The sequence below is a fragment of the Osmerus eperlanus genome, chromosome 8 (assembly GCF_963692335.1).
Source record: "Osmerus eperlanus chromosome 8, fOsmEpe2.1, whole genome shotgun sequence".
Taxonomy (NCBI): Eukaryota; Metazoa; Chordata; class Actinopteri; order Osmeriformes; family Osmeridae; genus Osmerus; species Osmerus eperlanus.
This window is the reverse complement of record NC_085025.1, coordinates 3,143,039-3,215,127: the sequence shown is the minus strand read 5'-3', so window position 1 is coordinate 3,215,127 and position 72,089 is coordinate 3,143,039. Positions and strand designations below refer to the sequence as shown.

The window sequence follows — 72,089 nt, the reverse complement described above, 5'->3', positions numbered from 1 at the left end:
CTACTCAGGCACTTACAAAGCCCTGCCAAGAGCCTTGTAAAATACTGACACTTCAGAGTGCACATTGGCAGTAATGAAAATAAAAAAATCATTTGTGTGCGTTTCCATGTGTCTTTGTGTTTGTGTGTGCTTGCTGTGAGTGTGCAGAGTGTGTGTGTGTGTGTCTGTGTTTGTGTGTGGGACAGTTTTTTGATGTGTGTGTGTGTGTGTGTGTGTGAGTGAGTGTGTGTGTGTGTGTGTGTGTGAGTGTGTGTGTGAGTTCGAGCAGGCTTTGTTAGCGTCGCCAGAATGAAGCAAACATGTATGATCAGGATGCTTCTGTCTACTACAACACAGCCTCGCCCGTGTTGTGCGAGTGGTCAGTTGGACGATGGGAGCGTCTGCAAACAGCAGCTGCTGTCACATTTCAAAGGCTGTGTGTGGCAGAACAGCCCTCCACACTCAATCACCCACAATCCAACACTGACAGAACCTGTAAACAGTGGCTCCACAATTATGACCAATTACAGAGTAAACGTCCATCTACTGTTACCAAATGATTTTCGGTGTGTTTCTGCACAACCTCGTACAGTGAATGAATGGCTGTAAACTGTATTTATTTTTTCATTGGATCCCCAATCTTCTAATCCTGGGGCACTTCAAAGTATTTACAGGAACAAGCCATCACAGGATCAGCCTCTGAACAACCAAGGAGATCAAAGCTGGGGCCGCCGACGTAAATAAGGAAATATTATGACTCATCAGGAGCGCTTTGGTGGGGCCACGACAGTATGGTACTGTTTAGGACGAGCTGATAGGCTGAAATAACATGGGCTCATTTCTAGATTTGCTACCTGCCTAATAAACACAGGGTGGTTCAGTGGCAAGGCTGGAGGAGGAGTGTGTTTCAAAGACATGAACACATGAACTGAACTTCCCAACCAGGTGCACACCAAGACTTTAGTATGTCAGGGGTGCGCATATCCTTTCATTGGGTTATATGTGTGTCTGCCTGTGTAGTTGTGTGTTTGTGTCTGTGTGTGGGTGTGGAGCTGTAGAATTAAAGAGGCCCAGGGGTAAATATGTAGAGCAGATGTAGCAACCAAACTGCAAGTCTGATGCCCGGGGCCTGTTTGACACTGTAGTCCATAACTGGACGGAAACGGTGTCAGCCAGACACTAAGATCTTCAAACCCATGTCAATCTATTCACAAGTATAAAGATTTGACCCTTGAAGAGCATGAGCTCCTATTTAACTGAATAATAGGGCTCATTGCCAGAAGTCTGAGAGAGAGAGAGAGAGAGAGAGAGAGAGAGAGAGAGAGAGAGAGAGAGAGCACTTTTATGACTTCCCCATTTAATTTCTGTTCCTAACATAAAGGCATTTGTAATATAATAAATGCCAGCAACTTCTAGAAGGAAAAACTATAATTCACTCCAGTTGTGTAATTTATTCCATTTGTTTAGTCACAAAGGGCTTTAGTCCGGATCATGAAACTTCAGAGACAACTGTCTTTCGAAAGCGTACAGACTGGACAGTGATCAATCACTTTTCCCGGAGCGAAAAGGAGGAAAGCGTTTCTCTGTAGTCTCAACAACGCCTTCAAACTCACGGGCCGTTTCTGCAGCCGAGGGAAACTGTGTGTCAGTGTCTCATCGCAGGACTTCCTCCTACCCCCCCTCCCTCTCTCACACACACTCTTTCTCTCCCATTACACTCAGCCCCCCCCCCTCTCCCCATCACTCTTTCTCTCTCATTCTCATACCACCCCCCAGCCTCTCCGCCAATTAAACACACAAAATTATCTCTTTCTCTGAACACACACATACGAAAAGAGCCATTAGGATCCAGATGAACACTCCTTCAACACCACAACATACTGCTAACCATTGCAGAGAAAGGGAGTAGTCCCAAAACAGTCTAGCGAGAGACTTGCTGATTAAACTGTGAACTGATTAACAGCAGTTCAGATGCTGATTGACTAACGGGCTTGTGCTGGAACACAGACAATGACTAAGAAACAGCTCAGTAGACATAGTATGTGTTTAGCGAAAAATATCTAGTCATCAAATCTTGCCATAATGCACATACTTTATCGAAATCCTGTTGGGAGATTTGACCCAAAAAATTGTTTAAACTTTCTGGTTGGCATCTCTGCTGGCCTGCAGGACCAGACGCCATTTTTGATTCAGGTCCCAGTCTTGAGTGATTGTGTTTATTTTTCTGGCAGCGGAGGCTCCAAGTGTTAGTGCAAGACCCTGAACAAAGGCTGGGTAAGTAGATTTGGTGTGGGTCGTGGTATATTTGGACATCCTCTGTTGTATACAGTAGAGCTCTTGGGGCGGATAGCCGTGTGTGTTTGTTTGCACCTGTCTGTCTCTCTCAATATAACCAAAGGCAGACACTGAGTTCCACATGTGAAGGAGTTGATGAGAGACGAAAATACATTTCTTCTGAGATGTAGTCCCAGAACAAAAGAATATGATATTCGATTGCCACATGTGATACACAATATGCAAACATTTTGAATGATTATGTTTAGAGGCCTTAGATTTGGAAATCCAATACAAGCAGGGCGAGTTGATTCAATGTATGATGAATAAATGTTTTCTGAAAGTCCACTTGCTTTGATCCAGAGTGGAGCGTGTTCACAGAGCTCATCCTTCTCTGTCAGACGCATGACACGAGTAAGTCTCTCGCTGTCGCCGTTATCGTAATTTTTACATCTTTCTGCGATTCATTGCGTGGGACTTCAGCTATCTATTAAAAACATATGTCTCGTATTAAACACTTCCCTCCTCTTCAAATAAATCAGCCATGCTCGACGTTCTAACTTTATTGCAGCTGTGGTAGTCAGCATCATCTCTTGCCCAAACTACTGAAGCTTAATATTTTATTTGTTACAGAAAGCATAGTTGGAAATCTTCCTACTATACATTGTACAAGCACAATAGAAAGTAAAATACATTTATTTATTTTCATATGATATAGGCAGATGTGAAGTATTGTATTTCTCTACCACTTTCACATATTCGCAGATGTTGCATTTAATTCCAGTCTTTTCCCTCCAACTGCTGCCTTTCATGACAGAAGTTGAAATGATCAAATACAAAAAACGACTATTTTAAGCATCAATGTTTAGAAAGAAACTACCACAACCCCAACTCACCCCACCACTGCCTCAACCCACAGTGGGCCAGCCCTGTTTCACCCCACCCCCTTTCACCCCAACCCACACTCATCCTCTGCAACCCCCACAGAACCCCCCCACCCCCCTCTGCTCCTCCTCTCTAAGCTCTGGGATGAACTCTCTGGGATGAGATGATGTCTGAGGTGAGGGTCAGGAGCAGAGGATGACACGCCTCTGACTCTCCTCATCCATCCAAGCCTTTCATTATCATTCCCCAGCCCTGGGTTACCTCTCAAGGGGGTGGGGGGGTAAGCCCTACCCAGTCTGATGTCCCAGCCCCAGCCCAGCGCCTGCCCCAGCGCCTGCCCCAGCCCCACTGCCTGCCCCAGCCCCTGCCCCTGCCCCAGCCCAGCGCCTGCCCCAGCCCCAGCGCCTGCCCCAGCCCCTGCCCCAGCCCCTGCCCCAACCCCAGCCCCAGCGCCTGCCCCAGCGCTTGCCCCTGCCCCAGCCCCAGCGCCTGCCCCAGCCCCTGCCCCAGCCCCTGCCCCAACCCCAGCCCCAGCGCCTGCCCCAGCGCCTGCCCCTGCCCCAGCCCCAGTGCCTGCCCCAGCCCCAGCCCCTGCCCCAGCCCCACTGCCTGCCCCAGCCCCTGCCCCAGCCCCAGCATTAACCTTTGCCGCACTCCCCACACTCATCTCCAGATAAGGCGGGCGGGCGGGCAGGCGGATAGGCCCTCAGAGAGCTGCCTTTGTGTGGCTGCTGTCCCCCATCCTGCCTCCCATTATTCTTCCATTCAACTCCAAATGAAAGACAGTTCACATATGAAATGGTTTTGGGGTTTTCTGCTAAACTCTACGATTATTACTACTACTGCCGCCGCTATAATTCCAATACTCTATATCACCACTCAATGCCAGGACCAAATACAATATTAGTACAAGGTAAAATAGTACTAATAATCATTGATACAAAAGTATTTTAACTTAGGTTTTAAATGGTCCTTTTGGCTCCTTTAAAAAACTTTTATTTATTTTTTTTATTCATTTTTTTATTTTTTATTGTGGGAACTGCTAATTAAAGTATTTAGTTTTTTTATTGTATACCTAGTTTGACAAGTGTTCATTCAAAAGCAGTGTGAAAAGTCAGAAGGTTCGTAACTACAGAGCCCTTTGCAGCTTGCTCTTTATTTCATTTAGAGCTTGTGGAAATGAAATGACAGCTGTTCCGCGGTCCAACTCTCCTGTAGCGATGACGGACGCTTTTTGATGTTCATTTTGTTTTTGTGCCATTTCAATAAATATTTTTAAGTCTGTCAGTTAATTCTGAAATTCCATCGATGAGCTCTGTCCAGAAAAATAAACATGGTGGCCGCAGCCACTGAGACTGGAGAGGGAGAGAGGGAGTTGTTATTTTGTTCTGGGCACTGGCAGAGACTCGCTACAGAAATATGGCTTATTTTGCTACGTTTCAAATTCAAGCTTCTGACAGTTTATGTGAAAAACTGCAAACTGTATTGCAGTTAAAACATAACCACTCTACTCTGTAATTACTGCCCCTGCTTTTACAGATGAATGGGAGAAACAGGCCCTACTGCAGTACACTGCTTGTTAATGAAATGTGGATCATTATATAAATCATAAAAATACACACCCAGACAGTAGATGTGTACATGTGTCTGCGTTAGTGTACGTAACTAAAGATAACGGTAAGTTAATTTGTTCTGCTAATTTCTTCTGTTTTCTGACATCGACGTCCACTAAAAAGTTGATTACTGCCTCATGGAAATCTCAAAAAGAACAATATGTTGAATTTATTTGTACAAACGCGGTGGTAAGTTAGCGGCAAGTCAGCTACATCTGTCATGTTTTTCAGCAAAAGGATGCTGCACCGTATAAATGTTGACAGAGTCACCTCAAAAATGTACTTAGTCAAAGTGGTGGCCTTTTTCCGCGTGGTTTGAACCCCTTTCGTTTGTCTTTGTTGTGAAGTCATGGATAGGCCAAGGGCCGGACTGGCCCACAACCCAACAGTGAGTGGGCTCGCTCCGAAATAGAATGGTACATTCCAAACCAATATAACAGCGGCAGTGCACCCTCACAAGACCGCAGTAAATGGCAAAATTATTGTGCATACTTTCTGAGGCACGCCTAAAAAAACCATTTCATCCACAAGCACTACAGCTAACATCAGGTAGCAGTTAAGTGTCCTTCGCCCTAATGTATGACTAAACACGCTGCCCCTTCACCCAGCGGAGCGAGGGTGGGGGCCCAGCGGAGCGAGGGTGAGGGCCCAGCGTCAGGGCCTAGCATCCCTACCTCCTCACTCACGTTGCAATAAAGATACCAGGCACTTCAATAACAGGATATGGTCTGCATGTCTAAGTTTGAAAATGTGCACAAACAGGGCTTTTAAAATAACACCGCTCCTGTTTGGGGGAAAAAAAATACAAAAAGAAACCTGTTGCAGCCACCCTGCTCATGGGAATATTTGTTGTTCTGTTTTTCATGTTTTTCAAAACTGGAGTGCACCCCCACCCTCATCTTCTGGTATGTTCGCTTTCCCTAATCGGGTCTTGTAAAAGCAGGAATGTGCCTGCCTTGACGAATCTTCATTCTCAAACAGGGAACAGAAGAAAATTAAGTTAATGTTAATATGGCCGTTAGATTACCACCCAGCAACAGGAAGACGGCAGACCTCAGCCATTCACGCTTTAACACTGTTAATCACTTTGCTCCAGTCTCAGCCTCCATCTGCTTCGTTCTGGTGGTGAGCAAGGGAGTGAGCAACAAAAGCAGAACCAGAAATCTGTCTGCCAAGTCGTCTGTCTCCTAACCACCCCGCGAAAGCTGCGCAAGAACACACACACGATCCTCCAGGGGAGGCTTGACTGAGATATCCACTTTCCCTGTGGCAACACACACAGGTGAGCATATAAAACCGAGCTAACACAGAGTGGTTCACAGACTGCCCAGGTGGGCTGCGTCAAGAATCCATCTTGAAATCTCGATAGAGGCAGCTGAGAGACTTTCAGAATCAGCAGGTGAAGCCTGTAGGCTTTTTCACAAGCCCTTTAGAGAGAGTATAGTAATCAAAGCAACAATGCCCTGGTTTGAAATTGTCTTAACATTTTCATTTCCCTCATGAAAAAACGACTGTATACTGTGGTTTAATTACATACTAAAGTCAATGATCAGCTTTAGTTGAATATTATAGAAAAACAGCCTGAATCACTTTGTTATGCTGAAAAATCGATTGATGCCTGAATGTCAAACCTGTAATATTAAACAGGTCAAGTTTATTGACTTAAGTAACTCTATTTATTTTAAACTGTCTCTATGTCAATAAATAGAAAACAAAGGAAAACCCTCTACTGATCTGACACTTTTAGCTCTCCTCCTCTGTACCTCAGAGCCATGCATGACTCATCTGTTCTATATCAAAGATATCCAGGGTTTGATCTGACAATGGGAGTAGCATCAACATCAATGTGTTCCAGATACAGCAACCTGATAGCCTGCCTTTCTTCTCTCTGTAAACAGATCATCCATTCAAAGCCTCTACATCTTACTTAAGACCCGGCCAGGCTCGATGTCCGCTGACTGGTTCCACGTGTGTGTGGGTGAGCGTGTGTGCATGTGTGTGTGCGTGTGTGTGTGTGTGTGTGTGTGTGTGTGTGTGTGTGTAGGCAGGGGGTCATGAGTCATAGGGAGGGAGGCATGAGTGAGACTCTGAATCTTACTCTAATTACATGTGAGGTGTGGGTGATTGCCCCAGTGACAATCCTGAGCCCAGGCTGTGTGTCTTTTCAGTGTTCCTGGGAGGATACTGTCACAGAACCAAGGTCCCATAAGCTATCATCACACAGGCAGTGACGCTGTCTTCATACACCAAAACACACCTTGACTTGAGTGTTTAGTGCAGGCCTGAGAAAGCCATGACGACACAAACACGTTAACAGTGAGAACAGGCTTAGTTGTATGCCATTTGGCTCAGGTGAAAAAAAACAAAAAAAAACACTAACAAATCTGGAGGCCATTTCAGGACGTAGACCAGGAGACTGGGGTGGGGGGTGGAGGTGGGGGTGGGAGTTGGGGGTGGGGGGTTCTTGTGGGCAAAAAGTGTATCATTATAAGCCAAAGAAATGTGAAACTCAAACCACCCAACTTTTACTGCATCAAATTAAAACGCTCATCAAAAGTATGCTGCCGTAGAAAGAGGCTGATAAGGTGCACGGGGGGGGGGCAGCGTGGTTCTGTACGCGGGGGAAAGACCCACACCGCCAACTGCACAGAAGCACAGCCTCTAGTCATTTCAAATGCCTGCAAAGACAATGGGGATACACAGCGGCTTAAGTAATGATCCTAAAATGAGTTCCAGAGAGGCAGGGCCTCATTTGAGCATGCCAGCGATGCAGGGAGACCAGAGCCACTGGAGTCAGGCTCTTCACGACGATCAAAGCTTCTGATTAGGCTGCTCTGTCCGTCCACCATTAAGGACAGATCAGCTGCCGATGGCGACCATATGCTGCATGGATTAGTCTTTCCATGACAATCACAGCCGAGGAGAAGGAGGCGGAAAACAAGGGATGAGGGGGAAGGAGAGAGAAAAAAGAGCGGGTGAATAAATGAGGGGATAAAGTAGAGGCATGGAGAAAAATGAGGGAGAAAGGAAGGAGTGGGGGCGGAGGGATGGAGGAACATCAAATGCCATCCAGTGATGTGTGGCATAACATATGTGCCCAACATGCAGGAAGAACTTGGCAGATTTCCCTGACCTATGTGGCCCGGAAGTCAGGGAAATGGAGGCTGGAAGAAGTGTTTAAAACGGAGGCCTGCCAGATGTACGTTTGAAATACACAGAAACTCACTGAGAATGTGAGGGAATTGAGTTAATGAAATCCAGAATAGGGTACATGTTGTAGGAACACATCCTTATCTTTTGGTAATGCAGAAATGTGTCTCAAATGTAAAAAAACAGGTAAAGACTATATAAAACGCAATAAACCGAAAAATAAAAAGTGGATATCAGAGATCTCTCTCCCTACCTCAATCTTGCCCTCTCTCCCTTCCACTTCTCCCTCCCTGCCTGGGCCAGATTAGTCAGATGAGCCGATGAGTCGCAGGGTTTAATAGAGCCTCCACTCACTCATCAGCCAAGAGCCCCGTCTACGGAGTGGAAACCAACCGTGTGGAAACCAACCGTGTGGAAACCAACCGTGTGCCTGGAGCAGGAGCTGGGGCAGGAGGGATGTCCCGGAGCACAGGGATCTCCTTCATCCAGCCCTGAAACAGATACAGCAGCACTAGGTGGCCAGTCATCACTTAGGCCTGAGCCTCGTCTGTCACGGTAGATACGTGGCTCAGCGATCGAAACGGTTCCTCCTCCATCTGTTGTCTGACAACACAAAGCAGTTACAGTTACTAAGGATGAGTCGTTGGACATCTTTGCAGGGGGTTCGATTCACACTCTTGTGACTCACCGTACGGCATCTGCCACCATCCACAACTTCCACTCTCCTCTTCGTATGATTTGAACAGAATACAGTGAACCAACCGTAGACAAATGTTTCTGTGCCATAGAGCTACAAGGCCGAATGGTACCACTTCATTTCACAGATTATTATTCGATTATCATTCAATTTTTTTTAAATGAAAATCAAGGGTTCTTACCTGAAACCCCCAAACTGTGGAGCTTTGACGTGGAGGAGTTAGGACATGATCCAAGTACTGTTGTACTTGCAAAGCAGACCCCTTCATCCAGCAGTCCACTCTGATCATCTTAAACAGATTAAATATGAACGTCACGGCCCTTCATTTAATCCTCCCCATTAAAATCGAAACCACCATTAGGGAACACTGATGTAATGACTGCTATGAGCACGAGCAATTTTAAATGTCGAATGTCATTTATCATGACCACCCACGTTTGTCTGTGTTAAGAGACCGTAAGGAAGTTTCTGTGAGGATTATCAGAAAACCTACATGAGTTCTGTTCTTGACCACACACCCGAACCGAGATCGTAAAAAGGGGAAATATTAAAGGGAATAAAATAACACGTTTCCTTGAAAGGGTAGTAATAACAGTAGCGTATTTGAAATGCACACTGTATCCGGACTCCCTAACACTCCCAAGGTTTGCCCTCCAACTTCCAAACCAAGCAGTCCCAGAATATCAGCTGCCGCTCGAAGTTCCTGCTCCAACGGAGCAGCAGGAACGGCTACATCAGTTGTAAACAAGGTGTGAGAAACCGTGTATTAATATTATTCAGTAGAAAGATGGTCTCGTTCTCTGTTGAGTGTTTAGTGCAAAGTTTCAGATGTGTAACTTTAGTCACCTAAAAAAATTAATTTAAAAAACCTACTGGGAAAATGAATGAGAAAGGAAAAATTGCCCTCAACAGTAGCACAACAGAATATCACATTTCTTTACTCCTCAATTGCAACACTGTAATTACAGTTTTACTGCTGTATGTTCTAGAAGAAAAAGTCCAATGAAGGGAACTGTTACCAAGTTTGGAATAGGAAAAACCAGGACTGTATTACATTTATTTTTAATAAAGTTTCTCTATAATGTTGAAACTTGATAGTTGGATTCAAACTTTACTGAAAAGTATGGAGTTGTTTCATACTAGACATAATATTCATTGAATTTTAGATTGTGATCAGTTACCATTATATAGATTAAACATAAAAGTTTGATATTTCCTTGCACCTCATATTGAGCAGGACATATTCCAGTGAAAACAGATATGTTTAAGTTTAGAATTTTTCCCTCAAATTATTTTCTGCGAAAGTCAATTTATTAGACATGCCTGAACTTGACTCACATTTTCTGGGTTTGACTTAATATTGAGACAAAGAACTTGTTGAGCTCTGAATAAAAACAGAGGTTTCAAAAAAGCAACTCATAAGTTTAATGTCATGTGAGTTAAGTCTTGAGTTCCTTCAACAGGATCAAAACGTTCTAACTGGGTTGAAGAGCAGTCAATAAATAGTATAGCAAATATATGTGTTGGCTGGCTGGTGGCAGCTCTGTTTTCCAAGTGGATGTTTCAATTAACTTCATTATACCGCCCTCCAATGAGGAGTGTCCTGTGTAAAGCACAGGGAGAGATCTATCAGAGCCACACGCTGCAGAAACGGCACGGACGCGATTCTGAGACGCTGTAAATCTATCATTTGTAAAGACTATTAACAATTTAGCTTTCCTTTGAATAATCCCTTGATGAGCGCTAATTGCCGTGTCTCTCATCTCTATCTTCGGCGCACTTTCATGTGCGCTCCGTGGGTCGTGAATCACGGCCGCTCGTGGTCTCCTAAACGACCCTGTGGTGTCAGATCCTCAAGAGAAGACCACCAGAACTGCAGATCTTTGGCACCTAAGTTGGTCCTCCAGTGTGCACATTAAATCATCTTCCCCTTACTCCTTTTCTCAATATAGCTGCGTATTTCTGAACAGGGTAAATATTTGACTAATACATACTGTAGGTGTAGCATTGGGCTTAGGCCAAGAGCACCACTAGCAGCTACCAAGTGAAAGGGGGGCATTGAGCGCCTGCTGATTATTACAGATGCAGCGTTGGCACATCTTTGTTGGATAAACTGTAATCCGTTGTTTGTTATGAGACATGACTACAGCTTAGATTAAGATAAAATACTTTACTGTCATCTGTGAAGCATTTAAATGTTAATACACTTAAACATAAAGTGTGCTCTTATCTTCAGACATTTTTACTTACTTTCTAAGAATACTTTGTGATTAACTCTGTCAAAACAGCATCCGATGTCAGAAAAGGTAAAAACTGTTAAAAGTTGGGATACAGTTTTGACATGTTTGCGCTATCTCCGTGAGATAAAGTTTTTTCGATTTAAACTCCACTCTGAGAGACACTGCTGGCTTTCATTAAACACCAGGCCTTTTTTCTGCATTATATTGACCCGTGCTGCCAGAAAAGCTGTGCTTCTGAAAACAGGGCGGCGTTCTGCAAACCCCCCAGGCTACACAGGGAAGAGGCGGACTGCTGAACGGCAGCGCAGGGAGCCCGGCCACTCTGAAAATCGCCACACGCAAACTGAAGCATGCCTGCTTGTCAGTGGCGTGAGGGGGTCACCTCTAGGGCCTGGGGTGAGTAAACACACATGACCCAAGACAAACTTTCACAATTCTGCCAGGTGTGCAAACAGGAGTCTGCAAAAATACCCGGAAATCTCAAACCATGCAAAAGCAATATACTGTAAGTGCCTCCTGATGAACTCCCCCATCTGCAGGCAGAAAGTCAGAGAGTCGGATCCAACCGGGTTTGGGGCAGCCATTGTCAAAGGAGAGTTCAAGTTCGCAACGCGCCACGAGATTTGTCACACCCTATTGGAGCATTATGAGAAGCTGACGATGTGATTAGATTGAACGGGAGCACTCACCTGTTCGGTTTGGTCGCTGGCGTAAACCAGGCCACCCAGTAGGTTGAGAACAGAATCTCTAGAAGGGAGAGGCAATTACTGCAGATTAAAAGAGGGTGAAAGCCAGACAAGAGACATAGAAACAGTAACGAGTAAGGAGTTTGAAGAATATTTTACAGTGGTGCTGGTCTCTTTGGAGAAACCTTGAGATCTCTGGTCTTGTCGTCCTTCAGCCCGCCAGGCCACCCAGTCTACCCAGCTGCAAGGCCTCTTCTCCTGGGCTCCACCACTGGAGGAGCTGGGCTGTGTGAGGGGGGGAAGTCCTCCAAGCACGACATGTTGCTTTTGGTGCCTATCTGAAGTCTTCTGGCTCGCATAGAGGGCCAGTGGTAGAGAGACTGAAGGACACAGCAGTACGAGGCCGCAACCAGCTCCAGATGGAGCCTGTCTTGCGCTCATCCTCTGAGTTTGGTGTTAGACACTCCTCACGCTGGCAGAGGGATACTCGTGCTATGCTCCTGGCAATTGTTTATCTGTAATTGGTACATAAATATGTGCGCTGCAGATGTCTTAATAGACGAGAAAACAAATTAAATTCACCAGTTATACACGTCACATATTTTGCTGGAGGAAAATAACAGATTGCAGTGGGTATTGGTCTAAACATGTAAAAACCAAGTCCATTTCTAAGACATCGTTTTTAACACGTTACCTCTGTTCACCTCAACAGACGTTGAGTAAGCATATATCAGCCAGCTGGTTATAACATTAGTGACACAGATGAGAGATGTCTGCACGACTGTAAAGTAGACCTGTAATTACCATGGCTGAGAGGCCCCTAGCCAAAGCCTGCAGCAGATTTATAGATTTATACTGTCTTAAATTAGCATCATTCTTTACATTCTAGCATTTCATCATGGTGGCTGCAGGAATGTTTGTGAAAATAGTGTTGTTGTACTTGAAAATGCCCCCTGGTTGTCCTGACTCACCGCCCCGGTGCCAAGGGAGCACAGCATGGGAGAACTTCATCAGGCCTTTCAGGTTAGTCAGGGGAGTCAGGTGGCTAAGCGGTTAGGGAATCGGGCTAGTAATCTGAAGGTTGCCAGTTCGATTCCTGGCCGTGCCAAATTACGTTGTGTCCTTGGGCAAGGCACTTCACCCTACTTGCCTTGGGGGGAATTTCCCTGTACTTACTGTAAGTCGCTCTGGATAAGAGCGTCTGCTAAATGACTAAATGTAATGTAATGTAATGTAGTCTTCGCATAGAAGTTTGGTCTGGGTTGTCAGAAAATGGGTGGACAGTCGACAAATTCTCTTCCGCCTCTGGCACAGCTGATAGTCACAATTAATCCCATTTGGGAGGAATTAAGCTTTGTTGAGGCCTGGCTTCACTTCATCAGGCCTCAACAGAGGAGAATCACCTGGCCTTGCAGTGGTGTAGCCGTAGCCTAGCTATACTGTGGCTCCAGACTGCTTCTTCAGTAGCTTGGCTCAAGCCTTAGCCAGGCTCCAGCATGTGTTGATTCCATGAGTCTGTTTCCAGACGGACCGACACCGCCCTTAACCAGCTAGCCACTCTGCAAACAGGACAGACGAGTAAATATTATAGCAGATTATAAATACATGGATTCTACACAACAAATATATGGAGGTGAAGAAGGATGGTCTTTGTTGCCCTGGAAAGATACACGAGCAAAAATCTTTTTCTGCCTTTTAACGTGAATGAGATCATACTAAGACACATATTATTGTTATTTTATGAGGAATTATTATTAAAGGGATTTATTATTATCTGAGATTCCTCGTTTACTACAAGCTACACCGTGTACATTTTATCACTACTTCTCTATCCTAAATCTCCAAGGTGTCAACATACACTTGGCCACAAGATCTAATTCCAACCCGGTCTTTAACGTCTTCGTAGTTCTCCGTTTGAAGCCAAGTGTTATTTCCGTCAAGAGCAAATACATTCCTTGGCTGGCTTGTCCTGGTTTGATCTTTGCTGACTCAGAGAAATGGCTGCATACCTGCAGTGTCTGACAGACAATGCCTTGAGGATCCTTCTGTTCAGACTCATGTGCAAACTGCTGTGTGTGGGACGGTTGTTCACAGTTCAACCCGATCCATGTTTGCATTTTGTTGCCACACTACGTTAATCTATTTTCGCATGTAAAAAGGCACAGCTGAGGGAATATCAGGAGACGGTGCCCTGTTCTAAGCAGTTCACAAGAGCTTCAGTAGATTTACTTTTTGAAATCCTAATAAGAACAAATCTATAAATCATTGGTTCCATGTTCTCACTCGTGTGAGTTAAATGATTTGTTTGATAAAGTAATACTCAAAGCCATGAACTGGAGAGGAACTGAGCTAGCAGTTTTAAATGATTATCCTCAGACAGTCCAAAGACAAAGCTCCGGGCTGTGTTGTGACTGGTTCATGTCACAGCCTTGCACTCTACACATCTTTCTAAAATTATATACCACAACGAAGAAAAGCGCCCACTTCTAAACAATGTCAAAAATTCAGATTTAGATCCTTTCCTCTTCATCGTGTTATTGTGTTACACTGGGACCGAGAAACGAGGCACGGCGTTATGAAATCATGTGAGGAGGCCAATTATCCATCACAATAGGCTCACAGAAAACCTCTTGCAGCTCGGCCAGACAACAGCTCCCTTTGTTTGTCCCAGTGTCGGTGACACAGCGCCGAACTCCTCTTCATAATGGCTTGTTTCTCCAGTGAGTTGTCTCCGTTTATCAGACACACTTTGTTCTTCGCAGCGAGTAAACTGAGTTCCTGAGACGCATAATGGACAGATTATGTGTAAGGCTCATTCAGGTCGAGGTTGTCGTGGTGACCCTCACTGTCTGACTCACAGCCAGCCTACAGTTCACATAGTCCTCCTCATGCTCCCTGAAGTATGACACTGTATTATTTCTGTTATTGACATTTGGTCCGGTGACGGCATCATGTGACTAAGACTGATCAGGTGACAACTGTCAGCCCAGCAAGCTTTATCATCATCAGTTCTAATTATAATGCTGAGTTAACAATTCATCCACTTGAACTCCCATGACCTCATCATGGTGAGTGTAGTAAATCTCCCAGCTGTTGACAACTGACCACACAATGACAGAGCTTTCTCTACCCTGAGCTCTGCTTGGCCACAACTACGCAGTTCAGCACCAACCTCACTGGACACAGGACTGAGTGGCTGGTTCCTTCTCTGGCATGGAGAGACCAGCGCTAGCTAGACTGAACCACCAACCACAGGGAAGGAAGTGTTGAGTATGGTGTTGCCCGTTCAACCGGACTCCCCTGAGAAGCCTAGGGAGTCAGGTGGCCGAGTGGTTAGAGAAGCGGGCTAGTAATCTGAAGGTTTCCAGTTCGATTCCCGGCCGTTCAAAATGATGTTGTGTCCTTGGGCAAGGCACTTCACCCTACTTGCCTCGGGGGGAATGTCCCTGTACTTACTGTAAGTCACAGAGGCTTGACCTGTCTTCACCTTCATCAGGGCATGGTTGGGTTTGCGCAGGGCAGGGTGCAGTACTTGAGAAGGGCCCATACCAGACGGGGACTAAAGGGTATCATTAACTAAAGAGGGGAAGGTGGAGAAATGGCGGTATGGCGGTTTGCACACCAAGTAAAAAGATATAAATAAGTCGCCCCCCACTACTTAACACACAAATTAAAGCAACTTGTCAGTGAAAGTTTAGAAATCATCGCTTAAGTCTCGCCGGGGTTCGGCTGTTTAAACTGCAGTGTAGGTAGGGACTGTTTATCCTGGATCAGAACCTTGATTAAAATGAATGGAAGAAAAAAGACACGTCTTGGTTTCTCAGTGGTCAGCCACAGCCTCCACCGACGATCTGACTTACCCCTTTTGCAATTTTATGTAATCACAACTTTAAGAGCTATTTTTAATGTGTGTTTAGGTTGTGTGCAAGCCATTCAATATTAAACATTTCCCCTTATTACTTAAAGGTCGACTTTATTTTCCATCAAAGCTGTGACTCCAAAAACAGCTGTCCAGACACCACAAGAAAGGACCTGAAGTCACTGGAAGATGTAGACCCACTGTCGGATTCCAAAAGAATAATATCTACTTTTCATTAAGATTATACCATACCGTACCATAGCAAACAATTCTCATAGAACATCAACATCCTTTTGGCGACATAACGCAGTAGATTAAGTTTCCTCTCCCCAATGAGTCTTGGCCTGTGTTGAAGTAACTGCTCCACGAGTCTAAGAGTTCAGACTACGACTGTAGTGGCGTCACCTCTTTGCCTGAGCAGAGTTGATACAGATATTTACCTTCACACCAAGAAGCACAGCAGCCAACAGCAGCTGATTACAAGTGGTGTTTGTTTCCAATGAAAGCATGTTAATTCGGGCTCCGCCGCAGTGTAAACTACCTTGGCGTTTTACAGATGTAGCCTGTTAAAGTGAATCACTGTACCTGCCTGTTTGCCTGTTCAGATATCGCGCCAGAGAGAGCACACAGCACAAGCCAAAACTACTATTAATATGCCATTCCATTTCTAATACCAAAATACCTACACATGTGTAATGTCTGCTCCGTGCTAATTATGTTATGTAGTTTTTAGCCTCCGTAGAAAACGAATACTGACAGTGTTAAGTACACGTCTCCTAAACCTCAGGTAATTTTAGCCCATCTCAGGTATCATCACCCCTTAATGTGTTTTCCAGAAATACGAAATAAATATCTCTGCTTGGAACTCTGTACTGTATCTTTGCAGGATGAGATCGACTACTTTAGAACCGCGGCTGTTCGACTTTACATGACTAAATATCTTTATAATTGATATGTGTCTGATTTCAAGCATGTTCCATCTCACGATCCATCTATTATGTTTTCATGGAGCTTGTGACAACATAGTGGATTCATGTGAAGGTGTGTGGTCCTGAGTGGTAGGGCTGGTGTGTGTAGGGTGTGTGTGTGTGTGTGTGTGTGTGTGTGTGTGTGTGTGTGTGTGTGTGTGTGTGTGTGTGAGCGTGTGTGTGTGTGTCAGGCAGGGTGGGCTTCCACCACAGTCCTCAGGGCAGACATTGGCCAGAGCTCTGAACAAGGCCAAACTCACACACTGCAACACTACACACACACTCAGACACACACACACATATGCTGTGTAGACATATACATACACACATACATATGCATAACGTACACAAACACAATGACATACCCATAAAGTACACACACAAACACACAAACGCTTCTTCACAATAAACCACACACTCACTTCAGTTGTCAAGTTCTCTAAGTGATGTCACACCATAGTCTCCCATTTTAGTCAATTGCCCCAACAAAGAAACCCTTCAATTATCCCCCACCTGACGGTCTCTAGTATAAGCCCATCCAAGCCTGCATGGCTATATAGATATATAAATACATATTTTGTCAAATATTGTCAATTTCAGTTTTTGTCAATCTTTGTTTGTTTGTTTGGTTTTTTTGGTGCTTTTAGACTGCCCATAACAGTAAGTACTGAAAATATCTTCTCCCCAAGGATGATGCTACAAGGACAGGCAGGTCCAGAGGCATGATCTTGTTTTAGACAGCAAATATTTACTGACATCCACGCCAAGGAAAATGTTGAACTGCACGTAAATGGCCCAAATAAAAAAGACAAAATTATGGAATTGTCAAACTTCTGAATCTACAGTTTTTTACAAAATATTTATATTGTTGTCCTGAGCTGAAAACAACTAATAACCAATACAGATGTGGTTAGTCATGAAATCAAATGCCATAAACCATATTATAGATTGAGAGAGAATCTGAATGTTTCAGTTTGTGATGTGGTTTGATTGTTTGTTCAGTGCAATGTGTGAGGTTGAAATGAGTTCATGTCCCCTGGGTACACAAGATATGGCTTGATATTTCTTAACAATTAAAATCATTATGCAGTATAATTCGTCTTGAACTCACACCACCTGGGACATTTAGTTAGGAGTTCATGTCAGTTTATAACTCCTGAAAACAGCACACCCATACTGAACCGCTGCCCTAGCCGAGCACTAACACACAAACATTTAAAAAAAAAGTTCCACACTTCTAATACTACAGCTGTGTCTGCATTTCATGAGTAAAAACAAATATCTGTGACTTGCGATGAAAGAGAGTGGGTGTGTGTGTTTTGTACTGAGTAATGAGTCATGTCAGCTGATTGCAGTGGAGATCAGAGATCCTGGAAACTCGACCAGTATTAGAGAGAGAGACACCGGGAGAGAGAGAAAGAGAGAGAGAGTGTGTCATTCTTAGTGTGAGAAGGCACCTCTTTCAGAAGAATGACAGGTGGCCATGATTTACGACCTCTTACGGGATTCACTCAGTTTGTCACTGCTGTGAGAGCACAGAGCAGGCGACTAATTCAGCACAGTGGACATGCAAACACACACACACACACACACGTACATACACGTACACGTGTTTAGTCAAAGATTTGAAAGAAAAAGAAAAGAATAGAGGAAAGAGAGAGAAAACGTCCATACTGCAAACACGGGGCAAACCCAACGACTCTAAACTAGTTCTGCAGACACACTCTTCTGTAAATAACCAGAGTTTCACACCACCTCCGTTCCTCTCACATACCCACCCAGCACTCTGCTCTCTCTCTCTCTCTCTCTCTCTCTCTCTCTCTCTCTCTCTCTCTCTCTCTCTCTCTCTCTCTCTCTCTCTCTCTCTCTCTCACTCTCTCTCTCACAGACACACTCATACACACTCTGCCAGCTATCCTCATACGCTCACAAACTCACGTCTTACCCAACTCAGCTCTCCAAGCTCAGAGGCAGACAGGAGCCCTGCGCCAGACAGTTTGAGAAGAAGAGAGAGAGAGAGAGAGAGAGAGAGAGAGGGAGAGAGAGGGAGGGAAAGAGGGAGGGGATGAAAGAGTGAAGGGAGGTAGAAGCAGAGTGCTGCTCCCCATATGCTGGTGAGGCCGAGGCTGTCGAGCAGTCTGCCCCCTCTGAAGCCTCCAGACTCCAGGGAGTCAGACCCCCATCCCCCAGAGAGACTGGAAGAGCTGCCGCACCACGCGTGGAGGGAAGGAGGGATTCAGAGAGGAGGGGGGAGAAAAAGAGACCGGCAAAGAAAGCCGCAACGGTAGGCTGTCCTACTCAACTTTTTTGCTGTGATGACGTCAGAGCCATGTGACCCAGGCTCTCCAGTGACAGCACATGGAAGACAGGAAAGAGACAAGTTTTAAAGCTGGTGCTTGTTGGGTTGTGTGAGGGCTCTGCTCGCCTCCCAAACAACCACAGAACCACAGACGTGCGGCTCGGGGTTGTGTGTTTGAGAGCGACCTGGAGCGTAAATGGTTAATCGTCGCGGCTCGGCATCAGTCACAGGGACCGCGCTAAGCGAGTAAGTAAGCTTCAACCACACTCGCAGAGCAAGCTAGCCCAACACCATCCGATCCATCCGCAAAAACGATATTTGCCTCAACCTTTTTTTTTCTTCGTAAAACCAGACCTGGTCATTACTTGTGGTCATCTGAATAGTTGATACAAAAAAGCAGTTCTTGTGGAGGTTTTTTTTCTCCTTTTTTGCCATCTTCATGACATGGTGCGTGCTCTTGGTTTAGGACGTGTCAAGGGTCACAGAAACCACAGAGGAACAAAAGTGGGTCTCGCTGCGACCAGAGGCAGTTATGGCATCTAACAGCCTTTTCAGTACGGTGACACCATGTCAACAAAACTTCTTCTGGGGTGAGTACTCTGTGATTGACTGATTGACTATCTCAGGAAGTTAGTGTCTTTGTTGGGTTTGGGTTATGGGAAAGGGTCAGGTCTAGGAGCTTGGCTTAGGTTTGGGTATTGGGTCACGTCTAGAGGTTTGGGGATGGGTTCAGGTCCAGTGGTCGGGTCGAAGTTTGGGAATTGGTTAAAGACCGGAGGTTTGGGTTGAGGTTTTGGGATGGGTCAGGTTTAAAGGTTTGAGTCAGGGTTACAGGTTTGAGTCAGGGTTACAGGTTTAGGTCAGGTCTAGAAGTTTGGTTCAGGTGTTGGGATTGGGTCAAGTCTATGGGTTTGGGATAGGTGTTGGGATTGGGTCAGGTCTAGAGGTTTGGCTAGAGGTTAGGGGAAAGGGGTCAGGGTTTGATGAGGGCTTCATGCAACCCAAACACTCTTTAGCCTTGTGTGGCACGCAAAGATGAGAAATCAAAAGCAGCACAATGTGTAACAATATCGACTCCACCTTTTTGTTGTACGAAAACGTGAGATGAAGAGGTGATGTTTACACTACTTGAATCTATCTTTTTGGAGCTGTGTCATTATATAACAAAAACACGCAATTTCTTTCAAACGTAAACAGTCGGATGACAGTCTACGGTCTACAGTTGTGGATTAAAACAAGATGTGACGGGGAAAGAAAGTTTGTCCGAAAGAGTTAGTGTTGGTGTGTCTGTGTTGGTTCTAGGGATTTATGGTAGAGGTCTTGCCCTCTTCATAATGCAAATTGTCCACTCACTGACCATCTGAGATGGTGTTGCTCACTTGGCGTGATGACCATCTACAACTTTAACCTCTCACTAGTCTCTCTATCACATTCTGGATATCAGCCCTCACTGGACTGCAGTCTCTTGTGAATTAAATACTCTTATTTAGACTGATTACACTGCAATACATCAGTAAGGGAACACCAATCTCACCAGTCATTAAGAAAAAGGATAGTTCGGGAAAAAGGATTAGTCAGTCTGTATACAAAGCCTGCTTACCAATATCACACTCCACAGCAAGAAAACAGGATAAATTAATTGCAATTATTCCCCTGAGATATCTTCCATGGTTTAATTAAATTAAAGGAGAAAACATTTGTTCAGTGCAACAAGATAAATAAATGTTTGGATTTTATATATTTTGGAAAATGTCTCAAATCCTAACTATTTCAGGGCCTTACCATACACAAATAGTGTGTAATTGATGACTGTGAACTTTATGATAGTAAATTTTAATTTTTGACGGCTTGCTGTTATTTTTAATAACAGACCTGGTATATTATAACAAATAAGTTCGTACTACAATATAATTTGCTAATTATTGTACTCAGAGAGCAAAACAAATAATACTTTCCTTTCACCAGATGAATTTAAATTTAAACAGAAATATTTTCATTACAGAGTCGTACTGAGTGAGGTTCAACTTAAACAGATTCCTCTTTCGCTACACTCCATATCCTCCACCTCTCCATCCAAATCAAATGTTTAAAAGATGTTTTTAAGAAGTCAGTTGACTCCGTGGTCAGACACAGCTGTGCTCCTCGCCTCTTTGCCGGCTCACAGAAGCACGGTGGGTTAATATGCTCCGAAAGCCCAGGGAGAGAGAGCTACTTCCACCAATCACCACCACCATTACCATGTTAACCTCTGACCCCTGGGTGTGTCTCTGGGGTCAGACCCTGGGAGGATGCAGAGAGGAGCCGCGCTGCAGGAAATTGAAAGCATGCTGCGAGAGACAGGAGGCAGGGTGGCAGATGTTCAAGAGCGAGGATCTATCTGGGAGGAGAGATGATCAACGATCTGTCTATTTAACAAGAGCGAGATTGACATTGTTCCCTGGTCTGTTATTAGCAGTTCAAACACAGTATGTGAACTGGCATATTTAGCTATAATTACATTACATGATAAACAGTATAGAAGAATTGAAAACACTAATAATATGATCAACATCGTGTTCAAAAGGATTTATGGTCATGCCAGAAATTTTGGTAACAGACAAATGGGAAGGATCCACACGTTAAGTGAACATACTGCTTCATGAATTAGTTATCGTCGTTCATAGAATTTATAACAAGTCAAAAAGATTCAATGTATCTAAAAGGTATCATTTAGTAATCTATAAGGCTGCACACTCTCAGCAATAAATCCTACAGTCTCAGTGGGCAAGTACTCCCATTGAATAAGGACCTCGTTAAAATTTGTCTTGGCATTTGGATCAAGTCATTTAGATTTAATTGCCTCGAATACATTTTTTATAACTTCTCATACTGGCAGAAAAGGGAGGGTGGGATCATGTTCAACATGTGTGGCACCCACTGAACCGCCTTGCTTCTCTAGGGAACACTTTGGTTCCTATTTTCTCGATTACAAACTTAATTAGATATAGACAATTACGTTGTGGGAGCAGTTATGATGCAGTAAGCTTGGCGCTTGAGAAATAAAAGGACCAAAATCAGAGAGATCAAAAAGATCCGAGACGACGTTGCTAGAATATGAAGACTCCTGGGTGGAAAACTTTCCCCTGAGAAAATCTCCAATAATTTGCAGGGAAACCCTATATGCATTGAGAAAGGCAGCTTCTGTTGCATAAGCGCTCCCCTCAGATCTAACCACAGCCCTGCGTCGTAGAGACGCGAGGAGACATCTTAAAGGCGAACCAGACATCCTCCCTCCGGCCCTGCCAGGGAGACGTGAAGCCCACTCATCAATAGGTAATTTGAAAAAGCCAAAGGGAAAATCTCATCTCTTCAGTGGCGGCTACTGTGCAGCTAGGCTCTTCCCACAGCTTGGGCCTCAAAGGCACTCTATTTAGCGCTGCTTAATTGTACCTCTGAGGCAAACATGTTATTTAATCCCAGCAGGGTTGTGTTGATGGAGTAAAAAGGTACGTGTGTTAGGAGACCGAATGAAGTAACCACCTATTAGAGAGTATTAGGGCTGGAGGTTTACATTAATCTGAGGCTAATCAGGGACTGAGGTTTTTAACATATCAGTGTTTAATCACGGGGAGATGAATTGGTCCAGTTTTGTAGTCTATGCTAACCAGTGAATGTTGTGGTTATGGAGTCACTCTGGTGACAGTCAGGGTTTAGCTTTCCGTCGCCACGGGCTACACTGCTGTGGTACACTGAAACAATCATGCTCTCACCAGGAATTCTTAATTAACTTAAAATGTCCTTAATGTACTTTAAGATGAACTTTACCTTTCATGACCTTGCGTGTGGCCTTGCGTGCATGTGTTTATGAAATAAACCTCTAAACCAACACTTCAATAGTTCTCTACATGCTCATTCTGAGGCAGCAGAATAGCGATCAGTCTGGGCTCCAAAAACAACGAAAAACAAAAAAGAGAAAATCCATAATAAATGATCACATAATTTTTTGGGGGGGGGCTGTGATTAAAATCATGCTCTGTGGTTTTCATAAGCTTTCCAAAATATTAAATTATTACTTGTATAACAAGCTCTCATGCAGCACAAACAACAATAGAGGCGTTGGATTCCAAAATGTGTTGAGCAAGAAAAATGATGCGAGTTGCTTTTGCCTCATAACGATTAAGCTTTGTTTTTCTATCTAGATCAGACAACCACTGACTCTGACAATCATTTCATAGTTAACCTCAGAGACTAACACTGCCAAAACAAGCATATAGGAGAGAGAGAGGTCTCGCAACTAGAATACATAGAGAAAGCATCAACAAACGCAGGCGGGAGAGTTAACATTAACTCAGTGCGAGTGTGTGTTCTCTTTTGTATTTTCTTTATCTTCAGTAGCTCTTACAAACATGCCCCAGGGCCAATTGCACTATTATGATAAGGATATCTGCCAATTGCCTCCACTTGCTGTAAGACGTCTTGTTGCGAGTGCTGGTAAATAGGCAGGTTTTACCCACAGAGATTGTAAGAACAGGGATCAACAATCACTCACTTAAAAAAATATATAATTATTATTGATTTATTTTTGCGGTTGCAATTAAAATTGATCATTGTTAAATCTGGTTCTGTAGAGACCCACAGCTGGGTGTTCAGTTAAGACTTGTGATGAAGAGAAGTTTAAATGGAGATAAACTGAAAGCTTTGAGCTCCCAAAACCACAAACATGTCATTATACCACAGATGAGTGCAGGCTCACACATACTGTTTAATGGATTACAACCCTGATATTGAATTTAACATAATTATTGAATGTTTGAACACTGCCTGCCGTGTGCTATTTTCACACTTAACAAGATCTGACATTCCTCCATCAGTTTAAACTGCATCCCACTACGAAGTAAAGTGATCTGATACAGGCCTTCTGGGAGGAAGTAACTACCTAGTACCAGGCTTACCTTGGAAACAATAGCCCCTAATGAAACATAAAACCTGCATTATATCCCCATCATTACATACTCCATTTGCCGCTGCTGTTTTTAACCTCTCATTTTGCGCTTGTTCCCCTTATGAATTGTAAACTTTATTGTTTTTAATTTATTCTTTCAAGGTGTTTATGGAGAGATGGTGTTTACAATACAAGGGTTCAGAACTGTGAAAATAAACAGCGGGCTACAGTGAAATCTTTAGCTGTGTCTCTGCTGGTTTTCCCCGCTCTGCTTCTCAGCGAGTGGGCCAGGGCTCTCAAGCCCTGGCGTCTTCCATATTTCGATGAGGGGAAATCTGGAGTGTGGAGGCTGTTTGGGTTGTCGCCGTGACGACGTGAGGGAGAGCACCACCGCGCCACCTACACAAGGCTCTACCTGTTCTGCAGGACTCGGCAGAAAGGCCAGGTTTTTCTCCTTGTTAGTTTAACCCTGCAGGAATGTGGGATCCCCTCTGACTGAGGCACAGCTCCTACATATATATCCGATCACATAGGGAATGCTAGGTGGGTTAGTGTGAGGGTGGGTTAAGGGCTAGGTGGGTTAGGAGCTAGGTGGGTTAGGGGCTATGTGGGTTAGGAGCTAGGTGGGTTAGGGGCTAAGTGGGTTAGGGTCTGGGTGGGTGAGGGGCTTGGTGGGTTAGGGGCTTGGTGGGTTAGGGGCTAGGTGGGTTAGGGTGGGTTAGGGGCTAGGTGGGTTAGGGGCTAGGTGGGTTAGGGTGGGGGAGGGGCTTGGTGGGTTAGTGCAAGGGTGAGTTTGGGTGCTCGTGTAAAGGTGAGGATGAGGATCAAGTTAAATTCAACAGGGTGAATCTTCTGTGATGATAGCACGGCAGCAGATCACTGGAACTGGCACATCACGAGAACTGAGAATCCAAAGTGAACGTTTACTCCAATCATTATCATTCAACAGGACATTGAGAAACACAGTGAGAACGCAAAAAATATATTTAACTTGTTTCTTAAAATCCAATTTAGACAATGCAAGCGTTAAACCTGTACATGATGCTGAACACACTGTAAATAGGTATAGTGTACCTGCACGGTGTCGGGCGGTGAGTACAGTATGATGGCTGGCCTACAGTGTGGCGCTGGGTCTTTGATGTCAGGAAGGTGGGTGGTGTCAGGGAGGTGGGTGGTGTCAGGAAGGTGGGTGGTGTCAGGGAGGTGGGTGGTGTCAGGGAGGTGGGTGGTGTCAGGAAGGTGGGTGGTGTCAGGGAGGTGGGTGGTGTCAGGAAGGTGGGTGGTGTCAGGAAGGTGGGTGGTGTCAGGGAGGTGGGTGGTGTCAGGGAGGTGGGTGGTGTCAGGAAGGTGGGTGGTGTCAGGGAGGTGGGTGGTGTCAGGGAGGTGGGTGGTGTCAGGAAGGTGGGTGGTGTCAGGAAGGTGGGTGGTGTCAGGGAGGTGGGTGGTGTCAGGAAGGTGGGTGGTGTCAGGGAGGTGGGTGGTGTCAGGAAGGTGGGTGGTGTCAGGGAGGTGGGTGGTGTCAGGAAGGTGGGTGGTGTCAGGAAGGTGGGTGGTGTCAGGGAGGTGGGTGGTGTCAGGAAGGTGGGTGGTGTCAGGGAGGTGGGTGGTGTCAGGAAGGTGGGTGGTGTCAGGGAGGTGGGTGGTGTCAGGAAGGTGGGTGGTGTCAGGAAGGTGGGTGGTGGAGGGGGCCCAGGTGTCAGTGACAGGAGAAGCTGTCTGTTTGATTAATGCTCTCACTCATACTGGCACCTGGAACCAATCCCCTCCACCCCCTCCTCCCCCCCCCCCCCCTCGCCTCGGCAAATGTACACGTGTGTGTTCATGCCACGTCAAAGTGTGTGTGTGTGTAGGTGTTTGTACCACACCAGAAGTGTGTGTGTGTATCTGGTGTTAATGTACAGCCGGAAGGAGACAGAGATGTATGGGGGTGAGGAACAGGAGCTGGATAGTGTGTGGTGTCATTAATAGCACACAGGCCCATCTCCTAAATTGCTCAAATGACCGTCCCACACACTCATGCCGGCAGCGTTGAGGTGTTGATGCAGCAGATCAGATACACACCTGAAAATCTGAGTTGCTTTCCCTCCCTTCAGTGCCCACCCAGGCCTTTTATGGTAATCTGACAGCACTGGCAACTGAGGATGAGGGAGGCCAGTGTGTGTGTGTGCTGTATGTATTTGTGTGTGTGTGTGTGCTGTCTGTGTGTGTGTGTGTGTGTCTTTGTAAGAGGGAATAGAGCCTCATATCAGATACAAAGAGAGGGATCAGTTTGCGCTTGTGAGCCATAGCGTAGGAGCAACACAAGAGACTGTCTCTTTCAAACCACCTCACATCTGCCATGGCGGGGGTGGTCATTTATTATGACACCTACCAACCCTCCCTCCCTCCCCCACTACTCCCTCCCTCCCCCACTACTCCCTCCCTCCCCCACTACTCCCTGCCTCCCCCCTTCCCCTCCCCCCTTCCCCTCCCACACTTTCAGGAAAGGGGCAGTGACAAATGTGATAGGTGGGCGTCTCTTTGGTCACTGCACTAATCAGACCAGTCACCTCCTCACCACCTGTGACGCACACACACACACACATGCATACACACACACACACACACACAGGGAGTGAAACTGTATACACCCCAGAGACACAAAAGCTATAGAAGAAGAGTGTGTAGTACACAGGTCTGGCTTTGAAGTGTACAGTAGTTTCTGTAGCTGATACTGACAGGTCTCCAGGGAGTACAGTGAAGCAAGGGACAGCAGCACTCATTTGGAAAGTGGCCTCCTGAGAGAGAGAGACAAAGACAGAGAAAGAGAGAGAGAGGCAGGCAGAGAGAGAGAGAGAGAGAGAGAGAGAGAGAGAGAGAGAGAGAGAGAGAGAGAGAGAGAGAGAGAGAGAGAGAGAGAGAGAGAGAGAGAGAGAGGGGAAGAAAAAACTGGAATATCAGAGAGAAAATGAGAGAATAGGGGATTTCTCCTCTGCACCATCAGGGACAAAAGCACAATAGGGACCGAGACCAAACACCGAGACTCACACATGCTGTAATGTGTGTTGTTGCTATAGCTGCTATGACCAGACAAAGCCATGACACAACCGTGACAAAGAAGTGCCTAGCCATGACATGACCGTGACAGAAGTGCTACACACAAACTCTGGGAAAGTATTATCCCTGACTCTCTGTAACTTGTGTTGCCATAACTTCAGAAAGATCGGGCTTGTCAGCTCGTCTCTCACTGACAGACATTGAAGTTGTTTGAGGAACTTGATGTGAGTATCTTACATTGTTAGTGACTCTCCAGTTTACAGGCACTTTACCCCTGTTTTCTTTGGGTGGGCCTCTTTCCCTCCTCTGTCTCCTGATCCACAACATCCATCTAATACATTTGCATCTCATCAAACAGCAGCCAGAACCTGCCTGAGACAGTCTGTCTGCGTGCTGCGTGTTTCTGTCACTCACTCACTCCACTCACTCACAACTATAGACAGAAGCCTTGGAGAAGATAGGGGAGCTTAGCCGAACTCCAATGTTTTGTTGTTCCGTCAACGCCTTCATCGCTCGCTGTCATCTGTTGTTCACTGACTGTCTATTCCACCCCTGAGGAAATAGAACTCTCTCTCTCTGTGTTTTTCTCTTTCTTTCTTTCTCTCTCTCTATCTCTCTCTCTCAATCTCCTCTATTCTCAATCTCCACATGCTTCCCAACTTCCTCTCTTGTCAGGATTTTTCAGGAGGACTCAACAATACTGTTTATGTGTGACTTTCTATGTGTATTAGTGTGTGTGTGTGTGTGTGTGTGTGTGTGTGTGTGTGTGTGTGTGCATACATGAGGGTAAAAGAGAGTGAAAGAAAGAAAAAGAAAAAAAATCTCAGACTAAAGTCTACTCGCAGTTACAGCTAAATGACAGGCTTGGGGCCGTGCTCTTTTGATTTGTATTGTTTTCATTTTATTCCTTGTTTGGGAGGGAAACGCAATTGGGACAGAGAGAATGAAAGAAAATACTGTGCCGTTCTGTCTCGGGAGAATTGCTTTCTGCACAAACAAAAATAACAGTCATGTTTTTTTGCTGACAAATGCATTTCACGTGTGCCTTTCTGAAGCTGTGTTCTATTGTTGTCTTATTCATAAGCATGGTCCAATTCCAGCACACAAAAGAGAAATATATTTTAAGTTAAATTACAACGATACAACTTTAAGACGGATGAGAAAAACAGCACACAGTGGTGTCACAATTTGTAAGCTCAGTAAATGTGCAAAAGAAGAAATCTTGGAAATATAGTTCCATGAGAATCACAAGATCTAAGCTATCTTACATCTGCTGAAGATAGCTCTGTGCTATTGTTTACTGGTTATGTCTGGTGGAAAAAGCTTGATGAGGATCAGTTAGAGTTGTGACCTTCACTTCATACAGTACATTTTAGCACACAAACACACACATATGTACACACATATACACGGCAACCCCCCAGTCCCTGCGAACGCAGCAGAAACAGTAGAGTCAAGCTCTCTGGTAAACAAACACTAAGAAGCTGTTGGGAGTCTCCAGTGGGCCTCCAAATTACAGTCTGGTTAACCAGAGTCTCTGAGCCAGCCCTTTACTGCTACACGCACACACACGCACCTACGCACACATACACACACAAGCATGCACGTTTACACCCACATACTCATATGTACCAATACACAGATATAGGCACTCAAGCATAGGCAGGAACAGACACGTATATATGCACATACACACCAACGCACCCGCACAAGAGTACAACTACACACACAAAGGACCGAGAGGCTGGGGGCTTTTATAGCGACCAGAAGAACGGTAGCTGGCTAACAGCTGACAATCAGATAATTGAGTACATTATAAGTTAATGTAGCTAAAATTGTTAACTAGCTAGCCTAGCTAGACAATGTTATTGCTCAAATCCGTTCGATAGCTAGCTAGTCTACTTTACTGTGAGTTAGATAAACCTTACCTTCGTAGTTGTCGATGTAGCTCGAAATGTACAATTTGAACCCCTTTTCCCTCTTGCTTGAAGGGCAGAAACATAGAACCTTATGTAAATCATTAATTGTCATTTTGGGAAGATCACCGACGACCTACTCATAAAAAAGGCATTTAGTGTGAGAGAACTTACATAACTGCTAGACTAGCTACCGGAAGTTGGTGACCTGCATTATGGGTCAAGATTTGCAAGTGTAAAACTGTATATAGACGCGGAATATACATTTGTATCTTGTATCTATGATTTTCAAAAGCGCAGAAAAGATTTGTATCTTTGAAAAGTGATTTTTAAAAGCGCATAAAAGATTTGTATCTTCAAAATCCGATTTTCAAAAACGGAAATGTCAGCATCAGCCAGGTCAACAGCTTCTGGTGGCTACAGTAGCAGTTAAGTTAGATCTCAGTCTCACAAAATGCTGTTTTTTACAAGGAGTTTGGATGATCTTCCCTAAATGACAAGTAACGATGTGCATAGGATTCTATGTCGCTGCCTTTCAAGCAAGAGAGAAAAGATGTTCAAATTGTATGTGTCGAGCTACATGGAAAATTATGAAGGTAAGGTTTATCTATCTCACACACAGTAAAAGTAGCTAGTTCTATCACAAGGTAGCTTAGCTATCTAGGGATTGAGCAATAACATTAGCTAGGCCAGCTAATTAGCCACTTTTAGCTAAATTATAATGTAATCAATGATCTGATTGTCAGCTTGCTTGCTAGTCGTTAATGTTAACACATAAATAATTGGTCAGTTATGTGTTCCCTACGGATAATCTAACATGGCTTTCTCGGTTTCTAAGAAAAATCTAGAAATGGGAGAGATCTCCGTGAGGGCGACCTGTTATCGGTCCATGAAAAAAGTGAGAAGTTGCACAATGGACTGTAAATGGACTGCTTATATAGCGCTTTTCTACCTTAGCGGCACTCAAAGCGCTTTACAATGTTTGCCTCTCATTCACCCATACATACTCACACATACCGACGGCAGCGAGCTACCATGCAAGGCGCTGGCCTGCCCATCGGGAGCAACTTGGGGTTCAGAGTCTTGCTCAAGGATACTTCGGCACGTGACCTAGGAGGAGTCGAGGATCGAACCGCCAACCTTGCGATTAATAGACAACCCTCTCTACCCCCTGAGCCACAGCCGCCCCACAAGCTGAGTGTAGGTTTAAGAAAGCAATATCTAAGGGTTAGCGTAACCTGTTCTGGTTATTAAAAGCCACGTCTGATTGGCTGCATTGAAACATGTAGCCAGGAAATTGAAAAAAAGGCGACCAAATACAGATTAAAACTAAAGTAACAAGCCTGGTTTTAAAATGTATGAAGTAGAAAGTACAGATATTTGTGTACACATTTTAAGGAGTGAAAGTAAAAAGTTGTCAGAAAAATCAATAGTGAAGTAAAGTACTGATACCTGAAAAATCTTGAAAAATACTTCCAATCTCTGCTGATAATGAGCCCCCATACATAATGAGGGCTGAGATATCGTGTGTTATCGTCTTGAGTTGAGGATTGTAGCAGCATGGTGATTGTGCTTGGTGAGTGACATTACTGAACCCACCACACTGAGAAGCTCACCTTCACTTAGGATCAGGGAACTTCCTGGTTCTCACCCTATGGTGGGCCAAGCCTGAGTCTAGATGTATTGTAAAGTTTATTGACAGTTAGAGACGATTATTGAAACAACCCTATTCTTTTTGAGTGTGTTGTGGTCCTGTTGGAGGGCTCAGCAAGGTTCAGGCCTGGCATTAGCCGTCTGAAACGATGGATCTACTGGAGACATTTCTGTCTCCCAGGGCTGCCAGACTCCATCAAAATGATATATGGCACCATGAAATGAGGTTTTAAACATTTAACGTTATCAATTCTGGAAAGATGATTTAAATCTTTTGCTTCCACAGTGAGAGAGTACTCCAAGTGGACAATTTAATTGTCAGGCTGAGACCACATCCCAACAGTCTCAATGCCAAGGAGGCATTTTATGTGTAAGGCATTTAGATACTCTCCTATGTCATAACGCACACCACAAAATGGATCATTTTTTGAAGAACAACGTTTCACAATGAAATTGATGTTCCCTGTGGGACTCTCCCAGACTGAGACTCACTGCTCAGGACTGCTCAGTACATTTTAATAACAGAAAGCAGGCGTCATCTGAATCTCAGCTTGGGGCAGAGCACACACACCATAAGACGCCCTTCTACCCTGGAAGAAACAACGGTTTGTCTTGCTCGGAAAAACACAAGGTCATGGGTCGCATTATCAGACAATACTCATTCATGTCCTGTGAAATCATGTTTCCCCAGAGTGAGTCTTTTATGCCTTTCGTTTTTGGGGAGGGGGGGGGGGAGGGATGGTGGTGGTTTGTCTGAGGACATCCTCAGGACTAACAGCCCCTCTACTCCCATCCATCCCTCCCCCCACTCCCAACCTCCTAATCACCTTAGCCCCTCTTTCTGAGTCATAGCTGACCAGTAGCTTAATAGCGTTGGTGTAATTACAGGCTGGAGTTTTGGGCTCAGGTCCAGCTCTTGGCTCTGACACGGCTGAACTTGCTACCCCACTGTCAGCTTCACTCATTATACCATCCAGCACGCTTGACTGGTAGGCTGGGCCAGGAACTCCAGGACCAGTACATGTTACATGTGAGGCCCTGACTCCAAGGCCAGTCAAGAGGATCACACATGGATCTCTGCCTGCTTTTAAATGTCTAAATGCTGAGGAATCTGATCCGCTAGATGGCTCCGGGTTGTAGAGTTCATAGTCGGTAGTTTGGACTGTGTCCATGGTGAATGAGAGCGAGCTGGATGTGTGTCAGGAGAGAGGGAGGGATCCAAACCCCAAAACAGAGTGCTGTGGCTGGGTCTGCTTCCCCCGGTGCTGTGGCCCTTTCTGTGACCACCACTCTCTTAGTTTCTCACTTTCCTTTTCTCTCTCTCTCTCTCTCTCTCTCTCTCTCTCTCTCTCTCTCTCTCTCTCTCTCTCTCTCTCTCTCTCTCTCTCTCTCTCTCTCTCTCTCTCTCTCTCTCTGTGCTATCTGATTGGCTGCTCTCAGAGAGCTGGACGTACAGTGGCTTTTAGTTTTGAATCGATGTTGATGTTTACATGTTACACACTGAGACTTGTGCAGAGTGCAGGGTAGTCAAGCTGGGCCCGGGAAAGCAAGCTACATCTCTGGCTTCCAGCAGAGTCTCAGTTACAGCGGGTGAAAGCTGTGTCTGCTAAAAACCCCAGTATCCCCACCATGCGAGGGGAGCCAAGCTAAACAGACACGTTCTATGCATTATGACCGTCCAAAATAAAACATTAGCATACAGTGCCCTGCCAGGCATATCATTGTCGTTCTAGAAGGCTATGTTTATGTCTGTGTTCAATTGAGCATCCACTGAACACTATTTTCTTGCTTGGCCTTCTCCTTTCGACTTCCTTACATCGAAGTTTGACTTGGTGCACCTGGACATTCCTCCTCTCCTCTTACATCCATACATCCTCACCTCTTTTCCTTCCTTCCCTCCCTCCTTTTCTCCAGCTCTCCTGTCAGAGCGGTGGGAGGAGGAAGCGTTGGAGACCCTGGGTGATAGCGGATAGCCCCCCTGCGAATGCTAGTCTGGAGCGCTGCCTGTGTGCCTCTCTCCCCAGTCACTCTATCCATCTCTTCTGAAGCGCACACCTCACATAAATCATCCTCAATCTACTACAGGACAAGGGGAACCTAGTGAAATCCCCCTCTATAAATCTGGTATTAGTTTTACCTCACATAATGAATACAGCTAAACGGTCCTGGATACATGAGAACAGCATGTCTTGCAGATGTACTATAAATATTTTGAAACTAGCCGGGTAGTTTGCAAAGGGGAAGTAGACCAGTGAAATACACAGAGGAAAGAAAAAACTGTAAAGTGGAATGTTGGCCTAGCCCAAGTGTCTGTATTGTCTTTAGCACCTACAGAGGTTCTCCGTCCAAAATCAACGCGCTTTACAGGGTTCCGATTCCCAGCCATGGCTCTGTACCACTCCTGGACGTGTCAGGTCTCCTTCCAACCAATCCTTCAAGCCTGTCTCCCAGGGCCCAGCTCATTGTTTGATTAATAGTTGGATCACACCAGATTGAGTGATAGATGGTTTGAAGGGAAGGCCAGCGGGTCTAAGGTGGTGCTCAGAGACCAGGCCTGCGGGAGGAGGCCAGGGGGAGGAGGCCAGGGGGAGGAGGCCAGGGGGAGGAGGCCAGGGGAGGACGGCAGGGGGAGGAGGCCAGGGGAGGAGGCCAGGGGAGGAAGCCAGGGGAGGAGGTGATTAGTCACAGTGTCTTGATGAAGTGTCAGGACTCCTGATAATGCTGCTAACGACATAAAGAGAGTGCAGAATTTATAAATCCGAACTTGTGTGATGAAGTCTGAGAATGGATTTATTATTGAATGTGAGACAAACTATACCAAACACACCACACACACACACACACACACCCAAGAGTGCTGTGTATGCAGCCACATTATAGAAACTGTGAGATCCACCCATTTTTCTGGATGTTGCCCCAGGCACTGTTACCATATCCTATCACAGTGCTACCCGAACCCCAATTACACACACTCTCCCTCACACACACACACACACACACACACACACACACACAAGGTGCTGTGACAGCAGGTGCTGTGTGACACGTCAACATCAGAGGGATCCTTGGTAGACGGCGGAGTCTGAAGGCCGTGCCTGACGCTGACTTGGGTCGTTAGGACTCTTTAATGGCACCCTTCATCACACATTACTGCTCTATTTTCTCCTCTCCCCGGCCACAGCAGTTCCTTTTTGTTCCTATTTTTAAGCACAAGTGATCTCAATTAGGGACCTCCATGAAGGCAACGGGCGGCAGACAGTCAGAGCAATAAGAGCGGAGAGGAAATTGTCTTGATACTCCCCCTCTCTCCCCCCACCACAAGCACCCCCCCCCTCCTCCATCCCTGGCACCCCTCCCCCTCTCCCCCCACCTCAACCCCCCCCCTCCTCCATCCCTGCCCCCCCCTCCCCTTCTCCCCCCCACCACAAGCACCCCCCTCTTCCTCCATCCCTGCCCCCCCTCCTCCACCCACCAACCCCCCACCTCGCTTTCCATGCTACACTCTGCCATGTTGGGAGCAGAAAGCATGACTGAAATATCACACACACGCTGACAGGACACAGAATTCTCTCTCATACGGTCTCTCGTCGCTCTCTCTCTTTCCCTCCCTCCCTCTCTTTCCCCTCTCTCTCCGTCCAACAGTTTTTGGCAGCTGTCATTCTTCCTCTGTTTCAAGTCTTCTGCCACTTCTCTGCCATTCACATCAGTTGCCTGGCTGGAATGGTTAGAAAAACATTTTGAGACGAGTCATCTATGTCAATGACTTATACACACGCCCCCCCCCCACACACACATACTGTACACACACCCACACACACACACATACTGTACACACACCCACACCCACAGAGAAGCTTTCCTGATGGGTCGTAGTGATGTCACATTCTCAGTGACAAACAGTCATTATGAGCTTACTCTGATCTGGGATCTGTGGGTGGAAGGCTGAGAGTGACTGAGGTCCTGGTGAGGTCCTAGGAGTAGGATTTCTGAGCATCATCGTTTTCTGCCCCAGCGCAGCGCTGGCTGGCCTGCCAAGCATGGAAACATCCCGTTAGAGCAGAGAGGGCTCTGGGCCTCATCACAGCCCTCCTCTAGAAAGCTATAATTAAGTGTCTTGAAAAATGCACCACTGTGAAATGGAGCCTTAATCCCAAGTTTTAAGTGGCTGTACTTTTCCTCTCCAGTGCGATGAAAGTACGCCGAAGAAGAGATGGGAGAGGAGGGAGGCAGACGGAGGGAGGGAGGGAGGGAAGGAGAGAGGGAAGAAGAGAGTGAAGAAGAGAGAGAGGGAGGGATTGAGGGAGGGAGAGAAAAGTAGTTAGCGTAATCTGGCTTTACATAGGGAGGTTAGACATGAAACATGTTGATGTGTGTGTGCATGTCTGAAGGCTTCTGGTGCAGCCCTGCTCTCTTGTTTATTTACATTTGCCCTCAACATTGAGTTCTGTGTGACACATCCTCTTTTTAATGAAGTGTGGTTAATAGAGAAGGGTTAGGTGTCTCTGTGTGTGTGTGTGTGTGTGTGTGTGTGTGTGTGTGTGTGTGTGTGTGTGTGTGTGTGTGTGTGTGTGTGTGTGTGTGTGTGTGTGTGTGTGTGTGTGTGTGTGTGTGGTATGTGCTTGAGCAGGCAGACAGTTGGTGGCCTGAGTGTGTGTCAGTGTGTCACATTAAACCTGGATGTGGAATTGGACAGATAAGCTATAACTGAAAACGCTGTCATCTCATCCTTGTTCGGATTTTAACGACACACATGCAGTGTCTTTCTCCTCCAGTGTACCAAGAGTACTTCTGACAGACATATCTGATCAATCTGTGTTCAATCTTATTTTATTGATCATGCAGGGAAATCTGATTTAGTGTTGTGATGAAGCTCCCAGTTGCATTACAGCTTAGTTTTCCAGTTCCACATGTGGAGTAATTCAGTAGATGAACTGAAACAGAACTGGGCCAGAGTACTTCCAGCTGTGCTGTTGAACAAAAGAGAGAACCAGTCTTAGAATCAGACTATATTTATTACACTGTAATAAGAAAGTGTGAGTTTCTGACACTAGTAGCTATGGCTCGTATTCAGTCAGAGAACGAACATTGACCACTTCTGACTATTATTCTGTTTCCAAATGTGAAACTTAACAACCAGGAAACACTGAATTTAAATATGACTGAACTGCACTTTGTATAGTTTCCCCTCAGGGATTACACAGTAGACCCAAACTCAGAGGTTAGCCTAGCTCTGACACACACACACACACACACACTGTACTCAACTACACACAAACATTCAGACCACATTTTGATCAAGAGAACAGACGGACAGACATGAGGAGATCCAGAGAATTCCACTGTACCTCATACCTGTACTTGTTACAAATGGTAATTAACTTTGAACTTGAACTTGAAACTTGACTGACACAAAGACAGACAGACAGACAGACAGACAGACAGACAGACAGATGAATATGGAGAAAGCCGGTGAGACAGAGCAGGCCGTTCTGCAGAGATCCAAAGCAGTCAGGTGAGACAAGCACCCTTTGATGAGTTCAGCTTGTCAGAGTTTAACTCCCTTCACAGGGACATGTGGCAAGGAAGGAGCTGGGACGTGGGTAGATCGAACTCTTATGGAACTATGCCACAGAGCAATTGTGTCACTATAACATTAGTAATATAATACATAACATATACTGCACGTACAGTGACGACTTCACATTAAGTTAATCACGTGTCCAAAGCTCAGTGGCACTGCAATATCTAAAAGCAATACAAATAAACAGTTCTGAAATGAACTTGCAGTATCATGCTGTGGATGTTTTCCGCATCACTGAAAATAAATTCAGTGGTGAAAGACAGATATTATCAGAAGTGAAATTCAACTCCCTTTCTGTTAAAAATAATACCCCCTGCATTTACAGTAAGACCATGTTTACTGCCCTAACAGATTTAATTACAACTGGTCAAATTTATCCATCCATAAATTGCGAGCTGATCTTGGAGAATGTTGGGTAATATCAACAATATAGCTCTTTGGGCACCATCTAACGGAAGTGTAACTCAATCACTCGTTTTACCATGTGACGAAGAGCCAAATGCATGTCAGAGCTTTCTTTGACTTTATACTATATCCCTTTATATGTCCCTCCCACATCCTCTCATTCACACACGCACCACAACCAACTCATTCAGCCCCCTACCCTGACAAAATAGCCTCCGTTTGCACTGCCATCATTTTAGAACGGCTAAAAACGTATGACGTTGTTGCTGTGAGGATGTTACTGTGTATTTACAAACAATAATCTTGCCTGTAACAATCAGTTATCTCGGTTATGAGACCCAAATCAACCAACTGTACGTGACAAAAAAGGGTTCCATAAATAAAGAGAATAATTAATCTGACATCTGTGCTTTTTGTAGTCTGTTTCATGTAGAAATAGAGGCCGATATCAAAGGTCCCTGTAGTAAAGTCCCTTCAGTAAAGCCTGTTAAAGAGCACAGGGAACCAAGTGGCTCTATGTTGTGGTGTTGTGGACTCTGGTGTTGTGGACTCTGGTGTTGTAGACTCTGGTGTTGTGGACTCTGGTGTTGTGGACTCTGGTGTTGTGGACTCTGGTGTTGTAGACTCTGGTGTTGTGGACTCTGGTGTTGTGGACTCTGGTGTTGTGGACTCTGGTGTTGTAGACTCTGGTGTTGTGGACTCTGGTGTTGTGGACTCTGGTGTTGTAGACTCTGGTGTTGTGGCCTCTGGTGTTGTGATGCTGGTGATGTGTGATGTGGCGTTGCCTTGTCTGACTAGATGAGTGATGGCTCTGTACCAAGCCAGAGCAGTGAAGGGAGTGGTGCAGGTGGAGCCCAGAGAGTTCAGAGGGAAGAGGATGCCCTCTACAGTAGGGACGTGAGGGGCTGAATAACCACAGCTCTCTGGAAGGCCTGGGACATGCAGGTGGTTCAATTCTGTTTTGTTTCAGGCTTTAGGCCAATGAGATTTTTTTATGAAATGGGAGACATTAATTCCAACTGCCAAATTTGTTGTATAAATTGACAGTTGTTTTCTCAGCCTTATTCCTGTGTTTAAAACTAAAATGTAGAATACCTTTGAAGGACATTTGTCATTCAGGCCACAACTGAATCAATGAGCCATAATGCATACATGCAGTATGAAAATGCAATGCGGCATACGGACTCAAACTGTATAATGGATTTGCGTAACGTCAATATAGACAACTGGAATTACGCTTAACCAAAAGTCTGTGACCAATCTTAGACGACTTGTATTTATATTCGTGCCAGGATATATTTCATCTCAAATTAACTCTAGTTGACTCTATATTATTATATATATATATAAATAATTATACTTATAAACCAATTCAGATCATTTAAATAATGCCTCTTATTAAATAGATAACGTAAATTCGATATGATATCACAATCAATTCTCTTTAATTGTTTAAATGGTCTTTAAAACCGTCTTTATCCCTAAATAATATACCAGAGCATACTGGTCAGCACTCCCCTGCGAGCGAGTGTAACTCAACGCTCGGCTTCCCGCGTCTCCACCTGAGTCACAGCTCTCTGGTGACTCATTGACTCGAGGCTCGGTTTGGTCATACCTAGTTTCTGTTGCCTGAGACGAAGGCAAGCGGCTCTCTGTCAAACAGTGTATAAATACTACTACTAAAGTAGTTCGTTATAAGATCTCTTAGTTTGTTGTTTAACGTGGCCATGTGTGTCCAAGGCTCGCGGCATTCACGGGGTCAGGGAAAGGGGAGATTAACGGTCAAGCCTATTCGGAATGGTCTAAAGCGAATTCAGTCTAGTAGAATATGTTGAACATTGTAGGTGTGTGGATTATCCCTGGAACTCATAACATGTCGGTATGTTTTTTTTTTTTTTAGATGACATTTTGCTACCGGAATTGTTTTAAAGCATGTTGAAGTAGGCTATTTCTGAAGAAGAAAAAAAAAGATACTAGCCCTATTTCTAAAAATATCAACCATGTATAGAATATTTCACAAATTCTGAGTAGCCTACATTGGCTGATGAATGTCCACTACAGTATTGATCACGATAGCTCCAATAGATGTGAATCAAGACACCACGTGCTCTAGTAGCATCAGCACAATCATTCCTCGGCGCTGTAGCTATATAAACCACAAAACTCACAGCACGGGAAAACCCGGCCTCCAAACATTAACCACATTTACGGCTACAAACCCGGCCGCGTTTTTCCGCTTCTTTCATCTAGCCGGCTTTTTTTCTTACATTTCAACAATATTTTTAACCCTTTAAGTTGAATTCATTGTTGGACTATACTTTATTAGCCTGCACATTATATGGCAGATAGCCTACATTCAATTGTGTCGACCGCTGGCTATAAACAGCTTTTCAATGTGTGGTTCAAAGCAATATTCGTACCTTACTCCTCTTGTCTTTGAAAACTTTTTTGTGTACATAGCCTGCAGGCTTTGAGAGCTAGCTTTTCAGCTTGGCACAAAGACTTCAATGACGCACCTGGAGCTACGCTTTAAGTTTTCACTGAAAGGAAAAAGAGACAAAAACGTCTTGAGTAGACAACATCTGGATGGATTGTTCCAGTTTAGTTTCTTTTAGTAAATTACAGTGCTTGGATTTTTATTTTGGGTTATTCATAACCATATTCACACATCAATCTGTTTTTGTCTTGGACATTTACATTGAAAAGTTGAACATCAGTTGAAGAGTCGTCAGAAACATCCTTATCATGCGTTCAAACATGGTGTTCTAGTAGGACAGTATTTTATTTCACTCGAAGTCGTCCGCTGAAGTTTGTAGTGGATAGGGTTTTGCAACTCTGCGCTCTGCGTGTCCCATTTTCCATTGGCAGCAGTGCTGAAGTTTCGCACCAACGGAGCACTCGGAGTTTCGCCCTCAGAGGAGTGAAGAACAGTTGTATTTGTTTTTTCCCTAGTCTCGGTGCCTTTTCGCTAATCTAGGCTGGTGTGATGCGAATTCCCGTAGATCCCAGTGCCAGTCGGAGGTTCAGTCCACCGTCGAGTAGCCTGCAGCCGGTCCCGGGAAAGATGAACGATGTGAGCACACCGACGGGTCAGCCGGACGCTGCAGTGCCAAGACTGCGTCCGCACGAAAACCGCAGCATGGCCGAAATCATCGCTGACCACCCGGCGGAGTTGGTACGGACTGACAGTCCCAATTTCCTCTGCTCAGTCCTGCCCTCTCACTGGCGCTGCAACAAAACCCTTCCCGTCGCCTTCAAGGTAAGACCAAGTCAAACTTCGATTTTTCTGTAATGAATTTCCCAGTGAGTAAAACTTCACGGTAGCTGGCTTGTATCGTTTCGGATTTGGAAAACGAATACATTGTATGAAAAGATGTCGGATGCCGATCTCAAATTGTGACAGTGTACATGTCAGTGGCAAATTGTTATAATTACGCATGCATCAACAAAGTTTTGACTACTTGGAATTGGTGTCATTTTTAAGTTTCAATTATCAGACGATTAGCTACAAACTACAAAACTAGAAAAGGTATGAGCAGTTGTCTCTAAATGTTTCTGATATCTCCGCGCTTCAATTCCTTCTTGACATAACGTAAAGAGAAGGCATTACTTTTATTAAAAACAACAAAATAAACGTTTTGCTTTTTTGATGAGGTTTTGATAAATCATCCATTATAGACTCCACAACTGACCATAACCGCATTATTCTAATGTATTTAAAATATAATCATTTTATTGTTTATCTAAAGCGTTAGGCTCCCTGCAAATCTGTGAATTAATGTAAACTCTATGAAATATTTAGGAGAAACGATTGCTTTGATAATACATTAGGCTAGGCTATGAATACATATAGAAAATGTATCAACTATTTGAAATGCAATGTAATTAAATTGCTCAATTTAAAATGTCAAAGGCTGATTTAATTTAATAGGCCTAAAGATTGTATTCATATTTTTGTTCAATATTTTATCGTTAACGTTTTTTCACCATCACCTATCATTGCAGTATATCAGCAGGCTGTTGGTTCTGTAAAAAGGCCTGTGAATTAGAAAGCACCCTGACAGACACATGATTATTCTGCAAATTCATATCAATTGCTTTTCGTAGAACAAAGAAACAGTCTTGCAGAAAGTCCTTAGGCCTTGGCTCCAGATTCAAACCTAACACTTACCTAAAATTACACAATTATTAAACTGTTGTCTTCTGTATTTGCCCTTAAATTATGATACCGCTGTAATTATTGTTAATTTATCTGTATCCAATAAGTTTTTTAAAAATATTCACCTTCATCTATGTGGTAGCAACATTATTAATACAGTCATTAATACAATTTCCTCCTGTTCAAAAATGCATGTGCATGAAGTAGAAATAATGTCCTGGTTTAAAAGAATAGACCAGAATCAACATGATACATGATTTGAATAAGTGAATCACCATCTGTATTTACTCAAGGGCTACGCCTCAAGCAATCGATGCCTTTAAATTCTCTTTACACTATCTTCATTGTAAAATGATCACAAGCAAAAACAAATGCATTTGTCCATTATGATATAGATTTTACGTAAGTTAATGATAATTATGTACATGAACAAAGTAACTTAGCATCTATTAATTACATCGATAATCAACCCAACATAATGCACAAACTGCTAAATATGTTTCCATCTCAGTCTCCGATGCCATGGCAACCAACATCACAAGTTCTTCTTCTGGTCAGGTGGTGGCGTTGGGAGAGGTGTCTGATGGGACCGTCGTCACGGTGATGGCTGGGAACGACGAGAACTATTCCGCGGAGCTGCGGAACGCCTCTGGAGTGATAAAGAACCAGGTCGCCCGCTTCAACGACCTCCGCTTTGTGGGGCGCAGTGGGAGAGGTGAGAGGCCCGCCACAGGACGGTCGACCTGGCCTTTGTAGCTCCGTGGAGAGCCTGTTGATGCTCCTGCTCACCTGGTGTAACCCTGCTCTGCTGAGCCACACACACAAACACACAGGCATGCACACGCACACAGGCATGCACACACCATGGGTGGTGCTGGACGTCAGCCTGTCTCTCACTAGAGGAAGCTGGGAGCCGTGGAGGGAGTTGAGCACCAGTCACATTGGAACCAGTGACATTCCCCGAATATTTGGCATCACTCTCGTTACTCTGTGTGTGTCAATTACAAGTTGTGAAACCAAATCATTATATTTACGGTAAGAGGTTTGGCACAAAGAAGCTTTTTTCTCAGGATAAGCATGTTATTGTGCAGGAATGCAGTGCTGGTGATTTTGTCCTCCTTGGCACACTGTTTTGTTCCATCTGAGCCAGAACTTCTTTTACTCACGTTGGTTTCTCACTGGCAAGTAGCTTCCATCCAGCCAGCTTTTATATCTGCTCTGAAATGGTTTTCTAAGATGAAGTCGATCCAATAGGAAGGGAGGATGGAGGAATTTGGGCATATGTAAACAGGCCTTTACTCGGTTGTGGAGGAGAGAGGATAGGATGGAGGAGGGGAGGGAGTGAGGTAAGAAGGCATGGCAGAGGACCCCTTTGGCCATGGAAACCTTGTGCGTCTTTTGCTCTGTGACATGGAATCTTGCCACAGGAAGTGACATAGGAGACTTAAGGGGATCAGGACACAGGTGCCTGAAATGGATACCCTCTACACAGAGAGATAAGACCAGAACACAACCAGCAGGCAGGGTGAAGAGAACAGAGGACATGTGCATGAAGGCAGAGTAGGGCGAGAGGCTAACAGTCACAGGTATGGGACAAGCAAAGACCTGACGGTGTCCATGACTTAAACTTGATGTTATTTACTAACAAGGTTCCAGATAAATGTAGTGATTAGGTATGGGTCACTGTGCATAACTAAATCAGCTATCCGATTCAGCTATCCGTCTTGGATTCCCTGCTTCCGGGAACTACCGGGAAAACACCAATCTGACCTCAGAACAGGGTCAATAGCTAATGTTAACTCATCCACTCAGCTTAAGGAATGTGAGTCATCTGAAGAGGTATCTTGTTGCTGTGAAGGATTATCAATGGGATCACAGTGTTATGTTAACAGTGGACAAAACCATGATATGGATTATAGTGAGGGAAAGGCTGTAAAATCAAGGAAAGAGTGTAGACTAAGAAACCTGCCTCCTACTTCCTGTTTCCTGTGCTTAGTCATGGTGATGTGAGTTCTATGCATACCTCAGATGTTAGTGTTTGTGCTGAATAGGCGTCTTCAGTCGGAGTCACAGAATTCCTGCAACTCAAATCCGAGGAACGACACACACACACACACTATTTATTTCACTCTCACACACACACAGTCAGCCCCAGGCAAAGCAGCAACTGCCAGGGATTAGCATAGGAGGAAGTGACTGTTAAGATTCTTCTCACCCACGCAAACACAGACAGGGTTCGACAAGGAGAAGCTTATGATCACAAGAACTGTTTGACTGTCTGAATGCCTCATCTTCAGGTGTATTAAAGGTCCTGTCGGATGTTTATTTTCTTTACTTGACTACAGTTTGCGCTCTTAAAGACATGCTTTTATGGGCTTAGCTAGAATTGGGTCTTGAGGGTTGTGGTGTATGAATGCAGGGCATTGCCCTTGAGAATGACTGATGTGTTCTAATGTCCCTACAGGAAAGAGCTTCACCCTGACAATCACGGTGTTCTCCAACCCTCCACAAGTGGCCACTTACCACCGGGCCATTAAGGTCACAGTGGATGGACCACGGGAGCCCAGGAGTGAGTACACCACACACACACGCAGACACACACACACACAGACACACACACACACACACAGACACACACACACAGACGCACGCACGCTCACACACACACATACGCAGACACACACATATACCCACACACACGCAGACACACACACACACACGCAGACACATACACAGACGTACGCTCACACACACACACGCAGAAACGCTCACACACTCACACACAGACACACACACATACCTACACACACCTACACACCCACATACCCACACACACCCATATACCCACACAAACACACGCACACACTCGCCCAGAGTGTGATAATGACTGGCTGAGGCTGTTTTTGTTAGACTTGCTGATTTGTGGGCGTGTCCTACGAACAGATAGCCAATCACAACAGTCAAGGACTAGTACTAAATAGTGGCGCCTGTCTAAAATGGAGATAGTAAAACAACAAGTACACTAACAAAGGATAGAGACATACTTTTTTCAAACCCCTTAACTGGAAAAAGTTCCGATTATTTTAAGTGGCAATCAACAGGTTTTTAATTAACTTGACTTCTCAGAAATAGCCTTGCTTCCCATGCGATGGTATAAGAGAGAGTGCAGCGCGAAGGGTACACTGGGTAGCAAAGTGCTAGCATCAGCTCATTTTAATGGGCCATATAAAAACAACTGAAGAGGAAAAAAAACTTTACTATGGCCATCAGTGCCAACTGGTCTGGCAGGCAGCTGTTTCCCCAGCCCTGCCTATTCATAAAAACATATTCCCATCTCTGGCGTCTTAGTGAAGACTAGCACATCACAAACAACCCTCCTCCCGTCCTAGAAACACACATGGTACTGGGACACAGAGACAGACGGAGAGACAGCGACAAATCTGGAGACACGGGGATTAGTAGGTCATCATTCTGGATGAAACCTGCCCCCTGGCGCCATAGACGCCCCTCATACACACACACACACTCACACACGAGAATGCGTGCTCACACAGTAACACATACGGATATGCGAAGAGCACTCGCTCTTCACTTTGATCGCAAGCATTTCCTGTGCATCTGCCGTCTCTGTCAGATGACTTCCAAACACCCACAGTCTGAGCCCGTTACTTAGAGACCGGCGGATGGGAGGCAGGAAGGAATTTGTTTACAAAGAACCGTTTTCTCTCTCGACAACAACAGTCCTAAAGTCCATTCGGCCCACAGACATATTCTGAAGTCTTAAGGACGTGATCAACCAGGTGTGAAATACACTGTAAATACAGAACGCTGAACTCCTCGCATCAAAGCCATTTTCCTTTCCGCCGGTATTCCACCAATAGCAATCCACTTCATGTGAGTTGTGAAGTGGATTAAATCATGGCTGTGCTGTCACCAGTTCACCAGGACCTGTGCCTCGGAACACGCTTCTCCCTCAGGGTCACTGAGCCTGGGTCACTGAGCCTGGGTCACTGAGCCTGGGTCACTGAGCCTGGGTCACTGAGCCTGGGTCACTGAGCCTGGGTCACTGAGCCTGGGTCACAGAGCCTGGGTCACTGAGCCTGGGTCACAGGGTGACGAACCCCACATGTGTGTCCCTGTTAGGACCCACCACCAGGCCTCACTGCCCCAGGCCTCACTGCCCCAGGCCTCACTGCCCCAGGCCTCACTGCCCCAGGCCTCACTGCCCCAGGCCCGGTACTGACAGTCTCCCAGCTCAGAGCCAGCCACTGCTATCTTTGAACGCTTCATTTACACATGGGGGCCTCGTCTGCCATTCCACCTCTATTTGGTGTTAAATGAGTGGGTAATTAGGAGGCCACTAGTACGCCTTGGAGGGGCCCGACAGAGAGGAGAACACTGGGCTGTCTTAGCTCATAGCACACACACACACAAACACATTCACACACACAAACACGTCACGACTACATGTCATTTGTCTGAAACATTCAACTTCTGCATATTTTTCAAAGTGACGGAGAGGGATAGAACGTTTATTCACTCCAAAACAATCATCTTTGAAAGATTTGGGAACAGCTGCTTTGTCCACGAGAGACATCTGCTACACAGTGTTTTGTTATTTTGTTCTTGTTAACTTTTCATCCGTGTCCTCCATGCAGTTGATGAGGGTGTCAGTCAGTAAGTGTGTTAATAATTAGTTTATGTAATTGTCAAGGCCTTATGGTTACCAGAAGAGTCCCACACCACTGGAACCGCCATATCAAGTTCCTCCGGCTTAGTTTGGAATCAGTTACAGTTTTCTGGGTTTGGTTGATAAAGTAACGATTCTCTGTGGTAACGTGACTGCGATGTTGGGCCCGGTTGTGCTGACGGGCCTGCAGTGGAAGTGTGGCTGCACTCTTGGGGAGTGGTTTGTCAGGTCCTTCTGGTCACTGTGTTATTAGCAGGAGGTTAATGTGGTTTCTGTGGCTCTCATTGTGCTTAATAAGATGACAGGTCCTGGTTGCCCTGTGGTTTGCCACAACGCCCAGAAGTGTGTCTGTGGGTGTGTGTGTGAGCTTGTGTATGTTTGTGTGCACCCACACGCGTGTGTGTGTGTGTTTATGTATGTATGTATGTCTGTGTGTGTGTTATTGGTGTCAGTAGTCTGTTTTAGTAACAGTGCTGGTTTGGAGCACTGCTAATAGGTCTCATTAAACGTCATTTGAACTAATAGACTGGGAGGGGTTGGTTAAACCAACATGCTTTTATAGGTGGTTCTGTGTCTCCTCAGATCCTGGGCATGACCAGGAACAGTCTCCTGACTGGAGATAGTCAACACAGCACCAGGCTTTCTGTCCAAATGACTCTCTTTCCATTACTGGTTATTATTGACAGCCAACCATAGGAGGTGACTGAAGCACTTGTGGCATATATGTCTTGTGTTGCTGTGTGTGTGCATGCCTTCGTGTCTTTCATGGTTTTTGTACGAGGTTAGTGGTCAGGCCCCTCTGTGCTGTTGGCCCCTGTCTTGGTATGTGCCGGGTCTGGGTCTGGGCCTGGGTCTGGGTCTGGTCTAGTTTTGGTCAGGGTGTTAACAAGTTTGGTCTTGGTGTTGTATGAGTCTGGTAGTTCAGAGGCCTGGAGACAATATTAGTGGTTCAGTGGTCTCCTTTGCCAAACCAAGCTTCGTATCGCTCCACACATTCACACACATTTGATGTTAGGCACAGCCCTCCCACAAAACCTCACCGCACGTGTATGTTGTGAGAGATACTAATAAACTGTTTGCATGCTCCGTTACCTCAAGTGTACAACGGGAATATCAGCATTATCGCGGCCTGTTGTCCTCTAAGGGCAGTTTCGCTTACCTTTGGACACACACACGCCTTCTCTGAGCGTGAGCGGTTCTATGTGTGCGTCATCATGCCTGTCGTGATGTTACTGAGCCTGACGGGCAAGACCTGAGCAATCCAATACCGACTTTAAACATAGGTCACATGTCAGCACACGTTGGGCTTGTTTATCTCTGAAAGGGATGGCCCCGCCCTTATTTACACATCCTCACACCAGAGTGCGCATGCACTCATGGACACACACACACACACACACACACTGTACACACATATGCTGTACTGTACATAAAACTCACACACATCCACTTTGATGCTCTCTCTCAAACACACACACACACACACACACACTCACAGACAGACAGTGTGGTATCTGCTGAAGCTGCAGACTCATTCAGAACATGCCTTAACAATGGGAGCAAGACCAATAAACCCCCCTGAACTCCAGGAGGGAGAAGAGAGAAAGAGAGAGGGAAAAAAACAGAGAGAGACTGAAAGAAGTGAACGAGAGAGAGAGATACTCTAGTCTAATCCTGAGGCAGTGAGACGGATGTCTCATGAGGTTCCATGAACAGATGCCAAGGCTTTATAAGACAGAACACAAAGCTGAGAGGCAGAGGGCCTGAGATGCTGAGACTGAGCCAGTACACTCAGGTCTAGAGAGTCAGGGACTGAGCCAGTACACTCAGGTCTATGGAGTCAGGGACTGACCCAGTACACTCAGGTCTAGAGAGTCAGGGACTGAGCCAGTACACTCAGGTCTACGGAGTCAGGGACTGACCCAGTACACTCAGGTCTAGAGAGTCAGGGACTGACCCAGTACACTCAGGTCTAGAGAGTCAGGGACTGACCCAGTACACTCAGGTCTAGAGAGTCAGGGACTGACCCTGTACACTCAGGTCTAGAGAGTCAGGGACTGACCCAGTACACTCAGGTCTAGAGAGTCAGGGACTGACCCTGTACACTCAGGTCTAGAGAGTTAGGGACTGGAGCAGCACAACATCAAAACATCTCAAAGAGATTTACTCTCTTTGTTCCGAATAAAAACACTTTCATGTGAGCGGAGAGGTGATGAGGGAGGCTGTCTGAGACTGTGTGTGTGTGTGTGTGTGTGTGTGTGTGTGTGTGTGTGTGTGTGTGTGTGTGTGTGTGTGTGTGTGTGTGTGTGTGTGTGTGAGAGAGAGAGAGAGAGAGAGAGAGAGAGAGAGAGAGAGAGAGAGAGAGAGAGAGAGAGAGAGAGAGAGAGAGAGAGAGAGAGAGAGAGAGAGAGAGAGCATCAAAGTGGATGATCAGTGTGAGTGTGGATGTGTGTGGGTTTTATGTACAGTACAGCATATGTGTGTACAGTGTGAGTGTGTGTGTGCCCTTCCCTGGCCTGGCTTGCTTCCTCAGGGCTGGAACGCATGGACCACACAGATGGCTGGCAGCTCTCCACGACAGCCTGGCTCTCTCTCTCTTTCTCTCTCTATCCCTCTCTCCCCCTCTCCCTCTTTCCCCTCCTCTGCTCTCTCTCTTTCTCTCTCCACTTCTACAGACCCCCATGGTAGACGGGCGTCTGGCTGTCACCCACTCAGCACTTTTCCTCTCTCTTCACGCTCTGCCAGATTCAGACTGCCACCTGAAATAATTCATTGTTTCTGACTCCTCACAAAAACAACACAGCCACTGGGAAAGCTCCAAATAAAAAAGTGAAATGGAGACGAATGCATTCAGTCATGCTCTTTACTGGCTGTTCTAGCAGGAGCTGACTGACAGACACCCAGACTGATATTCCAGGAGTGTGTTGCTCCTAAATCAGGGTAGATATATTAATCACAGGTCACACCATAATCATAAACCCTAAGCCGACTGGGCTTTGAGGATGACGTGACAGTGAATTTATAAGATGTCCATTTATTCGGCTTGTGTTCACATGTGTTTCTTACATGTGTAACCCTAGTCAACCGGAGTGAATTTCGAAATAGTTCATCTGTAGAGGATGCCTGCTTGGCTGGTAAGGAGCGCTATTGTGTTTCAGACTGGTAGTCTCAGCCCGTGCCTCAGAGGGAAACAGCTCACCTCATCATCCATCAGAGATCACGGCACTCAGACCCAGATCACATCTCCATCTGGCATCAATTACTTAGGACTTACACACTGTTTACCCTTCTTGCTCTTACTTACGGTGTTTTCAGACCAGTGTGGTGGATAGGTCCCTAGTTCATTATCTCTCTGCTTCAAACAACACTTTTTTGGGATCGCTGGGTGTCCGATTTGATCTGCAGAGATGGCAGATAATGGATGGAGCTGGCACATGCGTACGTTTGTGTGTCTGTGCTAGCCTACATGTGTGTGTGTGTGTGTGTAGGTGCGTGTCCATGAGCTTGTGTATTACCGTAACATCTGGTCTGAATCTTGTGTTTCCGGCTGCTGGTTGGGCAGGGAAGTGGCACACACTATCGAAAATCTGGGCTATTTTCACAGGGATGATGGGAATCTGAGGGACTTTCCCTCCGGCGCTGAAATCATCCGCCTTCCCGCTCCTTTAAATACCCCGGCTCATTCCAACGCCCTGCTAGGGTTCCGATAAAACAGCTGAGAAATCTTGTGTTTGGCAACAGATGTCTTCTAAAAGGTGTAATTAAGGCCTGAAGAACGGTATTTACTGTCAGAGCCACCAAACTAATGGACTGTGAGGGCAGGGTGTATTCACTGTGCACTGGACTTTAATGCATAGTAGTGGTTACCATGTCACATTTCTTCATGGTTGAAAACCATGCTTCGCTGCCCCTTATGACCAAAACCAGGTTGCCCACCTTATCTGTTGGTACCCACTGTCCAGCCAGTTGGGGAAAACTAGTGGTCCACTGGTTTGAGCTTGACCTGGGAGTGTAAACAGAGAAAGTGCACAGCCTGTATCAGACTGTCTGAAAGACCTGGGGAAAGATCAGGCAGTTCAGTGTATTTACAGACACTCCGCCCTTGTGAGTGAAAACATCCCCCGTTAGATGCAGCCCAGACTGGGTACGGCGTGTCTCGGAGAGCTCCTGGATCTTCTGTGCTGTGCGGAGGAACCCTCCTGGTCCTGGATCTTCTGTGCTGTGCGGAGGAACCCTCCTGGTCCTGGATCTTCTGTGCTGTGCGGAGGAAACCCCCTGGTCCTCTAACTGTTCCACCATTCACGGCGCTTCAGGGAGGATCCAACGGGCCCCAGTCAGCCCCCAGACTGGGGACCCATCCAGAGCTCTTAATTTACTGTTCATCAGGGTCTCCTCCTCTCCCTCCTGCCCCCACCCCCCTCTGCCTCCCCCATGTCTCGCCCCCCCCCCCCCCCTCATCTCTAGGAGACGGCCATGCACAAAGCCTCACTGTGTCCCATCGCTGTTTTAAAGAGAAACTCAGTCTGTTAGGAGTGGAAAGCCTATGATTGACTGGGCACAGCCCGCTAAGAGAAATAAGGAATGCCAGTGAAAGGCACAAATTATCCGCCGGCCTGATGGCAAATGTTGAAATTAATGAATTATCCATGTGAGTTATGTCATGAAAGTGAGCTCTGCAATTTGAGGTCATCAAGATGGGGTGCTCCGAGTTGGGGGTTGACGTTGTAGCACATCATCATCTATCAGGATGTATGTGTCCATGTGACATCCCTGGAACACTGAACAGGAAACTGATGGAAACCTCAAATATTCTGCCACTTCTGTCTCCTCCTGTAGCTTCTGCTCCTCCTCAACCTCCGGCTCTTTTTTCTCTCTTTCCTCCTCATCTTCATCCAACTCATCTTCTTTCCTTTTCCTCTTCATCTCTGCTGTTCCTCTCTAGGATGCCTCTGACCCCTGACCCCTGTCTCTCCACCCCCTCCCTGGGCTAGTGTCAGAGGTGTGTCTGTGTGTTGCTCAGGCAGGTTGGACAGGATTCTGAGGCAGCTGCCTGTCCGTGCCTGTGCCAGATGGCACTCTGCCAGCTCCGGCATGAGTTTCTTTACCTTCATGTTTACCTCACCTACTTTACAAAGGATCTGATGGAGGAGGGAGCAAGCATTCAAATACACAGACGTGTAAAATGACAGACAGACAGGAGAGAGAGAGAGAGAGAGAGAGAGACAAAGAGACAGAGAGAGAGAGAGAGAGAGAGAGAGAGAGAGAGAGAGAGAGAGAGAGAGAGAGAGAGAGAGAGAGAGAGAGAGGGGACCCATCCAGAGCTCTTAATTTACTTAATGGGAGAGAGAGAGAGAGAGACAGAGAGAGAGAAAGAGAGAGAGAGAGAGAGAGAGAGAGAGAGAGAGAGAGAGAGAGAGAGAGAGAGGGTGTGTGTGTGTGTGTAGACAGAGGCAGTACATGCAGTACATTAAGTGCATAACGAAATTGTGGGATGTTTTGGAAGGGACAGAACGCAACTAGACGGGAGAGGCCATCATGGCATCAGAATCAGGTTTTTGAGCAGAGCTGTAGTGTTTACCTGAGGATGAGTCCTGGCTGAGTAAACTGCTGGCTCCTAGCTTGTCGCTAACAGGATGCAGCATCCCAGTTCTGGCCTCTCACAGCATACATCCTCTGGCTGATATAAACACAGGTCCTGTTGACAGAAGATCAGCTCTCATGGCACATAGCACAACTGTCATATCACAGCATGACAGGAATGACAAGATCCACGATCGCCACTATGCCAACACTACACTGTAAAGCAAACACAAGACGTGAAACTTCTTCTGGGCGGGTGAAACATAGACGTAGAAATAGTTCCGCGGTCGTCAAGTTCTTATACTAAATGACCTCTTGTGGAGGGGGTCATAGTGTGAGGTGGATGTAGATGCAGCTGACAGCAGCGTGAGGTAAGGACAGTGTTGGGTCAAGTTGAGGGTGAGGGTGAGGGGTAGCCTGGCTGACGGGGTGTGTGTGTCTGCAGGGCACCGTCAGAAGCTGGAGGATGCTCCTAAGACCGGCCTGTTCTCTGACCGCCTCAGCGAGCTGGAGAGAATCCGACAGAGGGTTGCCGTGCCGACACAACCACCCCGGCCATCCCTCAACCCTGGACCCAACTCCTTCAACCCCCAGGGCCAAACACAGATACCAGGTGAGCCTCTAGAACATTCACCAGTCAGGGTAGATACAGTACCAGATGTGCTTCTAGAACATTCACCAGTCAGGGTAGATACAGCACCAGATGTGCTTCTAGAACATTCACCAGTCAGGGTAGATACAGTACCAGATGTGCTTCTAGAACATTCAGCAGCCAGGGTAGATACAGTACCAGATGTGCTTCTAGAACATTCACCAGTCAGGGTAGATACAGTACTAGATGTGCTTCTAGAACATTCAGCAGCCAGGGTAGATACAGTACCAGATGTGCTTCTAGAACATTCAGCAGTCAGGGTAGATACAGTACCAGATGTGCTTCTAGAACATTCAGCAGTCAGGGTAGATACAGTACCAGATGTGCTTCTAGAACATTCACCAGTCAGGGTAGATACAGCACCAGATGTGCTTCTAGAACATTCACCAGTCAGGGTAGATACAGCACCAGATGTGCTTCTAGAACATTCAGCAGCCAGGGTAGATACAGCACCAGATGTGCTTCTAGAACATTCACCAGTCAGGGTAGATACTGTACCAGATGTGCTTCTAGAACATTCAGCAGCCAGGGTAGATACAGCACCAGATGTGCTTCTAGAACATTCACCAGTCAGGGTAGATACAGTACCAGATGTGCTTCTAGAACATTCAGCAGCCAGGGTAGATACAGCACCAGATGTGCTTCTCGAACATTCACCAGTCAGGGTAGATACAGCACCAGATGTGCTTCTAGAACATTCAGCAGCCAGGGTAGATACAGTACCAGATGTGCTTCTAGAACATTCAGCAGCCAGGGTAGATACAGTACCAGATGTGCTTCTAGAACATTCAGCAGCCAGGGTAGATACAGTACCAGATGTGCTTCTAGAACATTCAGCAGCCAGGGTAGATACAGTACCAGATGTGCTTCTAGAACATTCAGCAGCCAGGGTAGATACAGCACCTAATGTTCACCACACATCACAGTCACCGTGAGGTCCCATCATCACTGAGCCGCCACCATGCACACATGCCTCCCTCCAGGTAAAAATAGTCTCAGTGCGGTATGGGCTCTTAGTGAAATAGAGCAGGTTTGTTCAGGCAAGGTGAAATGTCACACCTAGAGGTTATACCTATTTCATGTACATTCTCTACGTACGAGGTGGTAACGCCATCTCTCACGACTACACACCTGTCACCTGAGCCAGCCCTGCTACTGCCAGCTCCTCCCTACTAGCCTCCCTGCCTCAGTCCAGCTGGCCTCTTCCTGTCACATGTGCTGGTTACACTTAAGATTTCACATTCAGGGTTTCCCAGTACTTGAGGGGTACAGTGGGTCGTTTGTAGACCTGAACGGACATGTGCTGACTGTTTCCACAGCTTCTCTGTAAATATTTTGAGGTTGATCTTGAAGTCAACATCCGACGGCTGGATTCTGTAAATACACGAAAACGTTTACATCCTAGAATATTGATAAATGTACACATTTTGATATTCAATCTGTAGATCGTTTTCAGCCTCAAGACTCTTACTGTTCGTGGTCAATGTGCAAATAGGTGTTTAGGCTTTATGTGAGTGCAGAGACTGTTGTAAAGTGTGTTTTGCCATGAGTGTGGCTGTGTGTTTATATGCTGGGCGTGTGCCATGGAACCTCTCAGTCCTGAAGCTAGTCCAAGATGTTTTTAAAAGCAAACAGGAAGATCTTCTCTGCTTAGGCAAACATTAGATGTGTCATTGCAAGAGAGGTTGCGTAACAATTTTAACTGAGAATAACTGCAAAAAAAACATCCAGGAATGCACTGTAAATGGAATAAGACACCGATAACGTCTTATCTTGTTGCCTCTGCTCTCTCATGCAATGTATTTCAAATGCAAGGCAGGAATTCAACTACTGAAATGCAGCGATTCTCACCTTTTTATTCCTCTCCCCCCCCTCAGACCCACGCCAGTCCCAGGCCTCTCCACCCTGGTCCTATGAGCAGACTTACCCCTCTTACCTGAGTCCCATGGCCTCCCCCTCTGTTCACTCCACCACCCCCCTCTCCGCCAGCCGGGCCACAGGCCTTCCTGCCATCAGCGACGTGCCCCGACGCCTGCCAGGTACTCACCTCCACCCACCCTGCACTGTGCCCCCCCTACCTCACACAGGTACTCACCTCCACCCACCCTGCACTGTGCCCCCCCTACCTCACACAGGTACTCACCTCCACCCACCCTGCACTGTGCCCCCCCTACCTCACACAGGTACTCACCTCCACCCACCCTGCACTGTGCCCCCCCTACCTCACACAGGTACTCACCTCCACCCACCCTGCACTGTGCCCCCCCTACCTCACACAGGTACTCACCTCCACCCACCCTGCACTGTGCCCCCCCTACCTCACACAGGTACACACCTCCACCCACCCTGCACTGTGCCCCCCCTACCTCACACAGGTACTCACCTCCACCCACCCTGCACTGTGCCCCCCCTACCTCACACAGGTACTCACCTCCACCCACCCTGCACTGTGCCCACCCTACCTCACACAGGTACTCACCTCCACCCACCCTGCACTGTGCCCCCCCTACCTTCACAGCTGTAATTGCCTATTTACAATTTGTCAGAAAAGGCAGGCTAACTCTGACCAATTGACTTGCACAAGTCACCATTAGCTAATTCTGGATGAATGTGAGAAGAAGGAGACTTCCGTTGTTCTCCTTCAGAGTGGTTCTGGAAGGCTTTTTATAAACAGTGGAAAAGAGGATTGTTTCCTCTTTTCCTCTGTCCAAGCCTTTGATCTCAGAGGAGGATGGGTAATAACAGGCCCATGATAATAACAGGCTCGTGACGAACCAATAAAGTGGCTTTATAGTGATCCACGGCTCTCCCAAGGCATGCTGGGTACTCATGGAGTCCAGTCTTCAGCATAACGGCGGCATCTGTGTGCTAATTTGTCTGCCTTTCCCCGACCCAAACACTCGTTTAAAAGCCCTAAATGCGGCCAGACAAGTTCTCTCCTTCATACACCTGTTTGACCCAGCGCCAGGTGATTCTTTTCCCTATGCACTCCCTTTGACATTCTCTCTCTCTCTCTCGCTTTCTTTCTCTCTTGCTCTCTCTACTCTCTCTCTACACTCTCTCTTTTCAGACAACATCTCTCTCTCTTTTGTGTTGATGTGCTACACCTTAATTCCTCCTCGTAGCGCCCGAAGCGAGGGTGAGTGCTTAAGAGTTGCCGCGGTGTGACTGTGCATCGGAGGGGGATTGAAATCCTGCCAGCTGCCTTGTCAGCTCTGATTAGTTTGGTCCCCCCCTTCCCTGCTTTCATCTCAGGAGCGTCGAGCTTTGTACTCTAAGCCCTTCCACACACTCACACTCACACCCTTCCACACACTCACACTCACACCCTTCCACACACACATTCACACCCTTCCACACACACACACACTTCCACACTCACACTCACACCCTTCCACACACACACACACACACACACACCCTTCCACACACACACACACACACTCACACCCTTCCACACACTCACACTCACACCCTTCCACACACACATTCACACCCTTCCACACACACACACACACACACACTTCCACACTCACACTCACACCCTTCCACACACACACACACACACACACTTCCACACACACTCACACTCACACCCTTCCACACACACACACACACACACCCTTCCACACACACTCACACTCACACCCTTCCACACACTCTCACGCATGCATGCTCACACTGAAGCTTGCTTCCACATGCTGATGCACTCACACGCTGACACGCCTGGATATTAACGGCTCCTAAGTGTAACGACGAGGGGTCTCGTCGTCTGACTCATGGTGAGCTCAGAGCAGCTACATCACCCCTGACTGGAGCTCCACTACAGAGAGGAGGAGGAGGAGCGACTGGCAGGGCCCTTGGCCTCTCCTGTCTACCCGGCTCTTCATGTAGAGAAATGCTTCAGTAGGCAATCAGTGATTCAGCTCCAGGAGTTCATCACTCAAGTCAAACACCAAATTCGGAAGTGAAGTTCAAAAGTTTGGGTTTGTAAAATACTTCCAAATATTTAGACAACGTAGACTCTGGTTTCATTTAAACTAATGAAGCTTGATCTGGCTCATCATCACAGAGGGCTTTGTACAGTAAACAAGTCCAAATGTGAACAGCAGAAGTCGGGAGTTTATTGAACACTGCCGTTCACTTCTGAGGTCACACTGGTCCCTCTATTCCGAAGACAATCACCTACTATTTCAATGAAAAATCAAATGGATCTTGCTGGAGAGAAGGAAGTTTAAAGGCCTTAATTGACAGCACATGTTATCTGACGCTAGCGACAAACCCGGCCTTGCAATTTCACCCACACATAAACACTAAGCCCTCCCCCCCCACCACCCCCCACCCAGCCATCCCCGCCCTCTCACACCAGACATGGTGACACGGAAGACGCCTAGTGATTTATGATAAGACTGCCATGGCTGGACTCCACCACGGAGGGGGGGGGGGGGGGGGGGGGGATGAGGGGGTTAGTGTGAGTGGGGAGTACCTCCTATTCTCCTTAAACTTTCTGGGCCGAGCGCGATGTTAGCCACAGCCAGTTAGTGGTTTCAGGGTATTTTTTAGGATGGAGCGTGGAGAGGAACGAAGGGATGGAATGGATGGAGAGTGAGAGAGAGAGAGAGAGAGAGAGAGATCAGCTCTTTCTCTCTCTCTCTTTCTCTCTCTCTTTCTCTGTCTCTCTATCTATGTATCTTTATATCTCTCACCCTCTTTCATACACACATAACTTCCACACACACACACACACACTCTCTGTCTCTGGAGCCGTTGGGAGGAGAGGAGAAGAGCCACATCAGAGCTCAGGCCTGCCTCATTATGGATCTCATGGAAACTGCTTCTCCTCAAAGTGTTTCCATGTGTGCTGCTCCTGATTCATCCCAACTGCTTTTTTTATGTGCATGCAGTATTCACACACATATTACCCCTCCTCACACACGCACCCACACACACACTGACACAAACACAGATACACACAAACACAGATATAGACACACACACACACACACAGAGATACACACAAACACAAAGATAAACATACACAGATATGAACCGTAGGCACACACAGTCACACACACATACTATGTAAGCATAAACATGTGAGCATAATATGCATTCACACAAGGACACATAAATAAGCATATTTGTAAACACAGATTAAGAATCATATATGCAAGCATGAATACACAATCTATCACAGTTACTGTAATCTTAAATCCAACAAATAAGACCATAATTGAAAATATTTTGGAACACAGCTTTCTAGGTCTATTGGCATTTCAACATGGTGTCTGAAGAGATTATTTTTATTGGATCACAATGCTTGGATATTTAGCTTTTCTGACACAACAAAATAATTGTATATTATCCCCAAGAGGCACTTTGTACACACCAATTACTGAAAACCCCCTTCACATAGCACATCAACAAGACTGACAACTACATTTACATTGTAGTCATTTAGCAGAAGCTCTTATCCAGAGCGACTTATAGTAAGTACAGGGACATTCTCCCCGAGGCAAGTAGGGTGAAGTGCCTTGCCCAAGGACACAAAGTCATTTTTGCGCGGCCAGGAATCGAACCGGAAACCTTCTGATTACTAGCCCAATTCTCTAACCGCTCAGCCATCTGACTCCCTGACAACTAGGGAAGCACAGACAGTAATCGAAAGAGAGTGACACAGTCAACACCCATTATAATAACTAGTAATTTAATATGACATAGATTCAAGCAGACATATCCTTTAGGAACGGCTGCACGTTGCTTGAGTCAACTTGATAACTTGATAAATAACATCCTTCATGTTACCTTCATACCTTCTTTCTCTCTCTTTCTGTCTCTCTCTCTCTCTCTCTCTCTCTCTCTCTCTCTCTCATATATTCATGTGTATGTGTGTGTGTGTCTGCAGGTACGTCTGACCTGAGCCCGTTCCCAGGTCAGTTTGAGCGCCAGTTTCCCAGCCTCTCTCTGACAGAGAGTCGTTTCTCCAGTCCCAGGATGCACTACCCCGCCACCTTCACCTACACCCCCCCGGTCACCTCCGCCATGTCGCTGGGCAGCACCCACTACCACACCTACCTGCCCCCACCCTACCCCGGCTCCACCCAGAGCCAGAGTGGACCCTTCCAGACCAGCAGCACCCCCTATCTCTATTACGGAGCCTCCTCCGGCTCGTACCAATTCTCCATGGTTCCGGGGGGTGATCGTTCACCGTCCAGGATGATACCACCCTGCACTAGTGCTTCCACAGGCAGCTCCCTGGTTAATCCTAACCTGCCCAGCCAGACGGACGGGGGAGTGGAGGGGGAGGGGAGCCACAGTAACTCCCCCACCGTGCTCAACCCTGGAGGTAGGATGGATGAGGCCGTCTGGAGGCCCTACTGAGACCAGGGACAACAAGAAGGGAAAACATCAACTGATGTTCTGGTTTTAAAGCACAAAACCTTTTGGGAGAGTTTTGAGTTATGCAACAAATTAGCAGAAAGAAAAAGAAAAACTATCTCTTCCGTTTCTTGGAAATTAACGTCGAGATAAAAGAAAACAGACTTGTGTGAACTTGTCTTCCTGGAATGTGTTTTGACCAAGGCACTACAAAGGGAGTTATTCTCACAGCAATAATGAGAAAGACACAAGACTATTATGGTTTACTAGACCAGAGTGGATAAAACATTATTCCAGTTTTATGATAATCCACGAGCAAATGGATTGTTCAGATACTTTGTAAAAGACAGCTTCTTTTGTAGTGTTTGTATTTCTATAAGGCTTTTTGCAGAGCATGTTTTTGTACTACGACAATATAAAGATGCAGGTTAAGCACTGAGTAGCAAGCGATGAGAGTGACACTTATGTTACCTTTGGTGGTATGAACAGCAAATTTGCTTTAAAATGTCTATACGCTCATTTTAAATCATTTATTTAAATTGTATATTGTGGGTGAGAGGATGGTGTGAATTAAGGAGGTTTTTTTAAGGAGTTTTAACTTATAAAGCCATAAATTATGTATTGTATTTGAAACTTGAGTCGTAGAATTGTAATCTGAATATTTTTGATGCATGAGTAAGTTAACATTGATTTTGAAAGGTAATTTAAAGAGTGAAAAGTTTAATTTCTTTACAACCCAAAGACCCTCTTACAATGTACGTTTTGACGTGATTTACAAAGACTATGACAGCATATTTCCTCTGCAATTACTTTCAAGCTAGATTTCACCACACCTAAAGCAACTTATTTGGCCTTGAATTGACCCATACAATACACCGCAATTACATTTATTGTGTCTGTTGGCAGTTGTCAATGCCAGTCAAATTTAATGTTATTAAGGATTTATTCCAAATCACGAAAACAATTATTTGGTCAGGTTTAATCTATTTTAATTGCTTTTTCTGTAGAGTGAAAATATAGTTTTTTGGCAGTCACAGGGAGAAACTAAATGGATAGGTTGGTGGGACCAGTTAGAATGGATTCCTTCACAGTCTCAGATTATAACTTGAGATCCTCAACGGTGTGCCATGTTAGGAGAAGCACTGCCTGGAGCGCTGCAGTGGAGAAGGTCAGAGGGGGACTGTGTTATGCATACAGTACAGTGATGCCTTCTTATGCCTGGAGTTCCACTTCAGTGAGCTGGAGTCCTATGTCTTCCTGGAGTCACTTCCTCATGAATTTCACACTTTCAGGTTTAACAGCTAAATACTTTAGTCAGATATTAAGTTTATACATGATCCCTGAGACCTTTGCTGTTTCAGCATTACGTGCGAGAGATGACTTTCTAAAAGTTTGTCAAAGTGTGTAACACTTATGAGCACAAAATCAAGACCCTGTCACGGCCACAGCCGTGCCCCCCCCGGTTTCAGTTTTTTGCCCTGCCCTAGTGTTTCCCTGTCATTGTCTTCATCTGTTCTCGTTAGCGTTATTGTGTCCACCTGTGTGTCGTTTGGTTCTGTGTATTTAGGTTTCTGTTTTGTGTCCAGTCTTTGTCTTGTCCTTACCATACCTGTCCGTGTGAGTACCCTATCTGTTCCCCGTTTTTGAGAATAAAACCCTTGTTTCTGCCATGCCTGCCGACTCCCCTGCGTTTGGGTCCAACCCCACCTCACGTCGTGACAGACCCTTTTAAATTTTTTTTTGTATTTCTTAATTTCATCCTTTCACAGTTGTGCTGTCGAATTGATCTCTGTTGAAAACAGTTTGGACCAAATATCTTCTGCCCATTTCTGCCCATTTCACTTTTTATTTTATTTGTCTGCTTCGGTGTCATGTTTTACAAAATGGGGTTAAATCATATTACTGCCCAGTATTACAGACTGTTGGATCGACTCTAGAGAAACAGAAGAGAAATGGACATGTTTACAGTTTGCAATTACAAGTGTGTTGAGATTTGAGAATGCAAAAAATGTAGAACTGAAAAATGCTTCCTACGTGGTGATTGGATGCAGCTGCTGACAGCAAACTGGAAACAAACAGGATGGGAGAGGTCGTTTGCATGTTTCTATCATATAGCACTTACTTCTGGACTTATTTTTACCAGCACTTGCGGGAGTCTGCCAGAAGGTTCGTGGGTTTGGTCCTCTCTACCAGTGTAACACCACTGGAGTCACACACAATGGATAACACTTGGCTAAACATGCCATTTATATTGGAGTTGAATTTGATCTCAAAAGGCAGTCAGTATTTATTTTAAAAATACTATTTTTCCTCTTGCAAGATGTATTTTTCAGTGGATGTTGGCAATACAAGAATGTTGAGAAAAACACTGCGATTTACAAAGTTCCAAGTCCATCCTTCTCCAGTAGAGGTTTGCACACAGTGTCTTGGTCCCAGTCTGTGTTGTGGATCTCCTGAACTCTTTTGATGTCACCAGATATTGAGGCTCTGGTTTTGGCTCTGGGCCAAGTGAGCGTAAACAGTGTTGAGTCTTTAAAACACACAAATACTATGTCATGTGTATGTCATACTATGTCATGTCTGTCATACTATGTCATGACTATGTCATGTCACACCATGTCAGATGCACCCGATAAAAACAGCTGTCAGTCGCAACAGAAAATGTCAGTTCCATTTGTTCCCCGTTTTTGTTGACAACCAAGAGCACAAAGTAGAAAAGGCAGTCTCTCTAAAGGTCCAACAAAACAACCGTCCTTTACTGACAGACATCAGGTTAGATCTACATGTATATCATCACATCATCACCCTTAATCATGGTACTGAAACCTTGCTTTGTTTCCAAAAGGTGTTTGTTCTGTTGTCACCCATAAAAAGTGGATTCTTGCATAGTTTCATCATGAGATTGTCATTGAAAATGCTGAAAGAAATGTGTAATTCAATCATCTAAACATGGACGCCCCCAGTTTTAAGAACTTTTCTTTCCTTCTTTGTCTTTGTTACACTTGGTCAAACCTTCAGTCAGGAAATGTAACTGTCTTCATTATTATGCTGGTTGTTCATATCTGGGCGAAGAGTTTGTTTTTTTATTCCAAAAGGGACTGGCAACCTGACAACAGTGAGTGAAATTGGCATTGTGATTGTATATTTGTTTATGTTTAAGAATAAAAGAGGATTTTTGTTAATAAGACCTTCATATCTCTCATCGTGGCCTCAAGCATCTTTCCTATGATCTTACATCTTGTGTGTGTGCCTGTGTGTGTGTGTGAGGGGTTGAGGAAGGTGAGGGTGGCCCGTTGACAACATGTCATGTTCATTCTTATTCTCCTCCATGTCTCTGGCCTCGGCACATCTGTGCTCCTGAACTGGAACAGGCAGGGAGGAACAGTGAAGACCACTGAGCACAGAGCAGCTACATTACATTTAGTAGACGCTCTTATCCAGAGCGACTTACAGTAAGTACAGGAACATTCCCCCGAGGCAAGTATGGTGAAGTGCCTTGCCCAAGAACACCAAGCCATTTTGCACGGCCGGGAATCGAACCAGCAACCTTCTGATTACTAGCCCGATTCCCTAACCGCTCAGCCACCTGACTCCCATGAGACCCCCCTATACATGGGGGTTTCATGTAAGGGTCCCATCTAGAGGGGCCATCCCAGGCCCTGCCACTCAGTCTGGATCAACATTGTCTTTGGAGCGCTCTGTCCTGGATCTTGCTAGACACGGCCGGCTGCTGCCACCAGGACTACGGCCGGCCTTCGCTGACAGAGAGAGAGAGAGAGAGAGAGAGAGAGAGAGAGAAAACGAGGTAGCCTGTTTTACATTATTCCAAGACATAACATACCCAATTTCGAGTGCACACACATACACACACACACGCCATGTGTTTTTTAGGTTCGGATTGGGAACATTCTCGGGATTTCCCTGAATATAGATTGAGTGAAGAAAAGAAAGTTGGGGTTGGTTTCGGGTTCGCATTCCCTGCGTTCTCAGCCATGTCTAGCAATTATAATAATGAACTCAGGAGGAGGAACAAGACCCAGACACTCAGATGAATTAGCATACTCTCCTGCATGCAGGCGAGACCTGTGGGACCAGATCTCTCTCTTTTGGGAGAAACCACATTAAAGCTCTCACAACGCCTTAACTGACAGATTATGTGGATTAGATTACCTGCAGAATCAGCTGGGATCTCCAGACTAAACTGTGTCATAAACAACAAACAACCTGAGAATGATGCTACTGTCACACCCGCGGCTGGCCGTGCCCCGGGACAAGTTTGTGTTTTTCAACTGCCCTGGTGTTTACTTGTGTCTGATTCCCTGCACCTGTGTCTTGTTAGTGTCTGTCAGGTCTTCAGTTTGCTCGTTTGGTGTTGTTTGTTTCACCTGAGTCTAGTTTGGTCATTGTTGTGTTATGTGTGTGTTCTCTCCGTGGACCTGATTTTGGGACTTAAATATGTTTAGTCTCTCTGAGGTGCTGCTTTGCCTTCCTCCCTCTCTCTGATCTTGGGACCTCCTCCTGTACTCACCCTGACAACTTCAACAAAAAGAGCCAATCGGATGCCATTTCTCCAATCTGCAGGTCTGTGGCACACATTCATATGCATTCACACTCATACACACAAACACACACACAGAACTTCACAACAATAACTGTTTACTTGACCCAAAATGCTTCAGAGCAGCAGTTGAGGCAGGAAGTGGTCCTCTGGGAGCCATCCTACTCTGAGCCCTGTATATATATATCTCTGTCTCTCTCTCTGTGTCTCTCTATATCTCTGTCTCTCTTTGTCTCTGTGTTTCTCTGTCTCTGTGTCTCTCTGTGTCTCTCTGTGTTTCTCTGTGTCTCTGTCACTCTTTGTCTCTCTGTGTCTGTCTCTCTGTGTCTCTATGTCTATCTCTGTGTCTCTCTCACAAACTCTATATACACACACACATTATCTGTTTCGCTCTCTCTCTCTGTGTGTGTCTCTCTCTCTGTCTCTCTGTCTCTCTCACAAACTCTCTTTACACACACACACACACACACATTATGTTTGTGTTTCTCTCTCTCTCTCTCTCTCTCTCTCTCTCTCTCTCTCTCTCTCTCTCTCTCTCTCTCTCTGACTCCCTCTATATATCTCTCACTGACTGGTCAGTGTGTCATCGCCCTGCCGTGTGCACACTTCTAAAAATCAACACAATCTAGATTAGATGTGTACTTTGGTGCCCTCTAGTGGCTGTTATGTGTATCACAGTCTGTAATGAGGAAGCCCACCCAGACAACAGGCCAGCAGCAGGCCAACTTCAGAGAAGTCTGAATGAGGTGTAGGTACCTGAGGGAGTATGGAAACCCAATACACTCATTACACTGTAGGTGGGACCGAGGCTTTTAAAGCTACGTCTAAGGTTTAAGTTAGTCATATTATGTTCCAGATAGCTAATGGTTTGTTACTGTGCCAACCACACTCTCTAAAACACGTGCCAAGTACTCCTGCTGAATATTCTCCCTCTAAAGGCTAGGTCTAAAGAAGGACATTGACCTCTGCCTAGGATATGATGGACCAACATCTCAAATGGTTTCGTTAAAGTTTTCACTGAAGAGCTTTCATGTAATTTCAGTCATTTATAATCAAGGTTTTAATTGAATATGGGTGTACTGCTGACTGAAAGAAGGCTATTTTAAGTCAAAATAAATGAACTCTAAGTACTGAGAGGCTCATTTCTACAACATCAAAGTTCAACTTTACTGAGTCCTGCCAACACAAAATATGTATTACAATACTGACCTCTTTTCCCCAAAAGTGAAATTATATTGAAAATGCTGGTGTCAGGACCATGGAGAGCAACCAAACACACAAACAAAAGGCTTCTTTGTCAAAGACCTTAGCGCCATGCCAATGTTTGAAATTATCCGCCATCTCAACTGTCAAAAATGGCAAACTGATGCAAAATGACTGAGAGCACAAAACACAAGACTGGATCGGGCCTCGAGCGGTGCCAAACATTCATGCAAAACAGGCCTTTTCCATAAGTTTCAGCCAGGCAATAAAATTTCAAATATTTGGGCAGGGGCCCCATCTCTGCCTGAAGCCAAGCGTGAAGGAGTCGTGTGTATTCTTCATGTCAGATGAAGGCCTCTTGAAACTTTATCGGCAGAGTGTTAATTGAGAACTAATGGAGTCGTAATGCCGAGCGGTCACATAATAGTGTCGGAGATGTGGTCCTTCGCAGAGTGACATGTCATCCTGGTGAAGTGCGCATAATTTCTGACTTCGTTTGGAAAATGGCAGTGCGACCTTGCCTGATGATGCCAGGCGATGCGAGGGATGCTCGCTGTATCTGGTTCTGCTTTTGGCGTCGCCGCCGTCTCCAGGCATCATAACTCGCTTTAAAGACAGGTTTTATGGTTTACGACTTGAAAGTAAAACGCAATGTGTTTCCTGTAGGCAGAACGATGATTTAGTACAGTGAATGATAAAGTGAGAGCTCTCAGGATGGCGCGGATGTGTGAGGGCTACAGAGAATCCAAACACGTCCGGCTGGATGTGAGTGTGGTCTTCTAGCCCCTGCGGTCGCACCAGTGTGGTTATATAGCCTACATTGGAGCACATCAGAAGGAGCTGAGCTTGCTCATGGGTAGGTATCGTATACCTAACATCAGGCAGACCTCACATCATCATTAGCTGAACGTCCAGTCCACATCCTGATACAGTCACCCAAAGGTAGACCACGTGATGTGGGTCCACAGCCCCGATTCAAGCCGTCTTTGACACGCTTAACCAAGAGTTTACAATATTGGGCACAGCTCTCAAGGAGTTTCTTCACTTGAAGTTCACTTTACGTCTCCTTTCCAAAAAGCTGAGAAAACAGTCTGGCGTTATGTATTCTAGTCAGTCTTGATCATTAGAGATGCATGGAAGGATTATATAACCATCTGGTAATCAAGGCTAATGTGGGATCATCAGCGAGTTCAAACGTCAAACCTTGACAGTTGTCCCTGACATTCATCATCCGTCTGCTAACTCCTTCCAGCGATCGGAGCGCCGCCCTGCCAGGAGCTCTTTGGTGAGGTCGTCAGTCTCACACCGAAACCACAGGCGTGCGCCAGGCAGATCGATAATCCCCATCAAACGGCACCACAGGTCACTCAAACCTCCGCGAGCAGGCGGAGGGGAAAACCATCCACGAATCCGATACCACCTCAGATCCTCTCTCTCTATGAGGAAGAGCAGTCGACCCGTCTGCCTCGGGCCTGTCCTTTTAAACCTGATCTGCTGTTATGACACGGGGACGCTGGTTCCTGTCTCTCTGTTGGCTTCTGAATACAGGCGGATTTTTTTCTGGCAGCATCTGATCTGAGACTTCCTCTACTGCGTGTACAGCCTCAACTGTCGCTCTCCTTCCCTTTACTGTCGTCACGACAGTGTCGTGTCAGGAGTAATTACTGGGCATCGCTGATTTCAGAGGCTGGGATCATTCCGTGACAAACGATAGCGCTAATAAAACTTCAGAAAAGTGAAGTGAATGAATAAAACGTAAAGTGAATTAGTTATTTTAAAAAGGTCAGGTAACACTGTGAAGATAATCCGTCTGCTTTGTGATGTTCGTATTTGTGTACAGTAGGCTACTGTGCCATCTGTTGTGTATGAGTGAAGTACAGGCAGTTTACATAAGGATTTTCTTCTATAGCCTACATTGTAGGCCCAGCCTCACTGTCAACTTCCATGCCCTCCACAGAGCTGAGTTGGGCAAGACCAGAGGATCAGCTATGGCTGCAATAACAGATTAGGCTAACATGCCAGGCCCCGTGGCCAGACGTGTTTGACGTTAATGCTTGGCTGTATATTACCCAGCTCAGGGAAACGTTGGACGTGAGCGCTGGGATCCAAGGACAGCGATGTTTAGGTACTAATTACGAAACAGCAAGGCACAAGTCTCGCTCCATATTTCCTTACTCCTGTGGAAACACTAGGCAGGCTCCATTTATTTTGCTTGACTGTTGACTCTGGCAGGGCCGGGTCTCGGTAAACACCACTCGCCCACCATTGTAAATCCGACAGGCGCAGATCTTTTAAGTTAGACTCCTTTGAGGAAAAATGGAGACGGATCGGATGGCGGCGCTCGGGTTTTCCGTCTTAATGAGAGAGTGGAGAAGAAGGATGGCTTTTGATCCCTGGCATGGAAGCCTCTATTTAAGCTTGTCAGCGGCCATCACTCTCTCTTCTCTCGCTCTTGTATGGATGGAAGATCCGACTTGGGCCACTGGGTTTGATCAACTCAGCAAGGCCCCGTTTCTTCTTCAGAGACAGACAGGACCCAGCGTACTCTTCATTTCCCCGTGGTATCTGAGAGAACCGTCCTGGCGTTGATGGATTGCCTAACTACAGTTTGGAGAGTGAAAGAAAACGACAACAGGCTGATCTGTGAAAATATTGTTTTATTCGTAGAGCTTCACACTGAACATGCCTCCCAGTCGTCATGCTCAGTTTCATATCAAATGTTTGTCCAAACCACACAAGCACATTATGGTTCTTCAAGGAAGTCCACGGTTAGAAACATTGCCAAAGACAACCAGCCCAAGACAAATTTCCACCACACTCTAATGAACAATAAAGCTTTTAAACTTTGAATCTAGAGATAGTCCTGCATGGGGAGCAGAGCAGAGGGGAGGAAATGGCTGTTTGATGAAGGGCTTGAGGGCAGGGTCTCTGAACCAGAAAATGGGTGGACCTCAGCTTGAAGCTGGTTTTCATCGCCACTAATGGCCTAACCTAATCAAGCCTGATTGGACTTGTAATCAAATACGCTCTAGATTTAGTATATACCGGTGTCATTTTAGACGAAACCAATATCTGGAACTGGACACACAGCTGGGGGGGGGGTGTTCAAAACAACTTTGAGTTCAGGTTCAAATAGAATCGATCAATGTGTTTGGATTGGCATACTGAGATTTCTAAATAAAGGCACATAGTTTAGGCAATGGATTACTCCGTGATTTTAAAAGAAGACTGTCAGAACAGATTTATTCATGCAAACAAACCAGAAATCAGCTCTGTTCTATTCTTCTGTACGGACCTGAACAGTCCAACCTGTTCGCCTCGCATGTTCTTTATAAGCAATCATATTCTAAAACACATTTCATCATTCTTCCACTAAACCTCTCAGAAGGATACAGGATAAGATAATAAGATACTTCTAGAATCAGGTAAATACCTCAGAGACTACACCAACACTATTTTAAGAGAGTAAATCAAAGCTTCCCATTGTGATATCTAAGTCTAGTGTATTACTAGTGATTATCATCATCATCGATCATGGATGAATCTGAGCCGCAAAGCCATCAGGAATGCTAACTAGGGTCAGACTACAGTTAAACAGGGTAGCGCACATAGAAGAATAAATAAAACAAACAGCCCATCATCACAGCAACTCCTCCTTAAATGTAAGAACACGTGATGTGATGATTTACCCGACACTTTAATCCACAGCAACATACAGGGGGGATCTGAACCTTCAATCTCTTATTCAGAAGTTAACTCTACCACTGAGCTATACCTATTCCCTTTTTAAAATAACATTTGTGGCCAGTTCACCTATAGATTGCTCCTCATATTAAAAATACACTACTAAAAGGATGATATGCATATACATGTGTGTGTGTGTGTGTTTGTGTGAGACGAGGTGTGTAATATTTGAGATGGGGCGTTACGTGTGTTGTGTTATTTAGCCAGTCTCTTAGCCACGTCCTGGTAGGCCATCTCCATCTCCCCATCGGCAGCGCACGTGTTGGTGAACTCGTCACGCGTGTAGGCGCTCTTCAGGTACCGCCACACACCTGTCAAGTCCGAGGGTATGTCGTAGTTACGGTACTTCTTAGCAACAACCTGCGGATGAAGAGAAGTATATGTGTGCGTCAGAGAGGTTGAGAGAGAGAGAGAGGGAGAGGTAGAGAGAGAGAGGTAGAGAGAGAGAGGTAGAGAGAGAGAGGTAGAGAGAGAGAGGTAGAGAGAGAGGTAGAGGTTAAGAGAGAGAGAGAGAGAGGGGTAGAGAGAGACAGAGAGAGAGAGAGACAGAGAGAGTGAATCAGAGATAGACGGAGGGACAGATAGGAGAGGTGGAGAATGGCCATCCTCACCTTGAATGTGTCTAGAAAAAGTGTGTAAGAGACAGACAGACAGAACGCACAGAGGGACAGCTGGAGAACCCCCCCCCCCCTCACCTTGACTATGTGCAGTTTGGGCAGCAGGTTGCAGTCGGCCAGAGTGAGGTCCTCTCCATCTAGGAAGCGCCTGGTGGAGGCCTTCTCCTCCTCCATGCTGTCTGCATCGATCTCCTCAGGCAGGGGGGTGTTCAGGTAGTCATCCAGCTTCCTCAGGGCCTTGGTAAGACCTTTCTCCAGACCTACACACACCCACATAGCTAATTTACAGTTTACATTTACAACATAGCAGGGACATTTACAGCATAGTAGTAACAAGATCATAAAAGGATTTAGACGGACGTTTGTGCCGTGCTTTTGAGTTGATGAATGAATTTCCATCAGAACGTGGAACCTCACACCCACTAGATGGCAGCATTAGTCAAACACCAGAAACCCTCACGGTTCATGTCCCCAGCGTGACTCTGCTACCATCTAGTGGTGGCATGCAGTATCTGTCATGACACTTATTGCTAGAGTGGTTGTGTACTCGTAAGCGGAACCAGCTGTGTGTGTGTGTGTGTATGTGTGTGTGTGTGCGTGTGTGTGTGTGTGTGCGTGTGCGAACGAGCTCGAACACAGCACCTTCGTTGGCGTTCATCCGGGTGTTCTTGATGTACGCCGAGAACTTGGCGAAGATGTTGTTCCCAGCTGTGTTGGACTCCCTGTGCTTGGCGACCAGCTTGGGATACCTGAGGGTGGAACGTGAGGAACACGGTCACACACATCTGGAGCACATTGTCACCTGCGTCAGGAACGGGGAGCACGTTGAACACGTTAGAGAGGCTCACTGAGATCCTACTCTACAAGCATCCTTCTTCCCTTGAACAGTCTCTGATCATTCACCAAAAGCGCTACATTAAAGTCCGCCGGCGGTGACGAATACGTGGTGGATTGATGTTGGGTAAGAATAAGAGTTATCAGGAACTGACTTACGTTGGTGGAGCCAACACATCCTCCAGGAACTCTTCGATCTTGTTGATGTCAGTCTTGACCTCTCCGTTGAAGGTCAAGAAGGGAGGGTGTGTCCCTGGGGCCAGGTTATGCAGGTCAGCAGGCTTCCTAACAAGTTAAAATGACCTTATTAGTGTGTGCGTATATATATATCTATATATGTGTGTGTGTGTGTGTTACCTACCTCTTTAGGTCCACAGTGGTGACGTTAAAAACCACTCCTTTGAGCCAGAGTATCATGAAGAGGCGCTGAGAGAAGGGACAGTTTCCGATGCTCTCCCCATCAATGCCTGCCTGCACAGCAGAACAAGGAGAACCGTCAACACCCTGGGAGAACTGATATTTTAGAAGTACTTTCATACTCGTGCACGTTTAGGGAAGTACTTTATATCGGATTATGTTTTTTTCTTTCTGACGTGTGTATTGATAGATGTGGTGGACAGTTTTTCTTCAACCTATCTGACCTTTGGGACCTGATAGACTAGAAGAAGCTAGGTTTGAGTGCATTTGGTCAGGAGAACTAACAGGATATATTGGCCGTTTGTGAACTTTACACTATTTAAACACGGAGGCCGGTCCATTGAAGGCTTGTGCTCTCTAAACCAAAAGTAAACATGCATGCTTAAAGGAAAACAACGTTCAAATTGCTGTGAGGGAGAGAGGTACGGAATCTCAACCTAGCCTGGCGTGTCGTACCTGATCAGGTGTCCGTGTGCGCGGACATGGAAAGATAACCCAGTCACCTGACTCTCTGGCCAGTCTGAATAATGCAAACTGATTCCATTTCCTGGTTCATTGGTCACTGGGACTTCAGGACCACAGTCAATCATCCACAGGCTGCCTGAGAGCCCCACACCCCCACCCCGACCTCTCACCCAGGGCTTTCACAGTCACGTGTCATGGTAGGGAAAGCATTTCTTATTATGCTGCTACAAGAAGGTTCCACAGCCTTCCTGTTTGTTCACGTACCGTCTGCCGCTATGAACAAAATGGCGAGAGTTTATCTTCTAGCAAAGACCAGAGAGAGGAGCTTCCCCTTGTGAAAGTTGCTGAGCTGACTGTATGTATGCCAGAGTCCTCCCATTGAGGCTCCAGCCCACGTGTGTGGCTATGAAGCTTCTGTCTGTGCATTGTTTTCACTCGGCTCTATGGGACTGAGGTAACACAATGCCCTGCGGTGGATAATAGCCAATCAGGATCTAGAACATGGAGGACAATGGCGGTCACACACCAGTGGGCCACTGGGCCGATGAGCTGGGTGGCCCAGCTTAGTCAGATGATGCTGGATTTTAGTGGGACGTCGACATGCGACTGTGTTGTGATCCTCTATAAAAACACAATTTGAGTGACATTTCGGTCGACATGAGATTATTGACGAAAGAATACTTGATGATGAAGAATCAGAATCTTATTTGGAATGGGCATTTAATGCATCACGCTGTCTTGACTCTCTGTTTTGATCGATGTAGTCATGTCCAAACCCAAGCATATCCTGCTGCTCTTATGTAGGCCACTGACCCCCTTCAAAAACACTGTTGATTCGATGTGTGTCAAAACCTCAAAATAGAAAGTCGAGTGGAACATCTTCCCCCCCTGTGTGAGTCTGGGGTCCTGGTGGGGGACCCAGCCTGCTCCTGGCAGCCTGGTCCATATAGGACACAACCCAGTGGGCAGGGGGGTCAGTCCTGGCAGCCTGGTCCATATAGGACACAACCCAGTGGGCAGGGGGGTCAGTCCTGGCAGCCTGGTCCATATAGGACACAACCCAGTGGGCAGGGGGGTCAGTCCTGGCAGCCTGGTCCATATAGGACACAACCCAGTGGGCAGGGGGGTCAGTCCTGGCAGCCTGGTCCATATAGGACACAACCCAGTGGGCAGGGGGGTCAGTCCTGGCAGCCTGGTCCATATAGGACACAACCCAGTGGGCAGGGGGGTCAGTCCTGGCAGCCTGGTCCATATAGGACACAACCCAGTGGGCAGGGGGGTCAGTCCTGGCAGCCTGGTCCATATAGGACACAACCCAGTGGGCAGGGGGGTCAGTCCTGGCAGCCTGGTCCATATAGGACACAACCCAGTGGGCAGGGGGGTCAGTCCTGGCAGCCTGGTCCATATAGGACACAGCCCAGTGGGCAGGGGGGTCAGTCCTGGCAGCCTGGTCCATATAGGACACAGCCCAGTGGGCAGGGTGGAAAGGTGCCTGAGTCGCTACATGTGTGAGTTTAAGATTCAGACGCTCCTGGTTCCATTTACACTGGTTGAGTTGATGGGAGATAGTCACCTATCATGGCAGAACACCTGTATGTGAGGGACACTGAAGCTGACAGTGATGTAAGCAATAGTGCAGCAGGGAATCTCTGAATGGCTAGCTGGCTACCTGGTAGGCTGGCAAGCTGGCTGGCTGACTGGCCAACTGGTTGACTGGTGGGTTGGCTGTCTGGCTGGCTACTAGGCTGTCTGGATAGTAGGCTGGCTGACTGGTAGACTGGCTGGCTGGCTGAAGGGTCAATTGGTTGACTGGTAGGTTGGCTGGTTGGCCGGTAGGCTGTATGTCTGGCTAGTAGGCTGTCTGGATAGTAGACTGGCTGACTGGTAGATTGGCTGGCTGGCTGGCTAGGCATAGTCTCCGAGATGGATAATTGGGTCAGTGCATCTCTGCAGTTCATCAGCACTGAGATTTTCCACCTGCCTCCACCTTAGCTACCCCAGGTGCAGAGCTGTCCTCTTCCCCTGCCTCAGGGGGACTCCTGGGCACTCAACAGCACAACACCATATGGCTCTCTCTCTTCATAACACATTCTGAACTGTAACCAGGTCCAGCCCATAGCAACTTGCCAGTTTGAGTAAATTAATAATATAATCTGTATAGCATAACCATGTAATCTATATTTGATTTGATGGGATGCAAAGACAATGTAATATGAGGAAGAGTTCCTAACCATAACAGTAACCCTAACACACTATGGTATATTTAGTATTAGTTTATAAACCTGAGTCATGTAATCTGACGTATTGTCACATGGTGGAAGTGAGTGGGCTGTGTTTCCATCAACAAGTATCTACGGTATCACTGTCACAACTGGGCCATCAGGCATTAGAACGTGCTGCAGTAACTCTAGCACCACTCTAGGGTTACACACACTTTCCACAACACACACCTGGCACAGCACTAAAACCCTGACCAGGTATAGGAACAAGGTGGTGTGTGTGTGACTTAGCGACTTCAACAGTTTAGTGAATTCTGTCTTCGTAGCAAACACGATGAGGTAAAGTCACATCATATCTGTCTTACCTTGACAAAAAGCTCTATGTCTGGGTCCCTGTCCTGTCCGTTAGAG

General features: G+C 45.9%; 2 protein-coding genes across 7 annotated transcripts in view; one reads left to right on the top strand and one right to left on the bottom strand.

Moving 5' to 3' along the window:
- The first annotated feature begins 18,456 nt into the window (after positions 1-18,456).
- On the top strand, positions 18,457-60,823 carry runx2b (RUNX family transcription factor 2b). 3 transcript variants are annotated; one of them, XM_062467927.1, is made up of 8 exons: positions 18,457-18,896; positions 19,117-19,240; positions 39,165-39,421; positions 40,880-41,036; positions 42,786-42,890; positions 51,037-51,204; positions 53,121-53,282; positions 57,149-60,823. In XM_062467927.1, exons 2-8 carry the CDS (start codon positions 19,183-19,185, stop codon positions 57,622-57,624), a joined length of 1,383 nt encoding a protein of 460 aa, XP_062323911.1. In that variant the 5' UTR covers positions 18,457-18,896; positions 19,117-19,182; the 3' UTR covers positions 57,625-60,823. The 3 variants fall into 3 exon arrangements, with proteins under 3 accessions (XP_062323911.1, XP_062323914.1, XP_062323913.1); XM_062467929.1 differs by lacking the exons at positions 18,457-18,896; positions 19,117-19,240 and adding an exon at positions 37,858-38,041; XM_062467930.1 differs by lacking the exon at positions 51,037-51,204 and having other exon boundaries at positions 18,457-19,240.
- A 5,196-nt stretch (positions 60,824-66,019) lies between these two features.
- clic5b (chloride intracellular channel 5b) overlaps positions 66,020-72,089 on the bottom strand; it is an 11,112-nt gene continuing 5,042 nt past the window's right edge. Inside the window, exons 1-7 of one of the 4 annotated variants that reach the window (XM_062467934.1) lie at positions 72,044-72,089; positions 68,939-69,048; positions 68,737-68,862; positions 68,386-68,492; positions 67,822-68,003; positions 67,323-67,486; positions 66,020-67,285 (exon numbers count right to left, since the gene is read on the bottom strand). The exon at positions 72,044-72,089 is cut by the window's right edge and continues 360 nt beyond it. In XM_062467934.1, coding sequence (XP_062323918.1) covers position 67,285; positions 67,323-67,486; positions 67,822-68,003; positions 68,386-68,492; positions 68,737-68,862; positions 68,939-69,048; positions 72,044-72,089 — 736 coding nt within the window. In that variant the 3' untranslated portion in view covers positions 66,020-67,284. Of the gene's footprint in view, positions 67,286-67,321; positions 67,487-67,821; positions 68,004-68,385; positions 68,493-68,736; positions 68,863-68,938; positions 69,049-72,043 lie in introns of those variants that run through there. The other 3 variants (XM_062467932.1, XM_062467935.1, XM_062467933.1) reach the window with 3 other exon arrangements.

Coding starts and splice junctions, on each gene's coding strand:
- runx2b (XM_062467927.1), top strand. CDS start 19,183: ATGGCATCTAACAGCCTTTTCAGTACGGTGACACCATGTCAACAAAAC. Junction 41,037..42,785: donor TGTGGGGCGCAGTGGGAGAG/GTGAGAGGCCCG, acceptor ATGTCCCTACAG/GAAAGAGCTTCACCCTGACA. Junction 51,205..53,120: donor GGGCCAAACACAGATACCAG/GTGAGCCTCTAG, acceptor CCCCCCCCTCAG/ACCCACGCCAGTCCCAGGCC.